General features: G+C 30.9%; 4 protein-coding genes across 4 annotated transcripts; 3 read left to right on the top strand and 1 right to left on the bottom strand.

Moving 5' to 3' along the window:
• Window positions 1-4,864: 4,864 nt before the first annotated feature.
• On the top strand, window positions 4,865-11,675 carry LOC128197541 (uncharacterized). Its single transcript, XM_052879596.1, has 8 exons — window positions 4,865-6,068; window positions 6,368-7,266; window positions 7,455-7,758; window positions 7,897-7,948; window positions 8,249-8,303; window positions 8,798-9,016; window positions 9,126-9,192; window positions 11,608-11,675. The coding sequence occupies exons 1-8, from the start codon at window positions 4,865-4,867 to the stop codon at window positions 11,673-11,675; spliced, it is 2,868 nt and encodes a 955-aa protein (XP_052735556.1).
• Window positions 11,676-12,040: 365 nt separating this feature from the next.
• On the top strand, window positions 12,041-36,924 carry LOC128197542 (uncharacterized). The gene is made up of 2 exons (XM_052879597.1): window positions 12,041-14,322; window positions 36,732-36,924. The coding sequence occupies exons 1-2, from the start codon at window positions 12,041-12,043 to the stop codon at window positions 36,922-36,924; spliced, it is 2,475 nt and encodes an 824-aa protein (XP_052735557.1).
• A 2,590-nt stretch (window positions 36,925-39,514) lies between these two features.
• LOC108343393 (uncharacterized) lies at window positions 39,515-45,193 on the top strand. The gene is made up of 9 exons (XM_017581648.2): window positions 39,515-39,809; window positions 40,593-40,797; window positions 41,030-41,120; window positions 41,652-41,797; window positions 42,200-42,443; window positions 43,351-43,455; window positions 43,536-43,718; window positions 44,073-44,274; window positions 44,532-45,193. Exons 1-9 carry the CDS (start codon window positions 39,659-39,661, stop codon window positions 45,005-45,007), a joined length of 1,803 nt encoding a protein of 600 aa, XP_017437137.1. The 5' UTR covers window positions 39,515-39,658; the 3' UTR covers window positions 45,008-45,193.
• Window positions 45,194-51,652: 6,459 nt separating this feature from the next.
• Window positions 51,653-54,278, bottom strand: LOC108343400 (transcription factor DIVARICATA). The gene is made up of 2 exons (XM_017581659.2): window positions 52,820-54,278; window positions 51,653-52,443 (listed from the first exon to the last, which is right to left on the bottom strand). Exons 1-2 carry the CDS (start codon window positions 53,245-53,247, stop codon window positions 51,906-51,908), a joined length of 966 nt encoding a protein of 321 aa, XP_017437148.1. The 5' UTR covers window positions 53,248-54,278; the 3' UTR covers window positions 51,653-51,905.
• Window positions 54,279-61,205: the final 6,927 nt, after the last annotated feature.

A 61,205-nucleotide genomic window follows, 5' to 3' on the forward strand; every position in this document is an offset into this window, starting at 1 on the left:
TTTATTTCAGAGCTATGCTTTAAGAATGTTGTGGTCACAGTGAAGAATGAATTCATTTGATGAGTCTAGGTGCTTCAAAGAGACTTGCTTCAATAGTTGTAAATACCTCTTCTTTTTGCAACTATGGCTGCAAGGAGGAGGAACAAGGGTGATTGAGTGGGACAATAATCTTTTCTTAATTGAAATAGAGTTACTATTTGGGCACAGGGGAAGAGCTGGCCTTCTTGCCAGCTGTAATTCTGGGGGTAAGGGAAATAAATTGATAAAATTGTACCTCCATCTTTGATTTGGGCTGGTGTTTTGGGCGGGGTAGGACTGATCAAATTAACTGGTTGTAAATTAAGTTAACCATAATTGAATATAACATTTTTCATGTTATCTGGTTAACTGAAAACAGTTATAAAACGTCTGAGCTCATGTGTAAAGAGCTGTATTCAATATGATCACATAAAGGGCAATAATAACTATGCATATGGTTCTTCATTGTCTGCAATATGGTATTAATTATGAGGGGTAAATATAGAGTGAACTGAAATCGGTGAACTTGATTTGGCAAGGTGTCCCTTTACTATATGTTCCACTTGAGGCAATAATGTCTGAGTTCTGTGGTAAAAGTGAACGTCTTCTAGGAAAAGTGTTTTCGCTTGCAAACAATCTTCCAAATGGTGTTATTATATTTCTGGATGAGGTAACAAAACGAGGAATGTTGATATAGAGTTGCTTTGTTTCACTTGTTGATTTTCTGGAAAACTACTTTACGTATTGTTTGTGTTTTTACATTTTTGGATACAGATTCATTCCTTTGCTGCTGCATGTGACAATGAAATGCATGAAGCTACACGCAGAATATTGTCAGTCTTGTTGAGACAGTTTAATCTTGTTGGTTACTGCTTTATGATACATGTGATGGCGTGTTAATACCTTTTGTCTTTAGAAAAGGATTATGTGCTGGAGATTTGAAGTTCTATTTTGTATTGAAGAGTTTATAAAGACTTATTTTCAGTTTGTAAGTTTTATTTAGCATTATATTATATGTACTCGTCAAGATTGATTTATGATATGTTCTTTGATTTTTATTAATGATGTTCTTCTCATGTTTAATTTACAGGATGAAGTGCAGTTTTATTAATACAATTTTACTAGTTAGTGCTGTAGTTGTTAGTGTTGTATAGTTAGTGCAGTTCTTGGTTAAAATTAGTATAATTCAGTTCAAAATTAGTATAGTTAGTAGTTTAGTTCAGTTTATAGTGTAGTTTAGTACAGTTAAGTATAGTTGAGTTCAGTACAATTTAATAAAACAAAAGCAGATCAGTTCAGTTTTTCTGAACTATTTTTTAGTGCAGTTTAATTTTTCTGAACTAGTTTTTAGTTCAATACAGTTTTTAGTAGTGCAGTGCAGTTTAGTTTGATTTGTCCACCCCTATGTGCTAATATCTGTTCATAAAGAAACAAAATATTTTAAGTAACATTCAAATAGGTTTATATTAAAAATAATTAATTCTATGTCAATAAGTTTACATCACTTATCTTTATCTTGTATTTGATTATATATATTTAAAATAGGACCTACTAAAATAGGATACAATATCTTTAATAAGAAGACTTAAACTTAATGGATAAGTAATTATACACAAAGTATTTTAAAAACTACATCTTCGTAATTATGTAAAGTCACATAAAGAGAAAATTGACTTAAGCAACAAAAATATTCAAACATATTTTAGTACAAAGACCATCTCACCATAAGAGATGTCAAGCTTTCTAAGTTTTAGACACTATTATAGTTTTGTATCTTAGTTGTAGTGAATGTGTGATAAACTTGTATATTTTTCACTAAGTGAAGTCACCTTTTGAGAAAGTCAATTATATATATTTTTTTTAGAGTTACCTTCTTATAAAACTACTTCATTTTGTACTCAGAAATAGAAACTAAAATTATACTTAGATTATTGATGTTAAAGGGAGATTGAGAAGGAAAGCCAACAATAATTTATATAATCTTTATAAATAAAATTATTTTATATACTTAATTAGTTCTAATTAATTTGTTAATTAATAAAATCCTTCAAGAGTTTATGAAATATGTATTATCAAGCTTGAAATGGTTATACACTAAAGATTTTTCAACCTACTTGGAGACTAAGAGAAGGAGATTTTTATTTCTTATCTTTTTGTTATGTGTTTTATTTTTTTATCTTTTTGTTATGTGCATGGAGAATGAAGAATGGAGAAGTACATCTCTATATTCAACAATTTGTACATGGGGTTTTTCATTTCAAGGGTAATATTCCTATTATTCCTTAAATCTCTTTTCTTAATATGGTATTTTTTTTATTTCATAAAGACAAGGAATCTCGATTTAATTTTCTTTCTTCCATGTTTGAAACCTTTTACAAGGAGTTTGGGTTCAGAAAATCTTAATAAAATTAATTAATGTATTTGAATTTTGTGAAAAGGAGGATTAAAAGGCAATTTCAGGCTTTGTCTTTTATTAACGAGGTTAGGAGTCTTGGAAAGTATCTAAGGTTTCCTTTGCTAGAGACGAAGGTGAAAAAATCCTTCCATTACATGTAAACTAGAGTTATCAAAACGGGCCACCCGGTCCGACCCAACCCATCACGAGTTGATCACTTAGTAAGCCAACCCAACTCGGCTCATTTATTAGCAAGCTAGAAAAATTTGAACCCAGTCTGACCCATCACGGGTTGGTGGGTAAACGAATTAACTCACTGACTCACTTAATTACAATTTTTTTAAATAAAAAAAATACAAACTTTCTATAATTCAAATGTAGACAAATTTCATTCCCAAATTTCATTCCCGTCTTTAATTAGTTTTGGAAATAGGGAACTTAAATAATTTTTTCAAGCAAAAAAAAATAATAAATATTTTTTTATAAAATTGAAATTAAATTTTTATAAAATAAAATTAGGTAGGTGGGTTGGTGGGCCAACCCGACCCACCACGGGTTCAATCCGAATGAACCGGGTTTAAATGAGTCAGGTTGAAATCTAACTCGCATAAAAAAGTATAATTTTTTCAAACCCAACCCGATCCGAACTTGTGGTGGGCCGGATTGACCCGCGGGTTGTGACCTATTTTGACAGTTATAATGTAAACACCTATGGTTCAATATTCAATATATGTTTTTATTTGTTATTTTTTTAAATGTTTAATATGAATGTAATATACCAAATTTGATCATAACAACATAATTATATCTAATATTGATGAGCCACATAAATTATATTTAATGTTGATGAGCCACTTTAATGTACATTGACATGAATAATTTCGTATTAGATTTCTGTATATAAAAAGTTACATATTTAAAATAAGCTATTAAACTCAACTAATTTAAACTAATTTAAACTAATTTGTCCATTTACTTTATTTTTTGCCTTAAGACATTCAATTTAACCGAAAAGAAATACATTTCTATTAATATAAGAACATTTTCACTTAGTTTAAAAAAATATAAAATTCATATAACATCTTACTAAAATATGTTAATTTTTCAACATTAAGTTAGACATAAAATTATAAAACATGGTCAATAAAACTATATATATATATATATATATATATATATATATATATATATATATATATATATATATCAAATTTATTTTTAAAGTTTTTAAACCACACACATTGTTTATCTAATCTATTTAAATAAAAATTTATATAATTTCGAGAATGAATCTCTTTTAAATGTATTTATATATATATATATATATATATTAAAAAGAATGTGGAGCTTTTTAAAGTGAAGAAAAATTATTTAATCATCAAATTACAAGTGAAAACCAAAATGAAACTCTCTTACAAAATATTTTTTATGTTCAAGTCAATAAAAAGATAAGAAAACTATAAATATATAAGAGCGAGTATAAAAGGTTGAGTGAATATTTTCTATAGAATGATAATATATTTAATTAATAACATGATATCAAGTAAATATGCTACCTTCTCATGATTGGAGCAATATTATTTAAATATTATATAATTTTAAAGGATATACTCAATCATCATACTCATTCTTGTATATTTATAGTTTTCTCGTGTTTTTGCTAACTTAGCCTTAAAGAATTTTCTGCGGGTGAATTCTTCTCTAGTTTTTACTTATAACCTAGTAGTCAAATTCTTTTGCTTCATTTCGGAGTCTTCGCACTCTTTTTTGGTAAAAATGATATATATATATATATATATATATATATATATAAATTCATTTTTGATTTTGACAAAAATAATTTCTCAATTATTAGTATTTCTTAAAACATGTACCATATTAGGTGACTAATAGAAGATTCATGAAATCAAAATCCTACTATTTTTTTCTAATTTTTTTTTATAAAGTTCTTCTAAATAAATGGATCTATGAACTTTTTAGCCAATAAAAGATTTTCCTTAAAAAGGCAAACTAAATATTTATAGTTCTTTATGACTATCCATTTGTTAGGGAAGATCAAACATTTGTTAATTGTTAACCACTTATTGGAGGTCTAGTTGACCTTGTTTTTCTCTTTTGATCCTTCAACGTTCACTTTTCAAAATGGTTTTCATCAACTTATACAAAATCTCTTTCATCCAAAATTTTGGTTACTTTACTTTGTTCTTCTTGTCCGTTGTAATTTTTTTTCCTGGCAAAAAAATCACATTTTCATTGAACATTTCTCTAAATTTTGTAGCAAACATGTGTGTCATCCATTACTATAATAATTACGATTACTTTCTTGAACCTGAAAATTAACAAAGTGTTTACAATTTGAGCTTTTCATTGTTAAGTTGTGACAAATACATTTGCCTACAACCTTGAAAGCATTTCAATTTAACATTTGCACAAATATTTAGAGTGCCAAATATGGGTTTGAATGTAAAGGATATTCAACTTTATTTGTTTAAACTGATCCATGATTCAACCAAGTCTAGTTACACATTTATACAAAGTCATCTAATAATTTCAAGTGCCTTGTTGGTTTTTTTCAGTCTATATATATTCCTTTCTTATATTTATAACTTCTTGGTTTACATGTCTCCTTTCTTTTTGTGTGGTATTATTTTTATAAAAGTCTTTTGGAGTTCTGAGAAAACTCAACTCAAGTATGTTAAAATCAAGGATGAGAAAGAAGAGCAGAAGAAGGTTGAAGAAAGATGCCCAAAGGTACCAAACTATAAGAAACTAGATATACTTTATAAGTATCCATCACAAAATGCCACGAGTCGAAGGATAAACTTCAATGATAAGAATTGGGATGTGTATGGTGGTTTAGATGAAAAGGCCAAAGATTTGTCAACAATATTTTATAATGAGTTCACCAAAAGAAACATGGAGAACAAATGGGGCAAATATTTTGAGAAGGGAGAAAGCTCATTAGAAAATAGGTTGTTTGCAAAAAAAACTCAAGTTCAAAAGAGGCAAAACTTAAGATCTGAACCTTCAATGATTGATTTGGTGGAATATGGTGATTTAGAGATAGAGAAAAAGATAGAGGATGGAGATGACGAGGAAGAAGCACAAGAGGATAGGAATAAAGCTATAGAATGGACAGAAGATGATCAAAAGAACCTAATGTATCTTGGAATTTCAGAAATGGAGAGAAATAAAAGGCTAGAGAGCGTCATAGCTAGAAGAAAAGAAAAAAAGTTATTTAAAGGGAAACTTGAGAAAGGTCTAAATGATAAAAAACCAATTGCACCATTGTTTATCAAAAGAAACAATCCCTTAAATTCTTCAAAAGAGGTTGATGATGGTTTAGAAATGCCAGGTTCTGCCCCTTCTCTCATACCAAGAAGTCCTTATAGCATTCCTTATGATCATTCTGAAGAAAAGTTTAACCTCATAAAAGATAGTTTTCCCCAAGAATTCTCTAGTCAAAACAACATGTCATTATGTAGGCATGAAAGTTTCAATTCAGAGCACCCTTTCACATCAGAAACCAAACAAGATCACGCTTTCACATCAGAAACCAAAAAAGATCACGGTGCTAGAGAGCATTATTTCCATAATAGAGGAAAGAAGTATTCTGATAGAGTTACATATTCAAGATTTAGAAGAAGTCATACAGGTGATAGTCATATTTTCTCCTCATCATTTTTGTTTCTTCCCCTTATTTCTCTGTCACTCTTAAAATAAGGTGATAAATACAAATTTTAAACTAGACTTGTGAAAATGTTGTATGACATTTATTATAAATACTTTTTAGATCCATTAGAAAGTAATAATAATGTTTTAAAAAAAAGAAAGTTGTGAAAAATAATAATAATTTTTTTAAATTATTATTTTATGTTCTTTATTGAATATATTAAGAAAAAGAAATTATTGTGAAAGTTGTTCAAGAAAACTAAATGTATTTTACTCATGCAGATAAGGGAACTCATGATTGGCTAATCAACCAATTGATTTACAATGAAAGTGACGAAAGTAACAAAAGTGGAGAAAATGGATTGCAAACATCCAATCCATTAACAAAGGGAAAAGAATCAACACATAAAGAAGATGAGAAACATAATATTGATATGAATGACATGAAAGGTGAGAAAGTGGAGTATGAAACAAAAGATATGTCAAATCAGACAAGTGAATCACAACCAGAGAAATCAGGACAATGGCCTAAGTTTCCCAAGTCTCATGGGAGGGTTTTCAATTTACCATTATCTACTAATAACACTAGTGCTACTAGTAGTAATATAAATGAAGTTATGTATGAGAATATCACATCAGTAGTTGATAAAAGACAAGAAAATATGTTTTTAACCAATGGGAGACTTTGTCACACCCCAACACATTCCGTGGCTTCTGACTTACAAGTAGAGGTTTCTGAAATTGGTTCACCAACATCAACTGTCGGTGAGAATGCTGAGATTAATTCTTCCATTGATAGAGACTCAATAGTATATGATGGGGACATTGATAGAGACATTAGTTCTGGTAGTGAAGAGTTGTGGGGAGCCTCTTACCATGGAGTAAAAGAAGTAGAAGGGGTTAAAAATGAAGAGAATGATGTAGAAGTGAACAATTCTTCAAAGGGTGTTGTTTCACCTTTTGATACATGCTATATAGATGGAGAAAACACAACTGATATATGCTCATCATCCTCAAAATATGATGTGCCTGAAAATACTCCAACTCATGCAACAAACTATCATCATAATATATTTGACTATTTGAAACATCCTATGGGGGAAAGTGAAGCATCGCAATCTTCCAATTCTTCTCATGCTCTAGATCAATTTCCAAATGAAACACAATCAGAAAACCTAAAGGTAAGTTACCTTGGTGTTATTTTGTAATAAAATTGTTAATGAAATTTTTTGTTTATAAATTCACAAAAGAACAAAATATGTCAATTTATGTTTGTAAGAATTCAATCACTACATTTTACTTGTTTTCTTCATTAGAAAGACTTTAAAAGATTATACACTACATTATTATCATTTTTGTATACTATTAGGAACGATACAACATCACAGAGAATGTCACAAATGAGACAAGATTTATCAATGATATGAATAACTTAGCAACCATCGATCAAGATAACATAGAAAACTCAAGAAATAGTGAAGATCTTGACACATCAGTAATGCGACAAGAATCAGTTGATAATGCCTCCATTTACTCAGTTTCATCATCACCAAGGTCTGTGTTACCAGAGAAAACAATGGGAGATGAAACTTCATTTTCAAATTTTGATCAACACATGCATTTAGATGGTCAACAATCTATTGGGGAAGGTTTAACCCAAGAAAGTTTAGATAGTGAAAATGCACCTAACATCGTGCCTCATACTAGACAGTCAATCATAGAAGATATAATAGATGAAACCTCATTGTCAAATTTTGATCAACATATGCATGTAGAGCCTCAACTATCTATAGTGGATGGTATGATCCAAGAAAGCTCAAATAATGAAAGTCCACATGATATCATGCCTCAAACAATGCAACCAATGAGGGATGATTTAATAGATGAAATTTCATCATCAAATTTTGATCAACACATGCGAATAGAGCCTCAACAATCTATTGTGGATGGTGTAAATGAAGAAAGCTCAAACAACGAAGGTCCACATGATGTCATGTCTCAATCAATGCAACCAATGATGGATGGTTTAGTAAATGACATTTTATTGTCAAATTTTGATCGACTCATGCATACAGAACCTCAACAGTCTACAACGGAATGTGTGATCCTAGAAACTTCAACCACTGAAAGTTCACCTAACATTTTTCCTCATATCGATCAACTAATAATAGATGATACAACTGATAAATTACATAATGTTAACTTCAATCAATTACAGGTATGTCCTTAGATTATAATTAGATACTTTTATCATTAAAGACTTTTTAACATACAAGTATTACAGTGAATTTGCAAGATTTTTTAATATTTATTATATTTCATAAATTGATTGAGAAAATGATCATCTAATTGTTATATTCATAACTAATTAATAAAAGAAATTATAACTTTCATTAGTTATATACATGTCACTAAGAGTTTATATATGTATTATAAAAGTTACCTCTTTTTCTTTTCCTTTTAATTTTTATATGAAATTTCATTGCACTATGTACATTTTCTTTACACAAGAAATTAAGTAAAACTTCTTTATAGTAAGTAATGAAAATAAAAATTAAAAGTATAAAATGTTTTCACAAATTAAATAAAACTTAATAGACAAATGTTAAAGTTTCTTAAATGCATTGAAAAAAAATAAGCTTTTAAGTTTTCTCTCTCAAATGAAATAAGAAAAGCTTTAAACCTTATTTGCATATTACATGTGACATGCAGACTAGTCCTCTAGAGAATTTTAATGAAGAAGATAACATCTTTGGCAACATGAACAATGAAGTTGACAACAAGGAAAAACACACCAAGTCAAAGAACAATGAAGACAATTTTAATCACCTAAACAGTCAAGAAGCTACTACACAATCAACCAACCCAATAAGTGACACAACAACTTTGGAAGATATGAATGAAAACTCAAGGGATTTAGTGGATGATAAAGTAACTTTGATTCTTTAACATTTTTATAATTATTGTACATTTATACTATATTATATTACATTAGATATACAAGTTATATTGTACATTTTTTTTTTTGTAAATTTAGCAGGTGTCATCCACAGATATGCTTAAAGATGATAAGAATGACGAACCATCAAGTAGTAATAGTGTCCATGGTGAGTTGTCAAAACAAAGGGTTACTAAGCGAAGGGTTCAAAATAGAGAATCGGGTTACTTATCAGATGTATTTGATTGATTGTAATGATAAATTTTAAGAATTCCAACAAATAGTAAAAAAAATCTAAATGATCATATGTTTCCCAAATTATCTTAATCTTTTTTTTTTATTAATAGATAACTCTTGAGGTAAATGAAATGTACAATACAAATGAAAAATTACATATTCAATTTTTTTTAAAATGCATGAAATCTATTACTTGTTTATCCTTTTATTCTACTCTATTTATTACCCACTAGTATTTACTTCAATTGTTATATAAAAATTGATATTTGAGATGAAATATCAATAAATAAATATTGTTCTAAACAAACTAATAAAACAAAAACGAGTTGTATACATATGTTTATTTCTCTATCATCTAATTTCACAATTCATACGTAAATATGATAGTAATAAACATGTTTATATAATACTTTAATTGACTTAAATATTTTATTTTGAGTAGTGACGAGTTTGTGATCTGATTCCAATTTATTAAGTTTTTGTTTTCATTTATCAAGCAAATGGACATGTATAATGCCATTTGATTTGATTAAGAATATCTAGAAAATAAAAATAAATTAGTTAATGTAAGGACCCCCTTTCTTTTATTATTATTAGTTTGAAAAGGATGGAAGAAGCAATCAGTGCAGCCACCCATAGAAAGAAATGAAGTTTTGTTTTATTGAGAAAATAAGGGAGACAAATGTCCGTGATTCCCCTCTCATGTTTTGGCACCATTCAACAAGCTGCAGACGTGGAAGATATAAGGGGGTGCTGGGTTCTGAAATGGGAAGAAAATCCTTGCTGCAAAAATTTGTGAAGGAGGTGAAGTTCAGAGTTGCTAGAGTTGCTGGAGTTGCTTGGTGCTGCAAGCCTTGAGGGGGATAGATTCAAAGATTCACAAGGGAAGTCTTCAAGAGGTAAGGGGAGTTAGATTTTGTTCGTTTGATTATTGAATTTTTACTGTCTTTGAAGCAAATCTGGGTATTTTTGGGTTGAAAAATAAAGTTTTCTGAGTTTCTGGAACACTGCACGCGATTTTGCAGAATTCTGCAGAAACGCCGTTCGTCTAAAAATTGGGGTTCGACCAAATAGTGGTCGACCAAATTTCTGAACGTTCGGTATTTTCTGAACGTTCGTCCAAAATAACCAAATTCTGAACGTTCGGTTTTTGTTCTGAGCGTTCGTCCGGATCGGCCAATTTGAGACGTTCGTCCACAAAGCTCGGCCATAATATGTTGAGCGTTCGCCTTTCAGTTTGACGAGCGTTGGCGTTCGTCCTTAAAGTGTAGGGTTCATCCATCCATATGAGTGTAGCGTTCGTCCTTCAATTTGAGTGTGACGTTCGTCCTTCAATCTGAGTGAGCGTTCGTCCCAGTGAGCGTTCGTCCCAGTGAGCGTTCGTCCCAGTGAGCGTTCGTCCCGGTAAGCGTTCGTCCCAGTGAGCGTTCTTCCCAGTGAGCGTTCGTTCCAGTGAGCGTTCGTCCAAGTGTTCATCCAAAGTGCATTCAGGTGAATGAGCGTTCGGCCTGGTGTGGAAAATAGCGTTCGTTTAGTAACGTTCGTCCAACAGTGTTCAGTGAATAGTGCTCGTCCAAATAGTATTTTACAAATATGTTGAATTTTAAGTTCCTTTGCTTTTGGGTTGAATTATGTGTACCAATGTTTGGAATATTGTCTGTGACATGAATTATGTGAAAATATGTGAATGTATGAAACATGTTGGAATTGTTGGGATAATATGGTGGTATCTGATTATTCATGACTTGGGTTAAGGTTCAAAGTAACACTATAATTCATAGACATAATTCCATGAATCTCAAGGGAGATTACATGGTGGTGCCCTATTTTATTAGACGTAATTCCATGATCTTCAAGGAGAGGATACATGGTGGTGCCCTTATTGTGTGTGGGATGATTTGCATGGGAGCTCAGTCTTGGGGTTATCCTGAAACTCCAATGGTCTGTCATTCTCAATTAGAGAGGATTGATTCATGTGGTGAGGAGTAGCAGGAGGTCCTAGTCTTGGAGGCTTCCAGTATGCTCCAAGGTGAGTAATAACGGACTAACCTCATGAGTGTGGTAGGGTGAAACCCATTGGCAATGGCTTTGCAAAGCAGTAGAGGTCACCACGAGTGCACGACCCACCATAGCTCGGCAATCATTCTAGTCCGGACGAGTCGGTTTATAAAGCAACAAGTCGGGGTATAAAGTAATAAGTCTAGTGATGTGAGTTTACTAGGTTTGGATGACTTTTGCATGTCGTGTGAAATTTTATAACATGCTTTTTATATCTAGCTCACCCTTGCTTGTTTGTAATTGCTTGCGTATGTTCTTTGGCGATGATCATCCACTTGGATGGGAGCAGATGGTGAGGAGGATACTTTAGGAGCAGCTCTTGATGAAGACGGCAGTGTTGCAGCTCAGAATAACTAGTCTTATTTCGTAAATTCTTAATGTTTGGAAGAACTCGTGTGTAATTTAAGTTTTAAATTCCCTGTAATTCCCATGGAGAAATCCTAGTACTCTAGTCGTGATTTCCGCACTATTCTAAGGATGACTGTAATCCTGAATTAACTCTTGACTGCTTTCCTATATTATGCATGATGACGTCTTTATTATATATGCATGACGTATATAATCAGGATGTTACATTTATGGTATCAGAGCAATTCTTTCTTAGAAACCTGTAGGTTGTGGGTGTGCACTGTCTGCAATTGTGTTTTCTGGTCATTGTGTAAGAAGTTATAAAAGTTTCTTCGAGTCGGGATTAATAGAATTTTTCTCTGTGTGAACAGAAAATGTCATCTAGATCTCCTCCTCCCTCAGATGTTGATCCGTCTAACTCTAATCAGATGTTGAATGCGGTGCTTCAAACATTGCAACGGCAGAATGCTTCATTGGTTCAGCAGAACACTATTGCATTACAAAATTTGGAAGCTGCTAGATTATCGGCTGAGAATGCTAGAGTATCATCTGAAAATACTCAAAGGCAGTTCATGGATGTGTTGACTAATGCTAGGACTCCTCCAAGTGTTTCTTCCATGGTTATTCCTACGCAAGAATGGAGTTTGGAAAGCTTTCTCCAACATCATCCAGCCCGATTCACTGGAAAATGTAGCCCTGACGAAGCTGATCATTGGTTTAGGGACATGGAAAGAATCTATGAGGCTAAAGGGTGTCCTGATGAGAAGAAACTGGCCTACACCCAGTATCTATTGGTCGGGGAAGCTGGCCACTGGTGGAGCAGCATGAGGATGATATTGGAAAGGAGTGAGATTCCTATTACTTGGGAGCTATTTAGGGTTAAGTTCTACACTGAGTATTTCCCTGACAGTGTCAGATATGCCAAAGAAGTGGAATTTCTGGAGCTAGTACAGGGCAACAAAACAGTATCAGATTATGCTGATCGTTTCAAACATCTGCTCCGCTTCAACACTATGGCGGTAGACGAAGAGTGGCAATGTAGGAAATTCGAAAACGGCTTGAGAGGTGATATCAAGCTACTTGTGAAGGGGTTACGCATCAGAGAATTTCCTGCTCTGGTGGAGATGGCTCGTGACATGGAGAAGACTAAGAAGGAATCCGAGGGACCTCAGAAACAACAGAGCCAACCACTGAGGGTTGGTGGGCCTATGATATCTAGGGGAGGCTCCATTTCTAGGAGTACCCCTTTCTCTAGACCTATTTCCTCTGGGTCTAGGGGTTCTTCCTCTCAATTATCAGGGCAATCCAGTTTTGCTAGCCCCTTGAGATGCTACAGGTGTGGTGGACCCCATCTACAGTCTGTTTGCCCTCAGATGAGCGGTTATCGGAGGTGTAACATCTGTAGAGGTGAGGGTCATTATGCTAGAGATTGTCCTACCGTCAAGAGGACTGGACCACAGATACACCGTGCTGAGAGATCTGTTCAGAGGGGTGGTGCCAGACCACAGGCCACGGGGCGAGTTTATGCTTTGACCGGGGCTGAGGCAGCCAACGCAGGTAACCTGATTGTCAGTAGTTGTTTATTATTTGAAAATTCTTGTGTGGCATTGTTTGACTCGGGGGCGACGCATTCTTTTGTGTCCGAGGTGTGTGTTGAGAGATTGGGTTTAATTGTGGGGGAACTTTCGTGTGATCTGGTGGTGTCCACACCAGCAGCAGGGTTAATTAGGACATCTAAAGTGTGCTCCAGATGTCCTATTGTAGTAGAGGGACGAAGGTTCAAAGCAAATCTTATTTGTTTACCTTTGCAAGGGCTAGAAGTAATTTTGGGTATGGATTGGCTATGTTCCAATCGCATACTTATCGACTGTGGTAACAAGCAGTTGATATTTCCTAGTAAAAATGAAGATATGTCTCTGTCGTTAGGCGTGCTGAAGCAAGATATCAGGAAAGGTGCTTGTTGTTTCTTGGTTATGACGCATATGGACGCAACTCAGGAGTCAGATCATTTGTCTCAAAAGAATCAGAGTGTAGACTTCTTAGTGGTAAACGACTTCTTGGATGTTTTTCCGGAAGAAGTTCCTGGTTTACCTCCTCCGCGAGAAGTGGAGTTTTCTATTGATCTGGTCTCAGGAGCAGGGCCAGTATCTATAGCCCCTTATCGGATGGCTCCAGCTGAATTGGCTGAGTTGAAGAAGCAGATTGAAGAGCTGTTAGAGAAACAGTTTATCCGACCAAGTGCTTCACCGTGGGGTGCGCCTGTGTTGTTAGTGAAGAAGAAGGATGGTAGCTCCAGGCTGTGTATTGATTACAGGCAATTGAATAAGTTGACAATCAAGAATAAGTATCCGTTGCCGAGGATAGATGATTTGATGGATCAGTTATATGGGGCTACAGTATTCTCTAAGATCGATCTTAGGTCCGGCTATCATCAAATCTTGGTGAAAACAGATGATGTGCAGAAGACAGCGTTCAGATCTAGATATGGCCATTATGAGTACGTAGTTATGCCTTTTGGTGTGACTAATGCTCCTGCCATTTTCATGGACTACATGAACAGGATTTTCAGACCGTTCTTAGACAAGTTCGTTATTGTCTTTATAGATGACATACTTGTTTATTCTAAGACTCGAGAAGAGCATGAAGATCACCTTAGGTCAGTACTCGAAGTGTTGAGAGAGAAAAAGTTATATGCCAAGATGTCTAAGTGTGAGTTTTGGATGAAAGAGATCCCTTTTCTGGGTCACGTAATTCCCATGGAGAAATCCTAGTACTCTAGTCGTGATTTCCGCACTATTCTAAGGATGACTGTAATCCTGAATTAACTCTTGACTGCTTTCCTATATTATGCATGATGACGTCTTTATTATATATGCATGACGTATATAATCGGGATGTTACAGTTAACACGTTGTAGATCAATATAGGTCTTTTGTTTGATTGTTAAATCAAATTCTTATTATTTTATTGATAATTTGCTTCTATACTATACTTTCGTATATGCAATGTAAGACCCATGAAAAATATTTACCTTAATAGTAACAATTTTATTACTAGTAGTAATAAATTTCTTTTAGAACTGTCAAAACGGGTAACCTGGCCCGACCCGACCCGACCCATCACGGGTTGACCACTTAGTGAGTCAACCCAACTCGGCTCATTTATTAGCGAGCCAAAAAAATTTGAACCCGACCCGACCCACCACGGGTTGGTGGGTTAAACGGATTGGCTCATTGGCTCACTTAATTAACTTTTTTTTCACCTTCTTCTTCTCAGATTCTTATAACATGTTACTTTGATCGATCAAATTGAAACAGTAATAATTGAATCAATTGATATAAAAGAAAATGAAACAAAAGAAATATATTGTTATATATATTCTAAGCTATCAAGCGTAAAATTTTGCCAATTTAATTTAGTGAGACATACAAAAAACTACATATAGATGTTAACAAAAATATATAGCACAAGATAAATTGTCATGCTTGTAGATAGGTTTAAAAACAAGATAAAACAAATGATATATTCCCGAATTATCTAATCTATAATATTATCCATCTATTAAATTGGAGTCCTGAATGGATAAATTCACAGTATTATGCTCTCTTGAAACATCTTCTTCTTTATCTCCATCTATAATATTATCCAATCTATAATCTTAGGGTTTTATTTGCGAAGAGGAACTTTTGGAAAGACAGGAACGCGAAATGCTCTATTGCTAAGTAAAGGTTATGCATTTTGAATAATTAATTTAATTAATTTGATTTCAATAAAAAAATAAGATTTGAATAATTAATTTAATTAAAAAAATAGATGGGTTGGTGAGCCAACCCAACCCACCACGGGTTCAACCCGTGTGAGCCGGGTTCTTAGTGAGCCGGGTCAAAATTGGCTCGCATAAAAAATTTTGCATTTTTTTCCAACCCAACCCGGCTCAAACCCGTGGTGAGCCGGGTTGGCTCATGGGTTTCAACCCATTTTGATGGCACTAATTTCTTTGTGAATGGAAAATATAATAAGTTTATAAAATGTGGAAAACTAAATAAGAAATTTTGGTAGCTTAAATGGTAGAAAATTGTGGGGATTTCAAGAACATGGGTTCAAACTATTTTCTACCTTTTTCTTTAAAAAAAATTATAAAAAAAATAAAAAAAAATAAAAAAATTAAAAATATTAGTAGTGGATAAAACACTCCAGGTTTGAATATAATAAAATAATATTAAAAAATATGTGAATAGTAAAATTTTTGGACTATATATAGTCATGAGAGAGGAGGCTATTCTGCACAAAGAGAGGAAGAATCAAGTGAGAAAGCTTGAGAAATAGAGAAGAAAGAGTTAGGAAGAAATTTTTAGTTGCAAGAAGAGTAGAGGTTCTGGAGGGTTTTCGGAGAAACAAATTCTGAGAAAGAGATTAAGTCTGGAATAGAGGTAGGGGAGTTAACCTTTCTAAGCTTTTATATTATGATTTAGTATTGTTTTATTACTATTCATGTTTTGAAATTCTGTGTGAATACTATTAATGAAGAACATAGGTGCTTACTGTATATCTATCTATAGTGAATTTCTGTGCTAATATTATATGTTGTTGTTTTGAATCTGTAAATAAAAAAATTGTTAAAACTAGTTGAGGAACACTTTGGCTAAGGAAAGACTTGGTACTTAAGTTGTCCATTGTGACACACCTCTCTTTCCTGGAAGTCTACTCGACAAGTTTTTAACTTAAATCTTGTTGAACAGATTATGTACTGTTAAATTTTTGTGCAATATATTTTGTTGGAATGAAAATTTCTGATGAATTCATGTTATTGTGGTAGATATGGAATTATGAATTATAATTGTGATGGTAGGATAGAGGAATCTTAAAAACCGGAGTTGGTACATCCCTGATCATAGAGCAGCCCTGGTCAATTCCAGTAAGTTGTGACTAGTCATATGTACTAGCGTTTATGGTGAGTTTGATTCATCAAACATTTGATTCTTCTTCGGTGACCATTTATGGTGATATTTTAGTATTGTTAATTTATTTTGTGATATATTCATTTTGTATGATTTCTGCGATGATTGGATTTTATTGGATTTGAATTTATGCATCTGAACATGATATGAGTATTATGAGGAGATTTTGTAAGGGTATAATGTGAGTTGAGGAATATGAGCATGATATGAGTCTCGTGGAGAGATTCAGTAATGATATGGTATTTGTGTATATGTTGATGTTGAGGGTCCTGTAGTTGGAGGTTATCCTGATACTCTAATAATCATCCAGTCTCAAGTAGAGAAGGATGAATTATGTGGTGAGAGGGGCAGGAGGTCCTGGTCTATGTGCCGGTTTTGGACATAGTGTTGAGGACTAACCTTGTGGATGATATGGAGTATTTTGGAAGTGTATTTGTAATAAGAAGTAGAAGTCATCACAAGTGCATAACCTCCCGTGACCGCTCATCAACATATCATCAGAATGAGTGTTTATTGGGTATCGTGGAATGAGTGTCTATTGGGTATTGTGGAATGAGTGTCTATTGAGTATTGTGAAACGAGTGTCTATTAAGTATTGTGGGATGAGTGTCTATTAGTAATTGTGGTATTGTGGGATGAGTATCTATGATGCGATTGTTGTATGATGGTATGAGTATCTATGATGCGATTGTTGTATGATGGTATGAGGGTGTCTGACATAATTATTATTTGAGGTTTGTTGAGTGTATCAAAGTAATGGATGAGTATGTATGATGCGATTGTTGTATGATGGTATGAGGGTGTCTGACATAATTATTATATGAGGTTTGTTGAGTGTATCAAAGTAATTATGCATGTTTTATAAATGATTGGTTGCATGTTAGCTCACCCTTCTTGTTTATGTTTGTGTGTGTGCGATGATCGTATAATTTGTTATACGGGATTTATGAGTTTACAGTTGAAATCTGAGTTTAAAACATATATATATATCAACTATGAATTATCAAGTGTGAGATTAAGGGATGTTACCTTAAATGTAATGCTACAATATATCAATTATATAGGAGACATTATATGCAAGAAGAAACCTTTTAATAGAAGAGAATATTAAAATAAAGAAAAAAAATCAAAATATCTTAAAATGTGTATTAGTAATAAAATATGTAGTTAAATTTATATTTAGAGATGCTAAATAAACATGTCTTCATATTCAAATTAATTTTAATTTTGATAAAAAATAAATAAAAATATAAGTATGTGGATATCCATATTGTCTTTCTTCTTATATTTATTATCGTTTTAAATTACATAAATCCCTAAATATTTTATTTTCATTGCTTATTTTGGTCATTTGTTTTGTTTTATTTGAGACGTCGTCTTTTTATACAATTTTTTATTATTTCCCAATTGTTTAACTCATTTGATATTTATCTAGGTCCCTCAAATTTCCATAATACATTTTTTTTATTGTAACCTTTTTATGTAGTTTTCTTTGAATGATGTATTACATTTTATGAAATGTAAACCTCAATTTTATCAAATTAAAGTACATAAATCCTTAATTTATTACCTAAATTCTTTTATTTTCGGTTTTTAAATTTTTTTAGTTGAAGAACTTTTCTCTTATTAGACAAATCTTATTCTTCTTTTAATTGTAAGGACTTTATGTACAATTAGTCCTTACAAATAAAACTTGATTATTTTATATTTAAAAGATCAAATTATAAATGAAAAATCAATTAATTGAGTTTTATTTTATAAAAGATACCATCTCACTACTAAAATATTCTCTTCCCTTTATCTATATTTTCTATTAATTTTTTACTTCTTTACTTATCTATTTGAAGATTAAAAACAACTATACAAGTCATGACCTTAAACACAACAATTTTATTAGTTAAAAATTTACATCAAAGTATGTTCACCTAGTAACCTAGTCATTTTAAGGTTTTACCTTGCATGTGGTGCTTTTGTGGTTACATGTGACTCAAAAGGGTTCGAAATGAATCTATGTCACTATGTGATCATTATGGTGTGCTCAAATTGTTGATGAGTTTTTTTATGCACAAGTATTGTATCTTGTGTGAGTGGAGTCTTTAAAAGTTATGATAGGATCTTAAGACATAGCTCAGATAAGGGAACCGATTATATTATATTAGTACTTTTAGTTTTGATCAAATTGATTTTAAAAGGAATTGTATCTATTACTTACCTTGGTTGAGGCAATTTGTTCTATGCTAATAGACAATGATTTGTGATAAAAATGTTGATTTATCTTATATTTGAGTCTTTAAATTAAGGTAATATAAATAAATGGAGAATAGGTATATTAGATTAATTTTATAGGCTTTTGGTACCATATTTTACTACAAAAGGGGATATTATGACTTGTAAAAGATGTAAAAAAAACAAGAAGTGGTAACACACTTTTACACACATTTATAGCTTTATAATACATTGGTTGCACTTTCCATTAGTCTTACTTTAGGTTTATTTCACTTTATGTCATTAGTAATAAATTGAGTTCTTTAGTGATACACTCTAATGGGAGCCAATAAGCTAAACTAATATACAAATTAGATTTTTGAAATTATGCACACTTATTAGGCGACCCAACTAGTCTTTGAACAAAAATTTAAAAATTAAAATCCAAAAAGATTAGGTCATTCTACTCACTAGACAAGCCTTGTGAAAAAGGTTCTCAAGGGTTTGGGTCTCTAGGAAAGTAAAACCATTATTGAGCAAAAATATTTTATGAAAAATCTAGAGAGCTCATGATGGTTGAGTTGTAGGGTGAGTCTTGTCTTACTGGACGAATATCATTGCTTTTACTCCTAATATTTGCTCACTAGACGAGTCAATTCTTTCATTGAGAAAAAATAATTTATCTAAAATCTAGAAAGCTTAAAAGGAATTGATTGTTGAGTGGGTTAAGTATTTGCTAGACCAGCATACCTATAAAGGCGACTCACTTAGTAAGAGGTAATGGTCGTTAGGCAAATGATAGTATTTGAAAACTCTCAGCTTTGTCTCGCTAGGCAAGCTTATGTGCTTGTTGAGCAAAGGGGAATAATTTGTACATGAAAATCAATGTTTTGAGTTTTGAAATAAACTAGATGGGTGTGTGGCTGAGTAGGGTCAAGATGTTAGCTATAATTTACTATTTTGTATGTGAGTGGTCGAGTTGAATTAAGACGTTAGCCATAATCTATTGTGATTCATGATTGATGTGTGTATGGTGTGGACATAGTTATTTCCAAAGAGAAAATACTATATTGGAATGTAGTAGGTCGTGGTGTATTTAATTAGTGATTTTGTATGAGATTATCTTGACTCTATTAACATTTGACTCACATAAAGGAAGATGTTAAGTGATGAGAGTTGATGAAAATCCCTATAATTTGGAGGGAAGGTGTGTAAAAGAACTGTGTCATAGATAAAAGGAATTCACATTATCATATGAATGGAGGACTTAGCTCCAAATATATATGGCTTTGTGTGAGCGAGAAGTAATGTGACAATTATGGAATCTTTGAGTCTAATTCAATACACAAAGTCTTTTAGAAGTAAATTCAAATATCTATAATGAGTTTGTGCCAAATCGATTGTTTCTAGTTTGAGCCAAATGGATTATTATTTGAATGAACTAGATGGATTGTTACTTGAATGGGTCGAATAAACTTTTATTATTAAAGATTTGATTTTTGATGTTTATGAACAAATATCTATTATGATAAATGAGTATATTATGTTTTATAAATTATTAGTTTACCATTTTTTTTGTGTGTTTTTGTTCATTTTAACTACAATAATAATGTAATACACAAGAACAAATGTTAAAAATAAAAGTTGTTAGTAAAGTTAAGCATATAAGAAAGTTATATTTTTCATTAGAATTTATATGTATAATTGTATATATATTTGTTCCCTTTTAAATTATTTAATAGTTTCATTTAAAAAAATTCCTCAAAGACTATTTGTTTTTTAAATAAATAATATAATGTACCGAATAATAGGACTAATTGTTTAACTCATGTAATTGTTATTTAATAACATGTATTTTTTACTGTAATTTTTATTTTTTATAAAAAAATTATTTGATTAATATCTAAGAGAGTTTGACATTAGTTATAAACATAAATACGATTAGACATAAATTTTATACTTAATGAACATTATGCTAAGAATATAACGTTCTTACCTTATTTACTTTCAAATGATAATATCTTAAATCCACATCAACCTCTCTTATCTTCATCATACTTATTCTCATGAAATTATATTAAAAAACATTAATAGTCCCCATAATTTCAAAATAGACATTATGCTCTCCTTATATTTTTAATAAAAAGAACATCAAATGGACTCAGATTTTAAATAAGAAATTATATATCTTATATTTTTTTGAAAGAGATGCACAACTCCCTTGGATTTATTTAAAATATCATATGAACTAAAATTTAAATAAAAAAATTTATAAATTAAAATTTGAAAATATAAATAATAAATAAATATTGTAACATCTCACTTTAATAATATAAAACTACTAAAATAAAAATTTTCTTATGAATATTTATAAAACAAATCATTCATTATATATTGTATATTAATACAATTATTTAAGATAAAACTATAATAGTATCACATGTATACATTTTCAAAATGATTTTATTATAAAATTATATCTAACATGATCTAATATCGTTCAATCATCTAGATGCTTGACTCCTCAACCACAACATACATTTACACTTCCATCTTTATTTATTTACAAAAATACGGTAATAATTACAAAAGAAGAAAACCATACAAGACAAAATAACACAAAAGAAGGATAAGTTAATATGCAAAAGAGTTTTCATACTGTAAGATCCTTGAAAATATTTGTAAGTCAGATACTAGATTAAAAAAAAAGTAAAAAGTGAATAGTAAATTGTGAATAGTAAAAAAAAAATATTTTTGGAAGGGATAAGTATTCCACGTAGCTTTGAGTCATATGAGATCAGAATTCATCAAATTGTAAATAAAAAATTATTTTTGTAATAGTAAAATGAATAAAAAAATGAATAGTTAAAATGAATAGTAAAAATGAATAATAAATTTTTTTTTGCTATAAATAGCCAAGGGGGGAGGCTGAAAATTTACACCAAAAAAAACTTAGAAAAATTTTGAGAGAAGAGAGTTGGAAGAATTTCTAGTTGCAAAAGGGATATTCTGGAAGTTTTCAGAGAACGATGAGATTAAGTTTGTAATAGATGTAAGGGGAGCTAACCTTGAGTATTTCGTTTTGTAATATCTTGAGTCTTGAATATGCAATATTTTGCTTTTGTCTGATTTTAAATTTTGAATATGAAGTATTTTGTTTTTGTATGATCTTGAAATTTGAATGAGAACATGCTTTTGTGTTTAGATCCAAGTGTGATAGTTGTAAAATGTGATGTTGATTATGTTATGTCATTTGTATGTTATTAGTTGTTTATTTTTGTATTTTTGGATGGATTAGAAGTTGTCTAACCGGCTCTGCCAGATTCAACTTCTTGTTTCCCCAAACTTTTTTATTGCTTTCCTTATTTATTTATATTAAAATTTTGGAAGGATGAGGAGTTGTCTAACCGGCTCTGCCAGATTCAACTTCTTGTTTCCCCAGAAATTTTATTGTTTTATCTATTTTTATTGCATCTTTTTGGAAGGATGAGAAGTTGTCTAACCGGCTCTGCCATATTCAACTTCTTGTTTCTCCAGAAATTTTATTGTTTTATTTATTTTATTGCATCTTTCTGGAAGGATGGGAAGTTGTCTAACCGGCTCTGCCAGATTCAACTTCTCGTTTCCCCTGAAATTTTATATTAAGATTACTTTGATGGTAGAAGAGCTAATCATTTCTTACATATGATATTTATACATATTAAGATCATGAATATGTGTTATGATCATGTTAAAATTTTAGTAATGGTAGTTATCTGTGTAAATTCAGTTTTCATGCTTTTAATTTTTCTATGTTCGAATTACAGTGGTAAAACGTTCCTCTTAATTGTTTTTATCGTTAGATTTAGCTAAAATTTTAATATATGGATCCTAAGACCTATTTCTTTACTTTGACCGTTTGAATCATTAATTAAGAGTCTATACTTGGAGAAATAAGTTCGGCATGTTTGAATAAAATTGTATTACTGAGTACTCTTGGAAAAATATAGATTATATTCTATTTGACCGTTGGATCAACCTGAAAATTTGATATATGATTCCTAAGATATATTACTATAATTTGACCGTTAGGATTTGTAATCAGAAGTCTATGTGTTGAGAAATAAATTTTGAAATTTTGAAAAGTAGGATGAACACTATATTTTTATTCTTAAGTTATCATGATAAGGAACTTCATATATATTTCATTTACTGTTACATTAAAACTTTAATATTTAGTTCCTAAGATATGTTGAGGTATTTTGGCTGATATATGACCTTTGATTTGGGAAAATATGTTGAGTTATACTCGTTATGGGAAAAATGAGTTTATAATATGAAGTATGGTATCTGGCAATATGTTTAAATTGTGACACCAAAACGAGTTATTGTCAATTTATGAGTAAAGAACGAACATGATTGAGTTAGGTAGATAAGAGGGTAGGATTTTGTTGATTCTTATGAAATGTGGAAGTGGATATAAGAAATTATTACTTATGAAATGATGTTTACTACTTGGAGTAGTATGTTTGGTTTATACTATGAGAGCTTGATATGAGCAAAGTAACACCGAGGTTTATGAAAGCAGGCAGAAAGTGGTCTGACCATAAGGCTTTGACATAAATATATGGTCCGTAAGTTTTATAGAAGCAGGCAGAGAGAGGTCTGACCATAAGGCTTCAGAAAGTAAGACATAGTATACAGGTGAGGCTTAAGGAAGCAGGTAGAGAGCGGTCTGACCATAAGGCTTCGTGAGTAAGCATGATATACTTGTAAGGTTTATGAAAATGAGAAAGATGATTATAAAAAAAATGATGAATTAATGACATCGGGATAATGGTATTTATCAATTGCAAAAATACATGATTGAAACATTTATATTATAAGTTTAATGATTGTATGATATGGTTGGCTTACCCTTATTTGTTTGTGCTATGATCATATAACTCATATTATATGTGAATAGATAATGTTGCAGATGCAGTTGAAAAAGCTTAGAGATGATGAGAGAGATGCGGGGAAAAAACTTCAGGGATTTTTGTAAAAAGAATAAATTGTATTGAAAAAAAAATATGTTGTGTAAGACTTATAAGTTAAATTTCAAATTTATGTTAAGTGGTGAAGACTATATTGTTTAAAGTTTGTAAGTTTGGTATTGTACGTTGGAGGAATTGAAATAAAGTTTGATTGTTTATATCAGACTAATTTAGTCTCTACTACCAGTAATACCCTTTAAATTATTTGGGTGTTACACATACAATGGAAATAACATTGATCTCACATACTTATTCAATCATACAAATCTTAGTAAAGACAAGCATACCACATATAATACTCAAACAAGACTCAATTATCCGGATACAAGAATTGATGTCAAATCTCGGAGGGTCTTGCACTTGTGGTAGCTTCTACTGCTTTGCACAACCATTGCCAATGAGTTTCACTCTACCACACACAAGGTTAGTCCATTAACATCTTTGGTCAAAGTAAAACTCCTAAACTAGGACTTTCTGCACCTCTCACCACATACATCATTCTACTATACTTGAGCTTGAATGATTATTAGATTGATAGGATAACCTCTAACATCTAGACTTTCACATCAATGAATACATTAATAAAAGCAAATCATAATCCTCTTTCGATCAAAACCACTCATCCTCATACAAATCACATATAAAGATAATTTCCTTAACAACTTATAAGATCACATTAAACATACAAAATATTGAACATGGAAGATTAAACAACCCTATTAATTTCGCTCAGCGAGTAGTTCCTAAAAGTCCACTTGTTCAGTGACTAGAAGTCTCGTTCAACGATAAAAGTACTAGAACTCACAAATAATAAATCACTCATAATTAATCCAACAAAGAGTTGTCATGCTCAACGACTACTAAGTAGGGGTGGAAAAACATATCAGTCTGAGCCATTTTGGCTCAACTTGCCCTTGGTCTTGCAAAAACAGGTTGGACCAAGCTGGACCATAAAAAAAAGGCAAGAAATTGCAACATACCCCACCATAGGGTGGATCAGCGGACTGGCCCACCATTTTTTTATTTTTATAATTTAGAAAGATAAATTAACAAATAAAAAGCAAAACGAGGCTAAGGGCGAGTTGGCCCGCCTTTTGTTCGCCAATTTGGCGAGCTAGGCGGTGAGGCCAAAACGGGCTGGTGGGTTGAAAATTGCAACCTAGTCCACCTTGTTTTTGCGGACTGGTGAGCTGGCCCATAGGCCACATCCTACTTTGGCATCTCTATTTTCAAGAGAATGGCTTTTTGGCCTTGGCCTTGTCCAACGACACAATTTCTCGTCCAATGAGTTTGCATAATTTTGTAGAATGTAATTATGCAGATTTATGCTATTCCAACACTGACAATTCAACCAATACCACATACAAAACTCAAAATACAACAAATATGAATTACACCATTCAAAGGCTCAAAACATCATATTTGCAATACCATATAGATAATCTCAACTTTCATCATACAATCCAAATCATACAAAATTGAGGATTTAATCCCCAATTCAATAGGTAAAAAAACTCATCACACAACTCAATCATTCATACAAACCATAATACAAGCATTGAATTAGTAACTTGAACATTATAAAAACTTAAAATAGTGCAACTAGTTTTCCTTACATGTAACCACACTCAAACAACTCTAAAAATACTAGGATGCATTCAATTCCATAAGATGATCTATCTATTGATAAAAACATCACAAGAAGGATGACGACATACCATTATGATCACTGACCAACAAGAACTCATATTGAAGACAAAAAGAACGCATGCAAGAAGAAGAAAACTCACATGCAAGAGAAAACATATTTGAGCCTAAAGAAAAAGAATAAAAGACTAACTTACTCAATTAGAAATTATGATCAGTCATTCTTGTAGTAGACGATGTTATTAGAGAAGTTATATCTAATCATCAAATTGATTAACAGAGATAAAAAACTTTTAGTAAGAAACAACTCGTAAAGAGAATTCATAAAACTATAGAAAAATGGTTTATAGATAAAATACATGTTTAAAAATAATAAATTTGTTTATAACAAAATTATTTATAAAAATACTTTTAGTATTAAAATAATTAATTCTCACTATTTTTAAACTATTAACAATTCTAAAATATCATTTTCTATATCTTTACAAATTTTGTATAATGAATAATTTAATTATTATATTTATAGTTTTTATAAGAATATATAAAAAAGGTTATATTTTTGAAAATATTATTTAAATTTAAAATAAATACAAACGAAATATATAATTAGGTTTTAATTTATTATTGTATTTATGTATGGTTTAAATGTATTTATAAATATAAATATAAATAAAATAAGGTGTATAATTGTTAATTCGTTATTAAAGTAGGGAGGACAAATGTCTACTTCTAAAATTAAAGCGTTATATAATTTTTTTTAATGCAACAGGTTGTTTTTCAACCGTAAGTCATTTTCACAATGAATTTTTTTATAAAAATATATTAGAAAATATGAGATCAATTTTCCTACATTAAATTTTTCAACCTTTTTTTTATATAATTCCTTAACCTTTCTATATTTTAAAACTTTAACTTTTAATTTTTAAATTTCTCATTTACATTTGAATAAATACTTTATTTTAAATTTTGAGTGAATACTTTATTCTTAAAAAACAAGAATAAATAAAATAAAAAATGAATTAGGATAACTATAAGAGATGGTGAATGCGAATTTGACCATCCATGTAAGACCCATGTAAAATATTTAAATTTAATAAATAGTTGTTTTTTTTATTTATTTTTATAAAGTTAATAATAGTATGGTAAAAAAAAATAATATTAAAATAAATTGTGGAAGAGAACATTCCACGTAAAACTCAATTATTCAAAGATAAGAATGGTGAATAAAAAATAATTTTTGAATAGTAAAAATGAATAGTAAAAGTGAATAGTAAAAATGAATAGTAAAAATGAATAGTAAAACTTTTTGGCTATAAATAGCCAAGGGGGGGAGGCTGAAAATTTGCACCAAAATTCTAGAGAAATTGTGAGAGAAGAGAGTTTGAAGAAATTCTAGTTGAAGAGGGGAAATTCTGGAAGTTTCCGGAGACTGATTTGAGAAGAGGAAAACTAAGTCTGGAATAGAGGTAAGGGGAGTTACATTTTGTTTGGTATTATTTTGAGTCTTGTATATGTTACTTTTGTTTATCTTAAATCTTGAATGTGAAGTATTTTGTTTCTGTATGATTTTGAATTTTGGATGAGAATATGCTTCTGTGTTTAGATCCAAGTGTCATAGTTGTAAAATGTGATGTTAATTATGTTATGCCATATGTATGCTATTAAATTGTTTATTTTTATATTTTGGAAGGATTAGAAATTGTCTAACCGGCTCTGCCAGATTCAATTTCTTGTTTCCCCAAACATTTTATTGTTTTCCTTATTTGTTTTTATTGTATTTTGGAAGGATTAGAAATTGTCTAACCGGCTCTGCCAGATTCAATTTCTTGTTTCCCCAAACATTTTATTGTTTTTCTTTATTTATTTTATTGTATTTTGGAAGGATTAGAAATTGTCTAACCGGCTCTGCCAGATTCAATTTCTTGTTTCCCCAAACTATTTATTGCTTTACTTATTTATTTTATTGCATTTTTGGAAGGATTAGAAGTTGTCTAACCGGCTCTGCCAGATTCAACTTCTTATTTCCCCATATATGTTATTATTCTTGTTATTTAATTATATTGTACTTTTGGATGGATTAGAGGTTGTCTAACCGGCTCTGCCAGATTCAACTTCTTGTTTCCCCATGAATTTTTATATTAAGATTATTTTTATGATTGTCAAATATTGTATTCTTATATGATCATTTATAGTAATACTTTATTATTGTTAATTGTTTATAATTATCTTGTATGAATTCTATTATGAGTGTTTATTGTGATGTTTGATATGAAATTATTCATTTGAAATATAGTATGAGTCTCGGGGAGAGACTCTAAATTGGCATGGTATTAGTGTATATGTTGATGTTGAGGGTCCTGTTGTTGGTGGTGATCCTAAAACTCTAATAATCTTCCAGTCTCAATTAGAGAAGGATGTGTTATGTTGTGAGAGTAGTAGGAGGTCCTAGTCTATGTTTATAGACATTAATGGATTAACCTTGTGGGTGATGTGATATATTATATTTGGCCAAAATTTTTGTTGTTGAAATCACCACAAGTGCATGACCACCCGAGACTTCCATCAACATTATATCCGGATAATAGAGTCTAGTATGATAATTGCATCTTGCTAGAATTTATGGTGAATGTATTACGTATAATAATAGTGTCATGCTTTTCTTTGAACTTTGCATGGTAGCTCACCCTTACTTGTTTGTTTATGCCGGAAAAATCTTATTTTTGCGATGATCGTATAATATTTTTGTTATACGGGAGCAGATGAGGGAACGACGTCTGAACCAATTCAAGTGAAGAAGGAAGCAGCAGAAAATTGAAGAATGTTTTAAGAGAAAAAAAAAAAGATTAAGAGTGTTTTAATTATGTGTGAAAATATAATGTATTTCCAGTGTGAACTATGTTACTCCTAAATGGAGGATTGTAATATTGTATGATGTTTTCTTTATTAATGAAATAAATTGGGTGTGAGATGTTTTATATTTTAGGGGTGTTACAATCCATTTCCATCCTTCTATAAATATTAATTCTCATCCTTATCTTTATATTCATTAGCGAATATTTGAAAAATCAAAATAACACACTCAAACTAAGCATAGTTTTATGTCTAAAATGCATACATAACTATTAGAATTCATTCTCGACATTTCACAAGCAGTGTTAATTTTTTTGTCTATATAGCCAATAAATATAATTTTTTTGTCCCATTTTTGTTCCCATCCGAAAATGGGTAATTTTCATACCCACTCTTTTACTATTTAAAATATTAATTAAATAATTTGTTTACTAATAATAAAAATAACAATAATTCAATCTCAAAAGTATACACATCTTTTTCTCCAATGTGAAATATAAATAAAGAAATTATAATTATATAGATTTTAAATAAGATTATTAAATAACAATCAAATAAAAATCAAATAATCATATAAAAGAATAAAAAATATCAAATATGACTTTTAGAAATAAATTACAAAATTAAAAAAATATAATTTTTTTTAAATTATCAAATAAAGTAAAAATGTTTTAATAATATAAAATAAAATGGGTACACGATGACAGTTAGTAGGATGGGTTTGAAAACAAGAAAGGTGAATAAACATTCTTATCCTCATACTCATATTTAATTAAAAGTCGGATATTATATATGTCGTACCCAATTTATGTAAAAAATTTCATCAAAATCGGAATTAGTTTAAATAAAACTAAGCAAATGAATTCATTTTGGAATTAGTGAATATATTTTATTTAATTAAGGGCATTGTAATATTTTCTTAAAATTAAAAAAGATAAATAATTTTTTTGTTAAAAATAGGTTTAATCATTTCGAACATCCCTATTTCGGTAGGATCGTCTCAAGTAGGTCCTCGTATTGTAAATGTTCTCGATTAGGTCCCTTATTGTGAAAAATTGAATCAATTTAGACATTGCCGTTAGTTTCATACTAACACTGTTAAAGGAGGTGACACGTGTCCGTTCGTGGTATTTTTGAATTTTTTAATTATATTTTTATTATTTTTTTAAAAGTAAAATTTAAAAATGTCACGTGTCAAACTGATAATGTGCCACGTGGCAATGACAGTGTGACATGACACTAACAATGCCACATGTCATTGTCAGGCCACATGTCATTGTCAGGCCACGTGTCATTGCATTAGTCTCAATTTGGTCCCTATATTTTTATTATGTTGCAATTTGATCCCTGTATTTTTATTTTGTCTCAATTTAGTCTTAATTTTAAAAATTAAACAATTTTTTCCCTCCTCAAATTCAAACAAAATTTAAATTGTATATAAATCTTAACAAATATTTTTATTAAAATTAATATTTTTAATAAATATTTTTAACAAGATTAAGTTTAATTATATTTATATTTACTTAATCATATAAATGTTAATTATGTTATTTAAATATATCTATAAGAGTTTAAAAAAAAGAGTGACATAAGATGCTGGTGTGAATTTTTGTAATGAAAGTTTCCATGAAAAATCATGAAAGAAGAAAGTACCTTTAATTACGTTGTCACGAAAACTTTCTCCAATTTTTTATTGAAAAAAAAAAGTGAAATTTCACATTAATAATTTGTTCAATGAGCTAACTCGTTTGAAAAATTCACACCATAATGTTATGTCATTGTTTTATTAAACCCTTATAGGTATATTTAAATAACATAACTAACATTTATATGATTAAGTAAATATAAATATAATTAAACTTAATCTTGTTAAAAATATTTATTAAAAATATCAATTTTAATAAAAGTATTTGTTAAGATTTATATACAATTTAAACTTTGTTTGAATTTGAGGAGGGAAAAATTGTTTAATTTTTAAAATTAAGACTAAATTGAGACAAAATAAAAATATATGGATCAAATTGAGACACAATAAAAATACAGGGACCAAATTGAGACTAATGTAATGACACTTGGCCTGACAATGACACGTGGCATTGTCAGTGCCATGTCACACTGTCATTGCCACGTGGCACACTATCAGTTTGACACGTGGCATTTTTAAATTTTACTTTAAAAAAAATAAAAAATAAAAATAAAAATAATAAAAATATAATTCAAAAATTCAAAAAAATCACGAACTGACATGTGTCACCCCCTTTAACGGTGTTAGTATGGAACTAATGGCGATGCCTAAATTGATTCAAGTTTTCACAATAAAGGACCTAATCGAGAATATTTACAATACGAGGACCTACTTGAGACGATCCTACAGAAATAAGGATGTTCGAAATGATTAAACCTTAAAAATATAATAAAAAGGTGTATTTATTTAAAAATTGAAAATTGTAACAATCTAAAAGTTCTAGCAATTATAAGATCTTATGTTGTTGATGATGGTAAATAGAGTTCGTAAGATATATATAACAAGTCTAAGTATAAGTAGAGTCCATCAAAATTATATTTTAAAAAGGCACGTAAAAGTATTAACAAGTATTTCAAAACAAATTGAAAGATGATATACATCATCACCTAAACTAACTACTATTCTACTTCTTCAATTATCTTTTCCAATTCTTATCTATTACCACCATTTGCATGTATTAATATATTAATATACGTTACGTTCATTACATAAAGATAAAACCAAACAAACACAAAGAAGAAAAAAACAAAGATAAACTAAACTAATGTATTTAAAAGAAGAAACTTTATATAAAAACAACAATAAAGAAACATAAAGATTAAGAGAACAATTGATTCTTTAACTTAGTCTTTCTTATTTTTTCATTAATATCACTCCAACACTCATTCAACAATGAACATTCTCTATAAAAGCTAGCCTCAAGAGATTAATTCATTTGAATAAACTATCTCACTTCAGCTCACAAGTATTTAAACAAACTTCTGACTAATTTCAGTCACAAAATGTTATATTAATTAACTATATGTGTACGCTGCTTTTGGAAAATTAATGTATTGAATAGACTCATGAGACTTTACACCTGTCATGCTTACTACCAAATTCTTCATATTATAACTATATCAAAACATATATTCTTCATCAAGTCATGACAGGATTAACTTCACTAGCTCCATAAGTATGATCATCTCATATCATACACTCTGCTTTGTGTAATTTTCTTCGACTCTCACCATCTAAATTTTTTAAGTGAGTTAAATATTAGTAGAATCAGGATACTCTCACTCACGAAATCCCTTTCAATACACTTTGACGCACATAATAATAGTATTTTTCCTTGAAAATAACTGCTTACTGGAATCTTACACTATCAAACCAAATATAATTCATGAAATCCAATATTTTAAAGCAGTCATCATTATAAATCGCCTAGCATTAATTGAACAGAGAACTCTTTGTATAAATTATGCCCAATAATATAAAAGGTCTATTTGACCCAACCAAGACAATGACTCAATGTCTAAATTACGCCTAACGACATCTATATTGTTATCGCCCAATGCCCACACCACTGCAACTATGGTGTATGGTGGAGCCAAATCCAAGCCTGATGGAATGAAAAAAGGGGCTAGGTTTGTCAAAAAATTTCAAAGGGTACCCAAGAGTCTAATCCTTGCACCTAACATAACACACATAAGTAGAAGAGAAACGAACCTAAAATCTTAAATTTCTAGATTTCCAAAAGCATAATATCAACTTATTATTGACTCCATATTCATAAAAAAAATATCAATTCAATTCATTCACATACACCAAAGTAATATCTACCAATTATAGATAATCAAACACATTATTTATAGTGCAAATATCTCATAGAAATCTAGTTACATCATATATACTCCATTCAAAATCTTTAAACAAACAAAAATCCGGTCAAAAACTCCATCTCTCTCAATACCATTTTCATTCTATATTAATACATTATTCAAACTACACAAAACAAAATTGCCCTTCATCATTCAACAGTTTCAGAAATTAGAATTTTCTTTATCAATCCATTTTCTAAAACAATTTGGCATATTCATACTATATCTATCACATTTAGCTCAATCCCAATTTCATACTCAAATTAGTTTCGTTTTAGATTTTTCGTTTCTACAATTATAAAAACCAATCAAAATATATTAAATGATTGGCTTCCTTTCCTTAAAGTAAATTCCTAATACTTTTCTTTCCTTACATAGCTTAAAAACATATAATTGCTTTATCTAAAAAAAAACCTAATCAACAATCAGAACATGAGTTTGTGGTCACAAATAAATAAATATCCATTTAGAGGATAGAAAAACTACATGTAACGGAAATAAGGTCACATACTAGAGAAAAATTTAATAGAATGAAAATTGAACTTATTAAAAAAAATTGATTGGTAAAGTTTGTAGTAGTATTCGCACAAGGATCATTCTTATGCTTATAAATATTTTAAAAAATAAAATTTGGATGATTTGTAGAAAGAAAAAAGAAAAAACTTAAACATATATTTTTAGATAAATAATGAATTTATATAAATTAACTTTGTTGTCACAAAAATATATTTATAATTTAGTACCTTTAATAATAAAATATTAAAATAATAAAATATCATTATAAAATACGTTATTTTTAAATTTATTTTCTAAGTCTCATAAATAATGTCATAAATATCATTTATCATAATTTTAAGAAATTAATTAAAATTTTTTCGGTTGATATTACTTAGAGCTGTCAAAACGGGTAACCCGGCCTGACCCAACCCGATCTACTACGGGTTGGTCACTTAGTGAGTTAACCCAACCCGGCTCATTTATTAGCAAGCCAAAAAAACTTGAACCCGACCTGACCGACCACGGGTTGGTGGGTTAAATGGGTTGAATAATTAATTTAAAGAATAATAATTGGACCAAATTAATTATTCAAAGTAACATGTTTAATTTGTTATAAGAATCAAATTAATTATTCAAATTAATTAAATTAATTATTCATAATTATTCTTATAATTAATTGGTCCAATTATTACTCTTTTATATCAATTGGTCCAATTATTACTCTTCCAATGACCCACCACCCTTTTCTTTCGAGATTCTTATAACATGTTACTTTGATCGATCAAATTGAAAGAGTAATAATTGAACCAATTGATATAAAAGAAAATGAAACAAAAGAACTTTGTTGTTATATATTCTAAGCTATTAAGCATAAAATTTTGCCAATTTAGTTTAGTGAGACATACATAACCGTTTGACCAAGAAACTACATATAGGTCATTAACAAAAATATATAGGAGAGGGGAACTTTTGAATAGACAACAACACAAAGCAACACGAAAAGCTTTACTGCGAAGTAAAGGTTGTGCGTTTTGAATAATTAATTTAATTAATTTGATTGTAATAAAAAAAATAGGTGGGTTGATGAGCCAACCCAGCTCACCACGGGTTCAATCCGGGTGAGCCGGGTTCTTAGCGAGCCAGGTCAAAATTGGCTCGCATCAAAATTTTAACATTTTTTTCCAACTCAACTCGACTCAAACCCGTAATGAGCTGGGTTGGCTCACGGATTTCAACCCATTTTGACGATACTAATATTACTATTTTAACTAAATGCTACGTTAAGCCCACCACGATTATCTATAATAAACATTGGCAGATTGGAAGACAAAGAGAACATTATGAATCTCTCTTCTTTTTTTCAATTCAAATTACTTTTAAAATAGAAAAATTTAGTCCTTTTACGCAGTGTTTGCTTAAACAGATTTTACTGTTCAGAGGCGAATGCGAGCGATGAAATGAAAGTGAACTCGTGTTCGGATGAGAGGAAAAACGAGAAACGCTAAAGATAGATTTGCGGGATGGAAGGGTTTTTCATCACCCGCAAAAGTAAAGAGATTTAGAGGGATTGTTAGTAAAATGTCACATGTGCCCTCAACCAATTATACAATTCCTTGTGTGTATATCATAGTATACATACTGTGCAGTTTTAGATTCATGGTGCATAGGTTGGAGGAATGTTTGGTTGGAGACGATGAAGGTTGATGGCTGAAGACGAAGATGAAGAGCTCGAACATGAAGATCTGGAGTTGAAGAAGGAGTTGGGAGAAGAAATGCATATTCGGTTCTCACTATTCATATTCGGTTCCAGTTAATTGAAAAAATGAAATAATGCGTGTATTCGGTTCCATGTTGTGGTATTCGGTTACACTGGAGAGAAGAAGTGCAGACAATGGATGTATTCGGTTCCCCAAAACTGTATTTGGTTCCTCTCTCGTATTAACATGTTCCCCTGGCATTGTTTCGTTCCACAACCATGTGAAGATTTCGTTGATGCTTTCTTCCATGGTTGATGCGTTTGCAAGCTTAGTGAGTAACTACCCTTTGCAGCGACCGAAAAGCTCGCAACCTAAACACCACTCCATCACCAAATGCACATTCTGCCAATCCTTGTAAGCACCCTTGAACTCAATGATGTTGGGTTGATCCGAGAGGTGCTGCAGGATCATAATTCCCCTCTTCATATCATCAATTTGCGTCTTTTTGGTTAGCCTCCACTTTGGAATGGACTTGCAGCCATGCTTCCTTCCGGTGGACTTGTAGCTAGCTTGTGTGTAATACAAAGTCAGTGCTACTACTCTTGATTTATCCTTGAACGTTTACATGCAGTAGTCCTGACAATTACTTTGGCTTATTATATGAAGAAAATTATAATATGTTAAAATTTGTCTATAACAATATTAAAACAATTTAATTTATATACTAAAAAACGTTTGGAGTTTATTTTCTTATAAGCAAATCTATAATTGATTTTTTTAAAAACAATTTTAATATCGTAAACTTCTTTGATTCTTTTTTTCCTTCTCTTTTTTTTATTTGTTAATATTGTTAGTTGAATTTTGGTTAATTATTTGTTTTTTATAAATATTAAATTTCACTTAAATAACAAATAAAATTATACAAGTAAGTTATATTAAAAATAATATTATATTTAAAAAACATTATTTCATTTTACTAAATTATAATTTTTTTACATTTTTAAAATTAATTTTAATAATTAATTTTAATTTTTTATCTTTATAAACATTTCTACAATTAAATATAACATTAACAATTATCATTTTATATTACTTTAATAATCAGGGATATTTTGATAATCTTTAATTTCTACCAATTAAATAATTTTTTTAAATCTGTCATATCAATCAAATCCTACACTAATTTTCACTAACTTTACTTTCAAATCCACTCTCAATTACTTTCAAATCCACTCAAACAAACAACAAAAAATTATTCTCAAATTCTCTCAAATTCATTGAATCACTCTCCTGAGGATTCATTAAATTCTCTCAAACATAAGTCTCCTCCAAATCATCTCTCACATATCCTCACATGTGTACAAAGCATTAGTCTTTTAAAATTTGTGAATTTAGTCTCACATTATATTAACAGTAACTTTTCGATAACATTTTCTAAGGAAGATCATATTTATGTTATTTCTTTATTTTAAGATTATTAAAATGATCTCAACACAATTACGTTATTTTATTTTATTCACGTGACGTACAAAGGATATTGTATCACTTATAAGTCAATCATAATAATTTTAACGAACCACATTTTAATAGATTAAAATTTTAAAAATCAGAATAATAAATGTGTTCATTTAAAATAAAATATCCAACAAATTCACATTATAAAAGAATGAGTGTTGTTATTTAAAAATATTAATGCAATGATTAAATGGTCATTTTACCTTAAAATAAGTTCAATAGCATGATTAGTATCACTAAAATATCATGTCATTAACGTCATAAATTTCACATACAGAAAATTTCAAATGAAAAGAACATCAAATTAAGAACTTCTAAATCAAAGATACAAATTTAATAAAAAATTATTATTATATTTAAATATGCTTTTATTTCATAACTTTTTAATAAAAATTAGAATTAATCTTTTTTAAATTTAATTTAATTTTTTAACATTAGAAATGCAATAATTTAGTTATTCTACTTTTAAAATACGTAGTTAACATTAAAGCAAGAATATATCTTATGTAGATAAATTATTAAGTTTATTTTGTATTTTAAACACGTAATTAACGTTGAAACGAAAATATATCTCATGTGAATAAGTTAAAAATTAAATATTATTATAAAATACATTTAAAACATCAAATAAATTTAAATTTTTTTGGCTAAAATAATTAATTCACATATTTCTAAAATTTAAAAACTAAATCAAATCTAATTTAAAAAAAAATTAATTTACTAAAAATTAATAAATTAAGGGTTAAATATGTTTTTCGTCCCTTAAGTATCACACGATTTTGGGTTTACCAGATTGGGGAAACTTGCCCCTGCACCTCCGCCACGATTTTGCTCTTCTATCTTACATCGTCATGAGCCAAGAATGCGAGAATGGAGTTTCTGTTGTGTTTTTGGATTTACAGGTCTGTTGCAGGTGATGGCGCCTCTGGATGACAGCGATGACGCGAGAGAGGATGTCGCGGCTTGCAAGGATTTTGCGCATTGAAGGTGGCGTTGATGGAGGATGGCGTCGCTGCAGGGGAGCTTGCGAGATGAAGGCGCGATAGCGGAGAGGCTTAGGCGATTTAGGGTTCGTCGCAGCACTCGCGATTTGGAATTTCGCTTGGTCGTGGTTCTCGATTGGTCGGAGCAAACTCGGTGTGTGTCTTTCGGCACGGTGCGATTTGCAATTGGAGTTGCTCACGTTTTCTGGTTTTGTCTGAGTTTCAGGTGATTCTGGGAATGCCATGGATGCTCGCGTTTTCTGGAATGCCATGGAGCAGGTGTTGAAGGCACGAAACAGTGGACGTTGGCGGCCGTCTGCTTAGCCGAAATGGGGATGATAACCCCTGCTTTTGGGTCGCGTCGAATCAGAGGAAGGGGAAACCAGTCCTCACGACTCTGACCGGTTGTCGAGGACGGCGTCGGCGGTGACCATCCTGGTTTGTGGCTCGTGGAGCTGGGCTCTCTCAAGCGGCGATTGGCGAAGGAAAAAGAGAGCTTCTCTCTCGCGCGCGGAGAAAAGGCAAGGAGGGAGAAATTGACGCCGCGGCCGACAATGGCCCCGGTGGCGACTGGTGTCGCCGGCGACGCCTTGGACTGAGTGGAAGGTTCGGCACGAAGGCTGGTCCGATGGAGGCTAGGCTCTGCCGGAGAAGACGAACGAAGTTCTCAAGCACAAGCAACGTGGCAAAGAGTGAAGAGGCAAGCTGACATAAGACGCGGCCTCGTCGTTTGCCACATCTACTAAAAGTTAACGTCGTCCAATTTTAAGAACTAATAGTAAGAGTTTTAAAACTATGAGGACTAAAAACCATCAAAGTTTCGAGTAGGGACTAAACCCAAAATCGTGTGATACTTAAGGGACGAAAAACATATTTAACCCATAAATTAAAAATATATTTAACTTTTGTAAAAACAGTAACATTATATTTTAATGACGATTATTAAATTTAGTTGGTTTAATGTCTCGTTAGATCCCCATTTTCGTCCAAAATCTCAAATAGATCTCTTCTTTTTCGGCTTCTCAATTGGGTCCTTATTTTTGTAAAATTGAATCAAATAAAAGTCTGCCTCCAAATTGATCAAACGCGGTTAAGGAGGCGTTACGTGGCATGATCTGATCACAGTGTAGTTTTAATTTACGTGGCATTAAAAAGGTGTGTGAAGTGTATTTTTTTCATTTTTGAATTAAAAAATGGAGTACAAAGAGGGGAAATAAAATTTAAACAAGGTCAAAGTGTGCAAAAGAAATTAAAATAAGTGTAGCAGCCCCTTTCTTTTTCGAAATCGAAATAAGGGAAAGTGAGTTTTAGAGTTCGTGGGAGAAAACAAAATCGTTGTTGTAGAGAAAGGGGCAACTTCTCCATCGATATTTCCTCATCTCGCTTCTTCTTCTTATTACACAACACCCTCCCAACGGATCTATCTTCACCTTCTTCCTCTTCCCTTTCTGAGTCATGAACAAATTAATCAGTTACCACCATTCTCTCTATTGAATATTGAATTAGGCTTTCCGTGCTTTTGTATTTAGGTTTTTTTTTTTTGTTTTTTTCGCGTCTTGGGCAGCTATTGCAATCAAACTTTTAACTGTTGCACTTGCTTTACCAAGTTAGGTTGCAGACTTTAGTGCAGATAGGTGAGTCACAGTGGTTTGGAAGTTATTGTAAAGTAACGATTTAAATAACTTAGTTTTTTTTTCTAATTCCATTCTTTCTCTCACTTTCCTGCTCAACAAGTTCCTTTTTGTACAGGTTGCTTCTTTTTCTTTTACTTCCTATGTCACTGCTTCATCATCTTTCTGTTCAAATCATCTGTCTTTTCCACCAATTAATCACAAATTCCAGAAAATTACTTATAAATCAATTTCTGATCATTTTCACCCTTCAGAGTTTATTTATGGAAACAACTTTTAATTAGCTTTTACTTCTCCACCAGATTCAATCTTAAAGTACCAAACATTATACCATTTATGTTCAACCATTTATGTTCAAGGTAAAGGGGTGATAACGACATTAGAGTTGCGATTCCTCCACCCTAAGTATATATTTCCAAGAGTCCTAAAACTCAACTTCCCCCAATTTGATTTCATTTTCGCAATTGCAGAGGAGAACAGGACTTTCAGCATTTAATTTAATTTGATTTTCCAACTTTGCCCTTATTTAAATTATATTTCCACTCTGTACACTTCATTTTTAATTCAAAAATTAAAAAAATACAATTCACACACATTTTTAACGTCACGTAAATTAAAACTACATTGTCAGTCAATCTTTCAAAAATAAGGACCCAATTGAGACGCCAAACAAGAACAAGAAGGGGACCTATTTAAGATTCTGAATAAAAATAGGAGCTTAACGAGACATTAAACTATTTTATTTTAAGGTAAAATAAGATGTGTTATTTTTTAATAATAAAAAATAATAAAATAATTTTTATAATTTTATTATTGATAGTTTTATTTATTTTATAAATTACTTTTTATAATGTAAATAAAACTATAATTTTTATAAGAATGAAAATGAAAAATTAAAAAGAAAAGAAAAGAAATGACCATCTAGTCCGCTCAGTACAAAACATGATATTTTCTCTAAAACCGAGGAGAAATGGAATGTGAAGTAACATTTAGAGGAAGAACTTAAGTCTGTTGTTTCGGAGGACACAAACTGAGTTGTGTTTGTTGTGTTGTTCTGTTCATCTTTGGCTTGTTGTCAACAGAAACGTCCACACAGCAGCAAACCATGGCTTGCGTGTACAAGAATCCCAACGTGCCCATTGAAGTTCGTGTGAAGGATCTTCTTTCCCGCATGACTCTGAGGGAGAAGATTGGTCAGATGACCCAAATTGAGCGCACTGTTGCAAACGATTATGCCATTCGGGATCTTTCCATTGGTACCCTTTAACCTACCTCTTCTGATGTGCCTCTTCCATGTGGTATTTTCTGAAGGGTTGACCTTGTTGGTGTTGGGTTGAATTTGAGGGACTCCATTTGAGAGTTTCTCTTAAAAATGGGAAATTTGATGCTGGTGTGTTTTTGTGCTACTTTGAACTGTTGGAGTTTGAAAAGAATTTGAGGGAACCCAAATTGAGAGTGTCTTGGAAAGGGGAACTTCATTATGCTTGTATTTGTGAAATGATTATATAGTTCAAGACCAGAGTCTTATGGAATCTTTCGATAACATATAATTGAATCTTAATAACTTTTTCTGTAAATTTAAAATCTCATTATGTCAAGTAGACACTGACCATGTAATAATTTTTCATATTTGTTTGTGCCATGGTTAGCTGGTGATCCCAAACCATGTAACAATTTGTGGTATTTATGCTCCCATTTTGTATGCCTCTTGAAATGAATTGGTGGGACCCCAATTGAGTGTGCCTCTTGAAAATGGGAACTTTGACGTCTCTATATTTGATTTACATTTTGTTCAACTTTGAATTTGCTGGAATTTCAAATCAATTTGAGAGGCCCCAATTGAGAGTGTGCCTAAAAAAATGGGAACTTTGCAGTGTGTTTGGTTGAACAACTTAGATGAGAGGGAAAACGAGGGGGCTGAAATCCCCTTCTCTCCTTTATACCAAGTGCTCTATCGATATCCCTTGAATGTGCTTGTATTGTTCTTGGATTGGACCCTTCTTTGGCAGTTGATTACGTAGTATATGTGCACATTATAGGGAGCATACTGAGTTCTGGAGGTAGCTCACCGTTTGAAAATGCACAGTCGTCTGATTGGGCTGATATGGTGGATGGCTTTCAAAAACTGGCTCTACAGTCTCGACTGGGGATACCACTTCTCTATGGGATTGATGCAGTTCATGGTAATAACAGCGTCTATGGTGCTACCGTATTTCCTCACAATGTTGGTCTTGGAGCTACTAGGTTAGTACTCACTTTTTCATATGTTTTTAACTAAATTAGCATAGTGTAATATTATTCCACTACTGGGATGATTCTCTTGTACTGAAAGAGATAAAATACAAAGATGCTAACTTCATGAGAAATGGTACTACAATGCTTTGCTGGACGTGCTGAATTACATTGGCATTTGAGTTTATGTGTCTCTTTTTGCCATTGAAATCAATCTTAAATTTCACTGTTGGAATGCTTATAGGGACAGTGATTTAGTTCGAAGAATTGGAGCTGCTACGGCACTTGAAGTTAAAGCAAGTGGAATTCACTATAGTTTTGCTCCATGTGTAGCGGTAAGGAATTGCAATCAACTATAGTCCTTATATGCCTAGATGGGTTACGCCAGACAACTACATAGATCCTGCCGCTTTTGCAAAGTAAAATCACTTGGATCTCCATTTTCTGAAAGTTTTTTCAATTTTGAAAATTTTGCATGAAGTTTTTCCCCGGGTGCATTCACTATTTATCAGTCTTTGATGTTCATTAGTGACTCCATTATAAACTTCGTATATCCTTGTCTGGTAGGTAGCATGACAATGACACCACTTCCCAAGAATCTGGTACTTTTCAATCAATTTTCAAAGATTGCACCAGTTCCAGAGATTTAAGATTTTTTTTTTCATTAAAAACAATAGATGGGTATTATTATATTTTTCTGAAAAGATCTGCGTATTTATCTTAAAATCAGTTTCTAATAAGAGTTAAAACGCAAAGAATGATCAAAATATATCCATATTTGGCATATTTTTCGTTTCATTTTTTCCCATTTAAGACTCGGTATCTAAACAATAAAGGAATGACATTTTACTTGGTTAAATATGCAGGTCCTAAAAGATCCTAGGTGGGGAAGATGCTATGAGTGTTATAGTGAGGATACTGAAATAGTTAGAAAGATGACTTCCATTGTATCAGGTTTGCAAGGCCAGCCTCCAGAAGGACATAAACATGGATACCCTTTTGTAGCTGGAAAGTATGCAAAATCCATATATATAAATTTAAACAAAATATTTTTGTTAAAAAGAGTTTTGAAAACTAGCTATTTCTGTTCCAATAACTATTCTATTGACACTTGACGCGAGGACGGCTACAGCATTTTGTTCTATGTTCTTCCTATTTGTTGTCTTTTTATATCATTTTCCATAATTCGCATTTTAGGAAAAGATTTTGTTCCCTTTTATTTAGTTGCAAAAATTTATTTCCTATTTTGTTACCTATTTGTTGTATTTATTTATGCTATTGATATTTTGTTACCTATTTTCTGATTTGTATATTTTCCCATTACTTCTTTCTGCTCATGGCTTAAACTTGTAATTATTTTGAAAAAGTTTTCCTAATTATTGATCATGCATCTTATGTTAAAGTTATTTTACAGGAACAATGTTGTTGCTTGTGCCAAGCATTTTGTTGGAGATGGAGGTACTCATAAAGGTGTGAACGAGGGAAATACTATAATACCTTATGAAGACTTGGAGCAAATTCACATGGCACCTTACTTAGACTGCATTTCTCAGGGAGTTTCAACCATTATGGTCTCCTATTCTAGCTGGAATGGACGCAAACTTCATGCTGACCATTTTCTTATAACTGAAATCTTGAAGGACAAGTTAGGTTTTAAGGTAAAATAACCTAATAAATCTATCTCTTTATTACTGGATAATTTTCAAGTTGCATTTGAATCGATATGCTTGAAAAGTATGTTATCTAATTTTATGTTACCAGATATTTTCAGTATATCATGGATGAATACCAAAATCACTTTTCCATTTTATGTTCTGCCATTTTATTTTTGAAAAAAATAGAGGATCTTCAGGTTTTCTTTTTATTATACATAAAAACTATTCAAGAGGCTCCACTTATTAGGTTTAGCTTTTAGTATAGTTGTTCCTTGACATAATACCATAGTGGGCTTTCCCTAATAGCATGTTTGGATTTGTGGTAGGGAGCCTCAAACCCCTGTTTAACAGACTAAATTGATTTTCTATAAAATGAATGTCAATTGTTTCAAACATGATTTTGCTCCTAAAAGCATAGTAGCCGAGAAGTAAAAGATTAGCTTTTGTGTTGGGTGCAGATTTTTACACTAAGTCATACTACAAACTTTCTTTTGAGATAAAGGTTTTCAAACATAAGTCCATTTCACTTAAACCAAAAACAATTTTGTAAAATGAAGATAGTTCAAAATCAGTTTGCAAATGCGCTCATAGCTCACCCTAACATTCTCTCAGTAGTAAAAAAATTCAATCCTTACTGTCCCTATTCTTCGAGTAAAAGGTTATTTTTGGCACATGGTATAACAGGCTCCCACCTTCTGTGCACTTGAGTTCAAAAAGATCTTGTGAGAAGAGCTGTTACCAAGCTTCCTCCACCTAGTGACTTAAGCTTTTACAATAAATGGTCTTGACAATATCTGGAAACTTCTAGTATGATATGATAACAATGCTGAAATTGTTTTTCATTTTCTTGTGTTTCTGGTTTTGATTATAACATTTGTTTTAAAATATTCCTATACCATTGCTGTTATAGGGATTTGTGATTTCTGACTGGGAGGGACTTGACAGACTTTGCCAGCCTCACGGGTCAGATTATCGGTCCTGCATCTCCTCTGCAGTCAATGCTGGAATTGACATGGTATTGATCTTCGGTAAAAGAAATCTTTTATCATAATGTGTTTTTCTTAATCTGTTTTCATCTATCAATAAAATATGCAGGTGATGGTGGCTTTAAGATACAAACTTTTCATTGAAGAATTGACCTCTCTAGTTAAAACAGGGGAAGTACCTCTAAGCAGAATTGATGATGCTGTTGAGCGAATTTTGAGAGTAAAGTTCGCTGCTGGGCTTTTTGAATTTCCTATTAGTGACAGATCTCTGTTAGATACAGTTGGTAGCAAGGTAATCAATACCTCAGCGCACAGTGAATTTCTTTCACCCATGGTATAGGCTAGGTTTTTATTTGTAACTAGAACAACTTATAGTATACCATTTGATATATTTTAGGAAAATGATTAATCAAGCAATTACGGTAACTATTATGATTAACCAATCTATTGGTGCATCATTCTAAACTAGAAATATGTTTGTCAGGGTATCCTAAATTTAATTTCCCCTGAAAATGAGGTAATAATAAAGGGAAGGAAACTATACTTCTGTGAGAGCTTGTGGCATGTTGATGTTCTATATTCCTCGATTAATTGTTTGCTAGTATCATGTTTTAACTCCGTTTTTCACATAATACTATTTCTGCAGCCACATAGAGATCTTGCGCGTGAAGCAGTTCAGAAGTCCCTGGTTTTGTTGAAAAATGGGAAATATCATAACAAACCTTTTCTTCCATTGAACAAGACTGCTAAGAGAATCCTTGTTGCCGGAACACACGCAGATGATCTTGGATATCAATGTGGAGGTTGGACTAAAACTTGGTATGGAATGAGCGGGCGAATCACAGTTGGTAAGACATACTTTTGTGCTGCTTTTTGTTTTCTGTTGATTCTTGAAAACAGAAACTTTGTTGCTTTTTGACAATCAGAAACTTTGGTTTCTGATTTTATAAATCTAGAAATTCATTTGGTCCATCCTTCCTTCTCAAGTCTCAACCATGGTTTTTCTCATTCCTTGTCACTAATGTTAATACTCTATCTTTCTTTTTTCTAGAGTGTTCTTTGTTAAACATTGCTGTTAACATGTATCTTACACCTAACATTATAGGGACAACAATTTTAGATGCTGTGAAGGCAACTGTGGGAGCTGAAACAGAAGTTATATACGAGAAATATCCATCAAAGGGCACCATAGAACGTAACGAATTCGCTTTTGCAATTGTAGCTGTTGGTGAAGCACCATATGCTGAGACCTTAGGTGACAATTCAGAGCTTAGAATGCCCTTAAATGGAACTGATATCATAAGCCTAGTTGCTGAGAGAATCCCAACTGTGGTTATTCTGATATCTGGAAGACCTTTATTATTAGAGGCATGGCTATTGGAAAAGATTGATGCTCTTGTTGCTGCTTGGTTGCCAGGTAGTGAAGGGGAAGGAATCACAGATGTTATCTTTGGCAGTCATGATTTCAAAGGTAAATTACCAGTGAATTGGTTCAGAAGAGTTGAACAGCTTGATCAGCCAAGTGATGGAGTTAATTCATGTGAACCATTATTTCCTCTTGGTTTTGGTCTCACATATTAGAAGAGTTAACATGAACAAGTGCTATCTCAAGCACCCTAAGATAGATAGCCAAAGACTTGATAAAGGCAGATTCAGAATATTTGTTGCCCTCCTATCACTAGGGCTGAGTTTGAATATTTAAAGTTCAAAAAACAATACATTAATCTATGATAATAATAAAATAAAAAAAGTGTTTTTCACTTTGCATTTACTCATGGTTGTTTTTGTTTGAGGAAATAGGACGATTTGACATGGATAATATAAGAATAAAGTTTTGTAGAATATGCTTAAAAAAATATCTTTTCACAAATGTGTGCTTAACATGGGTTCTTAACACAATACCCTCAATTATCTTATATACATAATTGATAATATTACGTAAAAGATTGTGGTGATAGTTGTTTTGAGTCTCCATAATAATAGATTATAACACTCTTATAATTGATTATATCTTTATTTTTTATAATAAAGAATTATTAAACTAATAATAGAAATATGTAATAAGTAAAATTATTAATAATAAATAAAATAATTTCTCTATTCATTCATTCATTTTTCTACTAAATAATTTCCCAAATTGAGAGCATTGGTAGTTCATTTTTTTGTGGATGTGTTTTGGAGATCGTGGGGGACAAAATCCTATTTGACAATCACTGCCTATCCTTTTATTGCAAAAGACTATCTCTCAAGTAGGTTGTGAACAAGAAAAATATATAAAAATAATAATTATAAATAGCATCACTATTTAATACTTATTATCTTCGGATTATTGTTTTAGGCAAGTTTATATAGAAAGATAAGATTGTAAAAGATGGATGGTAACACAAACGATGAATTCAAAGAATGTTACCTAAAGATATGTAATAAAGATATATTTTATTTTAGAATGTTATTACAATTTTTAAAATCTCTTTCGTATTACAAGCATCTCCGTGTATGAAATTGAAAACAAAAATAGTAATTGGTCGAGGGTTAGTCTCATTCTATTTTTATAACAAAAAGAAAAAGGTAACCATATTTTGCTGCTTAAGAGAGTTTATTGTTTGAAGCTGTAGACTCCCAAGGTTGGCTTTTTCTAAATTAGGGTTAAATTACACGGCTTATAATGCACAAAATCATTGTAGTGAGTTACACTAGATCGATGTCTATGGTTTAGGCATATGTGAAAAATATTGTTCTTACATAAATGGTGATTTTCCCTTTTCCCTCTGTATATATCCATGATAAATTGATAGTTTTTATAATAAATGTTTCAAATACTTTGGTAATAGAAAAAAAAAATATTAGGCAGCGGATTAACTATAAAGGATTATAGTATTAGTTAGATATATTATGACAAATGTTTTGGTATCATACTTTGGAAAATCATAAAAGGTTTATGCATTACGTAATGAATTAATTATAAAGAGTCATAGTATTAATTAGATATATTATGACAGGTGTTTCAATATCATAGTTTTAGGAGTCATAAAATACATGCATATTAAGTAACAAAAGACATTTATTCAGTCTATTATGACGTACTTATGTTATATGTCATAACATATTCAATATATTATAACATACTTTCATAATATATTAAATTTACTATGACAGTAACTCAATTTAACTAGCATAATATTTCAGCTTCTATGACGTAGTTATTTTCACCCATCATAATATTTCTTATGTATTATGATAGATATTTGTTCAATTGTCTATTCACAATTTAACCTATTATGACATATATTGTCTAATACTTTTAAAAACTTTTTTTTTTCTCTTAAAGATTTATATGTGCTTACATTTAACATACTATAACAGACAATGTAAAGATTGTCTTTTTTTTTTAAACAGTATTCCTTATTTTATCATCTTATCACATTAATTTATCTTAAAATCAACAAATTCAATTAAATAAACATTAAATTTATTTCATACATTAAATTGTCTAACAATATTTAATACATATTTGTATATAAAATTATATATTCAATCTAAATATTACATTAACCTACATATATAATAATATCCAAGTTTCTACAAACTACTAACTAAAAAAACCCACTTGGAAAACATAAATACATTATTTGCATATGTAAATTCCGTGGACACTTCCATCTTAATAAATAACAAGAAGAATTTACCATAAAAGCCAGCTTTCGGATACCAGAATAAAACTCAAATTTAATTATATAATACTTTGTTACATGCTATGTTTAATCATCATATATAGGAACTAGTCTAAGATAGTGATAGCAAACTCAGGTATTTTCATTATACCATTAATGATTTTGTTGTTGCAGTTAGTCATTGGTGGTCTCAAATAGAAGTTATTGCTAACAATCGAAACCCTAGTAGATCTCGTATCTTGATGTCCCTAGTCTATGACCGACATAAACTACATCCATGCTCTGTTATTTGGGATCATTACTTCAAATAAGTACCAATTTCAGGGATCATGTTACACACATTCTAATGTGAAATCCAAAATGGCAAAGTGAACCTTTTTTTTTGCTGTATAGAAGAAGATCATTGTATGCATACTTGAAGAATTTGAGGACTGAAAATTCCATGAAAAAAATAATGATAAAGTGCAAGCATTGGGTCCCATCCGATGTCATGAGTTGGATATTTCATACCTACTATTGAATTTTCTATTGTGAACTCGGTAGATCTGAAAATCTTGTTGAGAAGACATGTCCTTTACCCTTTCTATTTGTCTATATAATCTGAAATCATTAACTTTCTTGCCAATATTCTGGTTTATTCCCATTGAAGGATATGAAATCTTTCAGATACAATTGCATTGCCTAATGATAATGAGATTTGATGCAGCAGCTTTCCGTCCTTCTCTGTTGTTTTCCAACGTGTGAAACTCAAATCTTATTGAACTGCCTTCATTCTCAGATTCTGAGCTAATCAATAAACATGGAGGGAATCACACCCACTTTCTCATCATACCCTCTTAGACACAACTTTCCATTCTGCCAACCATGCTCCATTCAATATTTAACATCTGTAAACATCTCTCACCCCACCATCTATCTTACAAATCAAAAATGAATTTTTATATTTTCAGAAAAAAAAAATAAAAAAAATAAAAAAAATAAAATTAAATGAATGTAAAAATTTATGTGTTTAAATATCATTTATGTTATTTTAAATAATATCTTTTACACTTATTAATTAACTAACTCTTCAATGAAATTATTAATTTAATAAAATAGTACGAGAGTGCTACCAACGTACATCTTTCAGCATATTTTTATGATTAAAGTTTGTTAACAACCATACCATTATAAGTGAAACTTATAAAATGCATATTTAGTCAATCTAGTTTTTCACTTTATACCAAAAGTTTTCCATGTAACTTGTAGTGTAGTGCATGTCACTCTCTTATTATATTAATTTAATAAGAATTAGGATGGTGTACACAATTTTTCAATAAGAACTCAAGAGTAGAAAGATTAAAAAGAGAAATTATTTAGTTATATTAATCTCACATATAGTTAAGTGTTTTCTTTTTTCTCATAAATTTAAAAACTTGATACATAGATATTGATCAGAAAGATAGACACCCAAAATAGTCATATATTACTAAATAATTTCCAAAAAAAGTGCTATATAATATATATACATACACATACGTGTGTGTGAATATGTATGTATTTTAATAAAAATTTTAGTATAGATATTGAAAATCTACACTAAATATGATGCATTATACAAAGATACATCAATAGCAGCAACCTAGATGGGTTTTTTTTCCTTAGCATGTAAAGATTATTTAGTAAATAATATCCACCAAAGAAATTTCCGTGTATGCAAATAAAGGAGAAACATTAATTACATGCTAAGAAGCTTGTTTGACTCTGTTTTTTATTTCTCTGATAAATTAATTGCGTAATGAGCATCCTTAATCAAAATCCAAAAACAAAGAATTGAAGTTATATTACTGTATGAATTGGTTATAAGTATAGTGCAAGTGTTGATGGAAATAAGAATAAAGTGGGGAAGGTGCTTTTTAATTCCACTTGCAAAAAAAAAGGAGGTTTTCCTTTTGTAAAGGATGGTGGTTAGTCTTGTCACATACTGTAGCAAAACAATGTAGCAGGACCATTTAGACTTATACCCTCATGCATGGTGTCATTGTTTTTATTAGATTTGAATTGCCAGATTTTATACATTGCAAGGGTCGTTTTAAAATGCATCAATAATTTTGGAATTTCTATGAATAATTGACAATAAAGTAAACAAAAAGTGAAAGTACTACTTTTGATAAAGGGTCATTTTTTTTTCTTCAAAAGAAAGCTTTGGTTAATGCAGGTAGAATTACATGTGGAATTGTATTCCATGACTCCTCATGTGATTCCATAATTTCACCCCTCTCGTTTTTATGGAAAACATGATCAAATTTAAACTTTTCTATAAATACTTAGTGAAAAAAAATAAGAAAATAAATCATAAATCACTGATCAAAGTCTCTTTATTTGGTACTGCTAAGTGTAGTTAGATTTCAGTTTGACAATCTAACATCTTCTGATATTTACTTTGGTTTTCTGTTTTAATTTTCATTCTGATATAAATATATACTTGTTAGATTCATCCGTCAACTTTATGAAAATTGAATTTGGCCTATAAAAATGTACTCTGAAGACCACCATTGCTATGTTCAACATTCAATCATTCACTCCTTTATGAGAAGGAAGCACTTTGTCATTAACAGACGAAACACTTTGGAGCACAATAAACTTGTCCACACCTGCATGACTTTTGCATTATGCAAAAATTGAAGCATATATGCTACACCTACTTGAAAATAAAAAATAGATATATGAGATTGGTCCAAAACAAAGAAACAGTGGAATTGTGCGCAAGGAATTTGTCTTGGCATATCCTATTTCCCATAGCCAGGCTAGTAGAAAGTGGAGCAGATGTGGTCAAAATGACCTTATTGCAAAGAAGAAAAAGCTTATTGTGATGATTTGCATCTCTAATCAAATGCACATAGTAGCTTCTATTTCAATTATTGCACCTTTCTCTTTACTTGGTTGTTGTGAATCAATTGTGTAATTAATTGATTTGTAGATTCTCCTTCCAAGGAAAGTGTGTAGGCGTGTCTTTGTACAATTGAGCACGCATTTTGGAATCATCTGCACTTTGCAATGTTAATCAAGTAGAATAAGTGCTAATACACCCTCTAAATAGTTTATATTAAAATCTAGACTTAACTTACTTAGAAGGTAGCCACAACACACACTGTATCAGCAACTTCTTTAGTCATTTCATGTCAAAGATTATCTGCCACAATGTTTACTTATCATTGATGTTTGTTTATTTATTAATATTATTGTTATTTGTTATCATTATCTCCACAAAGCACTCTTTGAGGAAGGGAAAAGAATGAGTATTGCAAGATTCTTCATTCTCATTCTCAAAGAAAACAAATATGTGGTCAATGAATTTTCTCTGCAAAAACAGAATCCAGAACCCTTTTTGTGTGTGTATAATAAATGAGTAAATGTGTACTGTTAAATCATTTATCAAAGTCAAATAAAATTATCATAAAGTCAATCCATGAAATAAGTTACACTTTCTTTTCAGATGTTTTATCTATAATATTTACTAGTTTCATGAATTATTATTTTTTCAGCAGAATTTTTAAAGATGCTTTCAACCATACCAGTACCATTTCCTCTATTTTAATATACCGAAGGTTTTATAGGTGAGTTTTCTGTGTATTGTTCAGAATATCATTGACAACGAGGTTTACCCTGTATTTATACTAGAGACTTTATAAGATAAAAATAATGATTTTGGTTAAAGTTCTAAAGTTGATAAAGAGGATGTTTCAGACTTTTAAAATCCCAATGTCAATGATAAAATATTCAAAAATTAGCTACTTATGATGGTCAATCCATAATGTAAACACTACCTTACACAAGTAAGATGAGTGTAATTTACTCAAATTATTATGTAATGATATATAATAGTAACATAATAAAAAATTGCAGAGAACTTTAATCATCAAATAGTGAGAAACTACAGCATGATAATAAAATAAGGTTGATGTTGTAGACTATACACATCTATTATAATATCTGGTTAATAAATGCTGAAAACTTGTTTTTGGAAAAATAGAAAAGGCTGAGGTTGTCTCCATAAATGGGATCAGCAATTTGAGGCAAATTATGGAGAACAGTGAAGTATTTAAAATTGTGTTAAACAGAATGGCTCCGTACACATAGAATCACAATGACTATGATGCTTTGTTTGGATTTACTCAGTGAACAGTGTAGAAACCAACAGTGCACAAACAGTGCCCTCAACATCGTGCATGACCAAATTCTTTGTTAAGAATATATTACCCATCTAATCCGACATGAATCACGCTTGTACCATATGTTTCTATTTATTCTAATTAAACAACTAATTAATCCACATGAATCTCACTTTGTGTAAAATATATTCGTGCATCTTAATCTTATCTTAGAAGAACCATTGCTAAGGTACTAGATTACGGATCTCTCAATTTCTTACTATTTTTTTGCCCTTTAAATACAATTTTTGCATCAATAGTACTACCCTTCTCTTACATAAATGGCTTGCCATAGTACAAGGGGCCCTTTCTCTTTAAAGTTAACATTTCATTCTAAACTTAGCTTCAAATCCAATATTCTTAAACGAAAAACCAAAGTTTGGTACTTCTTTTTGCCTAGCAGCTCTCACCTTTCACAAATGTAAGGTTGATGAAGAAACAAATTTCAACACCTTCCTTCAAGTTCATATACCAAGAAGGCAATAACTAACTAATAGTCTAATGTAAGGTATTCACATAAAAACATGGCAAAAGGCACAGACACTGTACTAGTGAGTGCACTGAGCAAAAGACACTGTTTCTAGGCATAAATAATTCAACACAACCACCACCACCACATCATGCATGGGAATAGTGCTGGGAGGGCTGCATTTGGAAAACCATGTTTGGTGTCTGAGGTCCTAGGTAAGAAGACTCATGGAGAGGACTTCTGTGCAGACTTTGGCCCTGCACCTTAAACCCATATGAGTTAAGGCCATAAGGGGAGACAAACACTTGTTCATGTGCAGGATTGAGAGCCATGGCTATTCCTGCATTTGACTGATTACTCCATTGGAAATTCATTCCTGATGAGGCAGCACTGGAAATTGGCTGCTGGTGCTGGTGCTGGTGCTGGTGTGAGAGCATCACAGAATGCTGTGGTGAAGTGGATCTTTTGCTGCTGTCTTCTGAAGAAGTTCTGGTGGTTTCTGTGAGATTCACTGTTGTGATGTCATGGATGCTAGCCCTCCTCTTGTCTTTGCCTCCTGAAAGTTGCCTGATGAAGTACTTCTGAGCGTGACTGGCAACTTGAGTTGGCGTTCGAGTGATCACAAAATTGCGTGAAATGTTTCTCCAATCACCTTTGCCATACTTCTTCAGCCCCAGTAGAAACAACCTGTGGAGAATTTTCACAAAGCATAATCAAGTTCCCAGTTGACACACCCAACATCTGATATAAATAGCACATGAATTTATTTATTTAACCTAACCAACCAACCACAAAGCTTGCCTCATGAAGGCTACTATAAAGACCTTAACACAAATAAGAAATATCCAACTCTTGATAACAAACTAGACAGCATCATAGCTCCTACTCCTAGGTTCACATACAAAGTACATCATAAACTTAACCACATCCATTTTTCTTTTCAGACTAATTCCCATTTTCAATAACTAAATAGTAATATCCTTCATGTGGTATTCCTCAGACATACATGGAAATAAAAATTTAAAAGCAACAGTAATAAAGAATAAGCAAGAAGATGACTCACTTGTGTTCTTCTTCAGTCCATGGCACACCTTTCTTCCTTTCCTGCTCAGGAGGTCTGCCAGAGGAGGATCTCTTAGCAGTGAGGCCTTTGAAGCCATCGTAGCCAGGAGTGTTCACCCAGTCTAGGGTGAAGGGTGAGGTGGTGGTACTGTAGCCTGGAATCGGGATCAAGCCAGCTTCTATGTTACAAACATCTGCTTCCAATTCCTTGTACTGCTTCACCACATCCATAACTGTCTTTCCTGGTATCATCTCAGCCACCTTGTGCCACCGATCCGGGGTGTCCTTATCATACACTGCAAGAGCATTCTCAAACAGCTTGTTCTCTGCAGGGGTCCATTTGGTGTTGGTCCTGTTATCATCCAAAAGCCAATTGGAGTTGTACATGTAAGGCGAGGCAGGAGGGAGGATCTCCATTTCCCACTTCATCACACCAAAGTCACAACACAAGAACACAAAAACTATGGGAGCATCAAGAACAAGGTTTGAGCCAATTCAAGATGGTTCTTTGGTTTGCTGTGTCTGTGTGTTTCTGTGGATTTTACTCGAAAGATTGCACGACTTTATGGGAAGCAGGGTTGATTCAGAGCAGGAGAGAGAGGGAGATATGTGAGAAGCAGAGGTGGAGGTTTTACCACAACACTATGAAGGATAAATCAACAAGCATTTTTTTTTAAAGGAATCAGAATAGCCTTTTTTTTATGTGTAGGAAAGGAGGCATGCTCTTGAGGAATCTATAAAAGACCCACTTTGTAAAAAAATCAAAGGGAATGCTCCAAATTGAGGTTCAAGATTATTACCTAATTGGTCCAAAGGAAAACCCTAGAACCACTTATGATGAGATCTATAAACCCAATGAAGTTCCTCCCAGATACCAAAAACTGGAACTAAGACACAGCAAAATTCCAGCCAAAAAACAAATCCCAACAAAATAAAAATGACAACTTTCAGAGAGGAAAAATCTGACAAGTCTTTCTGCACTTCAATTTGAGTTTACCCCAATTGGGAAAGCAATTAGAAACCAAGGAACAGCAAAAGGGGTGCAGCCTAAGACAATGAATGTACAGACCCAATTAGGAAAGAGCAGAAAGACTCCGAATTTATGAGGGAAGAGGGTGGTGGAAGAAAAAGAAGAAAAGCTTGTTTAGAAAAAAACACAAAACAAAACTGTTTTTTTTTTCTTTAAATCTTTTTTCTTGATGCTGAGCAAGAAAGAAAAGAGAAAGAAATACTGAAAAGAAACTTGGCACAAAAAAGGAATAGGAGCCCCCCAAATGGAAAAGATGGAAATTATATGGAAGCTGAAAAAGCAAAGTGATGAAGCTTGAAAGAATGAATCTTAAAACAAACTTTGCCACTCTCTCCTTAAAGGGGAAGCACCAAGGGAGAGAGAACCAAAAAGCAGTGGATGAAGGTGGTGAGCTGTGATTGGATGCTATGTGTGTGTGTGGATCCTGCAACCATATAAAAAGTTTCCCTCTTATTATAATACGCACACACTCCTCCTTCTGTGCACTTTTTATTAAAAATAATAATAACTAATTAATGATTTATTAATGCATCATTTACTCCTAATTATTATTTTATTCAGTCGTTTAATTTCTTTTTGTCTCTTTCGTTGACGTTCTACGTGAAACCAGTATTCTTAGTTCATCAAGCTTGGCTATTATGTTGCGTTGCAATGGTCAATGTAACACCCCACTTTCAGATCAATGCTTCCTTCATACCTAGTCTTCGTTTATGGAGTTTTCAGTTTAATTTCGTGTAACCGCCTCAAGGTTTTTTTATTCATAATAAATGAAATGGAGTAAATAAATGGTCTAGGAATTTATTGCTAAGCAATATCATTAATGATCTTAATTATAATCATTAATGATCCTAATTACTATTTGCTACTTATGAATTTTTTTCATTTACTACTGGTATAATTATAATTTATTGCCATTATAACTCTCGACTAATATCATTTATTGTTTCAAAATAAACTTTATACTCCTCTTTCCATTTTATTTTATCTTTTGTTTAAGAAAAATAATAAATAAATTAGTAAATAAAATTTTAAAAAAATTATTTTATTCTTTTTCTATTTTTTTCTGTAGTTATTACATATTTAAATAAATTATATTATTATATATTTTTCTATAACAACAAATAACAATAACATTTTATAAATAAAGATTAAATATATTTTTATTCTCAAAACTTAGTATAAAATTTAATTTTGTTTATGCCTCAAATTTTAGTATTGTATGAAATTTTTTTAACGTTTTAAATGTAACATCACATATTAATAATATAAAACTACTAAAATAAAATGTTACATAGATGATAACTTACAACAACTACATATTTCTAATAAAGAAAAACCTACACCTAGAGAACAAAAGAAATTATTTATGTTGTTGTTTCACCCTCAACCTCACAATGAAACAAGGGGAAAGATGTCATCTTTAAGTTCACACCAATTAAGGTGATAATTGTAAACGAGAAAACACACTAACAAAAACAATGGTAAGTTAATGATAAAACAGTTTTACATGGTAAAAATAAAATTTCACCATACAATTTAATTAACACATAGTAAAACATCTTTCTCATTCACACTAATGACTTAGACTTGGCCAAACACTATTACAATATAGTATAAATGTCGAGCCATGGAAAGGTCCTACACTTGTGTGGTGGAACAGTTGACCCACTCAAAGCTACCACACAAGATTAGTCCGTTAAAACGCTATTTGCCACTATGAAGAAAGGCTCTCAGGCTAGGACCTCGTGCTCCTCTCACGACATGACTCATTATTCTCTAATTAAGCATGGATGATCATTAGAATTTCAGGATAACCCCCATATCAGATTCTTACATTTATATTAAACATTTTATACAACCCTTAAGAATCCTCCTTAGGACTCTTATGCCTCTCATTCCATTCAAAACATAACTTCTAAACATTTCCATAGATCATACATCAAACCAATATATTTTTTCAAACCATACACATAGGTAAAAGTGTTCAAAAACACTTAAGAAAGCAGACCCACTCGTCTAGTAATAGACTCTGTTTGCCCAGCTAGAGGCGAAACAACAAGCTTCCCAAGCTAAGCAAGTTGGCTCGCTTAATCACTACAACTCTCTGCCAAAAACCCCAAACATTCGCCTAGCGAGAGCCAAACAACACTTCCCAAGCTAAGTGAGCTGGCTCGCCCAACCTCTAAAACTCATTGCAAAACTCCCCTACACTCATCCAACTAGCCAATTCTACTTGCCCAGCCGAACTGCATAATTCTGCAACAGTAAAACTGCAAAATTAGCACTTCTAGACCACCAATTACCTCTTCTAACAACTTTTACCAATTTTAAACACTCCTAGATTGGATTATAAACTATTTTAGACTTAAACAAAAGTGTATAACCTATCTTAAACTAATAATCAACTCTTTATAATAAGACATCAACTCAAAAACCTCTAAATTCTCAACTTAGAGACCAAAATCACATCCTACCTATTCTAGCTCATTTTTATGTAACTTAAGGACTCTAACAAATCAGAAATGACTTACTAACATCATCTAAATTAACCAATTTAACCCATAACTTATAATTCAAAATCTCACTACTCCAAACCTCCAAAACATACTTAAAACCATTTAAAAACATAACCAATTATATATTACTCTGTTCTAGATCATAACTTTACCAAATTCTCAACTCAACAAGTCCTAATTAACCATTCAACAAAACCTAAATTACCATATCTTCATTTTAGACCTTTATTTCTCCAACTCATCTATTAAAAACCCCTAATTTAGACTAAAAACTAACTTGTGACTTAATCAAAACCTTATTTCTCAATGTTACACCAACTTCACACCAAACATATTAAAAAATAAAAACATGTACTCTTATTATTAAAATAAATCGCTCTCATTAAAATAAAACAATCATCTACTTTATATACTCAAACTTCTGTGTTCTTACATTAAATAATATGTCAAGATAGTGTTTAAACTATTTATATCAAACATAATTTATTTCAAATGTCAGTGTAAAATATATTTTAACACATAACAAACATTAAAATTATTAGGTTAAAAAAACTATAATAATCATTTTTAAAATTTAAATAGCAACATATATTAAAGTTTTTAAGTTTAAAAATTATAAACATATTTATTCTTATAAATAAATGAAATAAGATATTAAGTTATTTTCTGTTGTAGACGTGTGTGATTGATAATAAGATTCATAATAAATAAGATTTAATTACTGTAGAAATAAAATTATAATTATTACATTAAGAAAAGTAAAGTTAAATAATTAAAATTACTGTATGCATAAATTTAAATATACTACCTCATTCTCATTTATAAGTAAAAATGTATTTTTAATGTTCCCAAATATAGATTAAATGTTTCTACATTTACTTTATTAAATGATTCTTTTTCTAAATAGTACTCCAACATTCAGAAATGTCTTGTCTTGGTTACGTTATCACGTGTGTAGTTTTTTTTTATGATAATGAAATTCTAAGAAGAATATTAAAAATTTAACAAAAATTAATATTAATTGTATTCAAGTTTTTTCTTTTAAATAAAATTAAAATAACATTAATAAATTAGTATTGCTCACCATATCATTTTAAATTAAAAACAAAATCATATATGTTAAGTCAAATAAATAAGATAACATAAAAATATAAAAATTAGTCAATTATAATTTAATTAAAAAAAATAAAAATTTTAAGTATTCAATACATTAAAAGAATTCATAAAAACTAAATTGAACGTATATAAATTTATAAAGAATATAAAACTTAGATAAATCTAATTCTTTTATTATATGTTTTATTGTGTTAGATCAGTGTAGGATTGTTATACGTCTCATACTCTAATTGATATTTTATTTAATTGATGGCACAACTATATATCTTTAAAGTAATATTTTTTATTTAATTTTATAACTCATTATTTTGTTCGAGACTCATATATATTTTGATTAAAAATAATCGTATAAAATTCAAAATTTTAATTTATGAACAACAAAGATAACTTAATAACTAATTTATAACTTAATTTCATCACACATACATTCATTAAATGTAATTAATGTTTTTTAATAGTATTAACTACTCCAACAGTTTCTTAAACTAACTGTTATTTATATTTTTCAACAAAGCAAGTATAACTCTACTTTAAAATACTATTTTAAATAAATGTTCACACTAATCTAATTGTTTATTAGTTATTGATACATTTCAAACTATAGCACAAGAGGATAACTCCATATCTTCATTATTCATAAAAACGTGTCTAGATGTATTTATATGAAGATATAACAATTACTTGTTTAAATGTGTACTAAATAAATTAATGAAATATAAAAACCTTTTAATATTTTTTTATTCATTTAATTATTTATTGGTTTTCTTAATATATCTGCTAAAAATCTTAAATGTTACATTTAATGAAATGAAAATGAAGAAATAATTAATTTAATGAAGTAGGAAATGATTTAATTAAACACAATTAAGGAAAAAATTAATTTAATGAAAATTTGGAAAAAATGCTCAAAAAAATGGAATGTTCTTGTTCAAGATAAAAAAAAACATTTTATGGACTTCAGCCTCTCATATAACTTTTAAACAATTTTTTAATTTTATTTTTACTCCAATATAAGACTTTTATAAATGTTTTAGTTGATTAATGATAAAAGTATATATTTTAAAAATAAATTTATATTATTTTATTCTTATGATTTAGAATTTTCTTTAAAACACATAATATACAATACAAATTCTATATTATTTAAACTTATAGTTCAATATTATTTTTTTATAAAATTGAAATATTAAGCTTATGATATAAATCTCAAAACTTAAATTTATAACCTTATATATCTTCGTGCAATAAAAACACTTTAATAATTAATTTATAAATGACTTTTGTCAAACATATTCACGAGTTATTATATTTAATGTTAATTAAGCTATTATATTTAATGCTAATTAAGCTATTATATTTAGTGCTAATTAAGCTATTATATTTAATGCTAATTGATTTTTTTTAAAAGTATTAATTACTCCACAAGTTCGTAATTTAACTATTTTTTTAAGACTTAAAACATAACTAGAAATAAAATTGGTATTTTATAAATGGAATTTGAATAATTTCATATTAAAATAAAATAATTAATGTGTTAAGTTTTTTATTATAAAAATCATCTTCTCTTTAAAAAGAATGTTTTCTCTTATTACTTTTTAAAAGTTTGATTACTCTTGTTCATTAAATATCAAATACCATTATAAAAGTCCTAACATCGAATAAAGCAATCATGTTAAGCATGATTTTTTTTGGAGTAAATTCATCTTTTTTTCTTGTATTAAGTTTTAGATGTTTTGCATGAATGTACCATAGAGTTATTGCAAGGAGGTTATAAAAGTTTCAAATGAATTTTTGTTTGTGTATGATTGTTAAAATATGTTCAGATATTTACATATAATATCATATGAAAACTCGAGCTTTTGAAGCTTAGTTAAATAAAAAACTTAGTCCAAGTAAAGGAAGCTAGCCTATTTTCTATTATCATTATAAGTTGAATGATTTAACTAGTTCAAAGTTGTAGTTATTACACTTATATTTATCTATTGATGTCCTTGAAGGTATGATGAATGTTGAATATTGATTAAGATGTTTATTTGAGATATTGTTTCGTGAATGGGAACAAATTGATGATAGATATATTAGTTTGGTTATATTGGTCATGGTACCATATTTTAGAAGTGAAATGTATATGTTGTGATTTGTAAAAGAGATAAAAACGTCAATTGGAGCAAATAGATTAAAGTGATATATTCGTCAAATTTACGATTTATGCAAACTCATTGGATGAGTAGCTCACTTGCTAAGCTAAATTAGATTTATAAAAGTCCAAAAAACTCGACCTCGTTTACTTGTTGAGCGAGCAATATTTGCTTGACATGACTTTGAGAAATGGCTCACAAAGTTTAGGTTGTTGAGTAAGTAAATCACTCGTTAAGAAAAATTCACATTATAAAAATCCATAAAGCTCAAGGTGGTTGGGTCATTCGATGAGTCTAATCTCGATAAGCAAATTAAATTGATAAAAACTCTAAGTACTTGCTTGTTGGGCATGTTAATTTTCTCACTGAGAAAATTCTTTTCATCAAAATTTAAAGAGTTCAAGGAGGATTGTATTTAGCGAGTCAAGTATTCGCTAGGTGAGACCTTAAGAAGTGGCGAGTGAGGATGCTCACTAAGCAAGCCTTAGTATTTGAAAACTTCTAGAATTGTTTCATTAGGTGATCTTAAGTGCTCGTTGAGAGAAAAGGAAAGATTTGGTATGTAAAAATCAATGTTTTGAGATTTTAAAATAAAAAGTGTGAGTGTGTGCCGAGTAGAGTCAAGGAGTTAACCATAACCTTCTATTTTTGTGTGAGTGTGTGGTCGAGTGGAGCCAAGATTAGGTATGTCAAAAAAAAATTCATACTTGTGGATATCCATGAATAAAATCCGCAATAAGTAAGAAATGGATATTATAAATGGATACCTGTTTGTAACAGGAACATGTATATTTTATACATGCATGTTAAGGGGACAAGTATGGATATCATAATATTTATATTGTGGATACTCTTACCCGCTAATCATATATATAAAAGTAAAGAAGTGAGTGATTGATACGATCCTGTCTAGGAAAGAGTACGGTTGTTTCTAAATTTGAATCCTCAAGAAGCACAATAAATAGCTCAATGACTTCATGTCTCGTCTAGTGAGCCAAACACTAAAACAAAATGTTGATTTATTCACTCAACGAGAGTAGACTCTTTGTCTAAGTCCTCATCCCTTGACTCTTTGCCAAACTTGAGTTTGGCTTTCGCTCAGTAAGAGTTTGCTCGCCTAGTGAGCAAGCCTCACCTAACTCTCTGCCAAACCCAAATTTAACACTCGTCCAATAGGAAAAGGGCTCGCACAACGAGTTTGTATAACACAAACACACAAATCTGCATTTTAGACAACACCCTTGGCTCTAAGTAGTGATCTCATTCTTCATTCAAGTCAAAAGTAGGTTAATTTTAAAAAAAAAAACTAAACATGAACCATATATATCAATTCCTAAAGTCAATCCAACTTCATATCTCAAAAAAAAATTTACATTCAATAACTTACAATTTCACATACAGACACACACAAACACACACATACATAGAAACACACACAGAAACACACACACACACACACATACATACACAGACACACACACACACACACACATACATACACAGACACACAAACACAAACACAAACATAGACATATACACACACATATAGACACACACACACACATACACAAACACAGACACACACAG

The sequence above is a fragment of the Vigna angularis genome, chromosome 6 (assembly GCF_016808095.1).
Source record: "Vigna angularis cultivar LongXiaoDou No.4 chromosome 6, ASM1680809v1, whole genome shotgun sequence".
In the NCBI taxonomy this organism is placed as follows: Eukaryota; Viridiplantae; Streptophyta; class Magnoliopsida; order Fabales; family Fabaceae; genus Vigna; species Vigna angularis.

What these genes read in the sequence shown, in the direction of transcription:
- LOC128197541 (XM_052879596.1), top strand. Translation starts at nt 4,865, where the DNA reads ATGGGTTTGAATGTAAAGGATATTCAACTTTATTTGTTTAAACTGATC. An exon ending in AACCCAAGAAAGTTTAGATA is followed by an intron (nt 7,759 to 7,896) that starts GTGAAAATGCAC and finishes GTATGATCCAAG; the next exon opens with AAAGCTCAAATAATGAAAGT. An exon ending in ATGCCTCAAACAATGCAACC is followed by an intron (nt 7,949 to 8,248) that starts AATGAGGGATGA and finishes TATCGATCAACT; the next exon opens with AATAATAGATGATACAACTG.
- LOC128197542 (XM_052879597.1), top strand. Translation starts at nt 12,041, where the DNA reads ATGTCATCTAGATCTCCTCCTCCCTCAGATGTTGATCCGTCTAACTCT. An exon ending in GAGCATGAAGATCACCTTAG is followed by an intron (nt 14,323 to 36,731) that starts GTCAGTACTCGA and finishes TGGGTTTACCAG; the next exon opens with ATTGGGGAAACTTGCCCCTG.
- LOC108343393 (XM_017581648.2), top strand. Translation starts at nt 39,659, where the DNA reads ATGGCTTGCGTGTACAAGAATCCCAACGTGCCCATTGAAGTTCGTGTG. An exon ending in GTTTTGCTCCATGTGTAGCG is followed by an intron (nt 41,121 to 41,651) that starts GTAAGGAATTGC and finishes TTAAATATGCAG; the next exon opens with GTCCTAAAAGATCCTAGGTG. An exon ending in TACCCTTTTGTAGCTGGAAA is followed by an intron (nt 41,798 to 42,199) that starts GTATGCAAAATC and finishes GTTATTTTACAG; the next exon opens with GAACAATGTTGTTGCTTGTG.
- LOC108343400 (XM_017581659.2), bottom strand. Translation starts at nt 53,247, where the DNA reads ATGAAGTGGGAAATGGAGATCCTCCCTCCTGCCTCGCCTTACATGTAC. An exon ending in TGGACTGAAGAAGAACACAA is followed by an intron (nt 52,444 to 52,819) that starts GTGAGTCATCTT and finishes AATTCTCCACAG; the next exon opens with GTTGTTTCTACTGGGGCTGA.